The sequence below is a fragment of the Hirundo rustica genome, chromosome 2 (assembly GCF_015227805.2).
Source record: "Hirundo rustica isolate bHirRus1 chromosome 2, bHirRus1.pri.v3, whole genome shotgun sequence".
Lineage (NCBI taxonomy): Eukaryota > Metazoa > Chordata > Aves > Passeriformes > Hirundinidae > Hirundo > Hirundo rustica.
The window spans coordinates 31,719,119-31,790,188 of record NC_053451.1 but is presented as its reverse complement, the minus strand read 5'-3'; the positions used below and the strand labels follow the sequence as shown (position 1 = coordinate 31,790,188).

At 44.1% G+C, this 71,070-nt stretch overlaps 1 protein-coding gene across 5 annotated transcripts; it reads left to right on the top strand.

Moving 5' to 3' along the window:
• The first annotated feature begins 14,618 nt into the window (after positions 1 to 14,618).
• Positions 14,619 to 63,069, top strand: NARS2 (asparaginyl-tRNA synthetase 2, mitochondrial). 5 transcript variants are annotated; one of them, XM_040057194.2, is made up of 15 exons: positions 14,634 to 14,654; positions 17,906 to 18,015; positions 18,389 to 18,509; positions 19,172 to 19,312; positions 22,560 to 22,640; positions 30,184 to 30,284; positions 43,428 to 43,560; positions 49,846 to 49,944; positions 50,359 to 50,396; positions 52,156 to 52,222; positions 53,724 to 53,861; positions 54,007 to 54,093; positions 54,930 to 55,027; positions 56,640 to 56,666; positions 62,336 to 63,069. In XM_040057194.2, exons 3-15 carry the CDS (start codon positions 18,450 to 18,452, stop codon positions 62,478 to 62,480), a joined length of 1,215 nt encoding a protein of 404 aa, XP_039913128.1. In that variant the 5' UTR covers positions 14,634 to 14,654; positions 17,906 to 18,015; positions 18,389 to 18,449; the 3' UTR covers positions 62,481 to 63,069. The 5 variants fall into 5 exon arrangements, with proteins under 5 accessions (XP_039913127.1, XP_039913128.1, XP_039913123.1 ...); XM_040057189.1 differs by lacking the exon at positions 14,634 to 14,654 and adding an exon at positions 14,750 to 14,872; XM_040057191.1 differs by lacking the exons at positions 14,634 to 14,654; positions 62,336 to 63,069 and adding exons at positions 14,750 to 14,872; positions 59,855 to 62,329.
• The last annotated feature ends 8,001 nt before the right edge of the window (positions 63,070 to 71,070 follow it).

The window sequence follows — 71,070 nt, the reverse complement described above, 5'->3', positions numbered from 1 at the left end:
ATGATGGAGAGAATTTCAGGCAGGAAGAGATCTAGGGAATTACAGTACAAAGGGCTCTGGGCAGGAGATTTCAGGCATTCCCTAACTCTCCTAACCCGGGAAGTCTCAAATGAGAACCCATCTCGGGGCAAGAACAAGCCCTCTGAGAACCCTGCTCTTGCCTCCTTTCACTATAGGAGCTATGGTCGTCCTCCAGCGTGGATCCCTCCTTTTTACTGAGGAGGATCCTGCATTGTTACTGCATGATCTGATTTAGGAGGAACCCACAGATTGGTTTAATCCCTACATGTCGGTGTCTACGTTCAGTGTTTACATAAGCCACACATGTGAGCTTCTGCTGGAGTATGAGAAGAGCTCCTCAGGGCACTTGTGGAGTTGGGGAAGCAACTGAGCCATGCAGGTGTAGGTGTCTGCTTCCCCACAGGCTGAACCATTCCCTGTTATCCATGGGATGTGTTGACTTGCAGATCTATTTGCCTGCCCACACGTATCTAGTCAGTGCAGATCTTGTGTTCTGCCCATCCTCCAGGAGTGTATAGATGTCTCGTAGATTCTGTGTTGGCCTTACCAGCCTTCTCTCAGATGTCCCAGGACCCCCCCTAGCCTCTGTACTGCACTAAGTGCTGCCACCTGGGCAATGCAATGAGCCTTACACCTCCTCTGACTACATGCAAGTCATGTCATAGTGGGCATCCAGTCTAAGCCAGCCCTGGGCCTCCATCATGAGCGCAGGCAGTGGCGACATGCTCACCCCGCCACCCAGCCACACCAACTTCTGCACTGCATCTTCTCCCCTTCTCCCCATGGTGGCCTCTACCCAGCCTCAAGCAGTCTGTCCACCCTTGTCACCCATCAGACCCAAAGGAGTGACCTGTCCCAGGGACTTCTCCCTCAGTGTGCGCCACAGAATGACAGCTCTTGTGCTGGAACGTGGCCTCAGGGAGTGAGAACAGCTGCTGAGCTTGTGAGGATACTGCTTCCTTTTTCTACCAATGCCTGCAAAGCAGCAAAAGGCATCAGCTCTTGTATGATAAGGAGTACAAATAAGAAATATTAACAGTAGACAAGTTCTGCGCTACGATACTGACTCCAGGAACTCCAACAAGCCGGCTTAGCAAAGGGTAAACCTGAATCTTTAACAATTGCCAAGCTCTTTTGTCTCCACTAAACAGTCTTATCTAATTAATCCTCATCTTCCCCATGGAAGATGGGGGGGAAAATATGGACCCAGAAACAGAAACTCAAAAAGGTTAAGTATAATGTGTCAATCCACCTGGAAAATAATAATCAAATTCAGGATTAGCCCTCTGGACCCCTTGACTCCAGGCCAGTTCCTAATCCAACCTCAGCTGCAAGCCGTTTGTCTGGTGGTGCAGAAAAAACTGCACTGCTTCTGGCCTTATGTGAGTTTTGCTGCTAGCTAGAGCACTGCAGCCTCCAGGGCTGTCTAAGCAAGCACCTTTTGCCAGAACCAAATGTAGAGTGGCTTATGCAGTTTTGCTTGATTTACTTGCTCCTTTGATGTGCAAGGATTTAGTGACATGCTTAGCAATACAGTAGCACGAGACTCGTTGCATAAAATCAAATCACTGCTGGGGCAGATGCTTCCAGATTTAAAAGCTTGATTGGTACCACACACACGTAGCTGACTAACTGCAGGCTCTTTCTCCTGAGGCTTAGCCTGTGGGGGCTTTTCAGGACCCCTTTTAGTCCCAAAACTGCAGTAACAAGGCTTAGAAGTCGTCCTTTGAACCTCAAGGTGAATGTTTTAGGTCAGTAGTAGCTGATCTATAACATTCAGTCTGTACCAGTGTCTCTAAAGGGCTGCTTTCAGCTCTGATTCATCAGTAAGTGCCACCCTTCTCCCCTCCCTTCTCCACCCTGCCAGCTGTGGACATGACCAGGATGACCTAGATACTTGTCACCTCCAGGCTGGATTTTACCTTGATTCACAGTTTTTAAAACAGGACATGAAACAGATGGACAGATCCTAGCTGGTTCACATAGGAACAGCTTCATGCTCTGGGACATGTCAAGTGATGTTGAAGGTCCTCTGTCGGTGATGGGCATGCTCCCAAACACAGGTAGACTCTCCTGGTGACCCATCAGCCACCACCTAAGCCTGGGGATGGGGCATCTCCCAAATCTGTGGATGAAGCGTGTGACATCAGTAATGTCAGTGGAAATGACGTATATTTATGGTTGTTTATGAATATTCCACCTACAGCTGCAGAAGCTTAAATATCTTTCTCAGGCTGCCCATGCCATCCCTCTCCCCACCCTCCCCCTCCTCTCCCCCCCAACCCTTCTTCTCCCAGTTACAATGAACTGGGAAGCATCGTTCCCTAAAAAGCTCCATCTACTAGGAGCAATTAGAGCATGACACCAAAGTAACAATATGCCCTTCTGTCCTTCATCCAGCTGTGGGACGGAGACTGAGTGATCAGAAATGAAAGCACTGGCTGTTTTCATTTTTCCATCACGATGCACTGCAACAGCTCCTTAGGAATGTGATCCTGCGTGGTTCAAGTCAATAGGAGCAGAGGGCCCAGGACTGCTTACAGAGGACTGCAGGTTATCACTGCCTTTGAGACTATAAATTACGCTGCAGGTAAAACAAAGGCAACAACCACAATCTCTGTAAGAAACGATGTGTAAGCTTGAGATGCGTTTTTTTAGTTTTGCCATATCTGAGAGATTCAAATGGTCTCGGTATCTCCTCTGCTCTCGTTTTGACAAGAACAAAATCCTGGACCATGCACAAGAGCTGCAGGCACTAGAAGATTGCTATTGGGGATGTAGGTTTGAGAATTTTGTAATGAAGATCCTTCTTGTGAAATATTGTCATGGAATCTACTATGAAACTATGAATAAATCAAGCAGAATGTCTCCTAAAGTGTCCTGGCCTTTCCTAGGAACATAGATCATACCTTCCCCACAGAATACCTTTGTACAGATCAGATACCTGGTTCAGTTAATCATCAGACAAGGCCCATGTGCTCATGCAGAGCTCTCTGATAGACCACAGCCTGAATCAGCCTCCTTCATAGCACCCCAGGTACAGAAATCACCCATTTGGTTGACTCATGTGTCAAAAATCCATACCTTTTCTTTCTTGTTATCTGGTAAGGGTATTCCTGAGAACAGAATCATTTATAATTAAGCTGGTTTGCTTTGGTTTTTTGGGTTTTCTTTAATCACCCATTTCACCCTTTAGCTAACTATGTCAGTTATCTGACCCATATTCCACCAAGAAGTACTTACAGTGTGTTCTAAAACTTCCATCCATCCATCCACACATTTATCCATCCTGTCTAAAGTATTTATGCTCATATTTAGATGCCAATTTCTAGTCATCACAGAGATCCTACCTCCAGGAACCACCTATCTCTTGGGAGCTCAGCTCTATGTCTGACAGTGTTGTACAGAAGCAAGTTGTTGGAGTGTGCTCCAGTTGCTGTGAGGGCTCCTGTTGGATTAAATAAGATGGATTTGGAGAGTACAAGCCAAGTGTAAAACAAAAGGCATCAAGTAAATGTGAGAGAAAAAGTCTTAAAAATAGGATGGGGATGATGGGGGCGATGGAGCAGAAAAAATGCACTCAAGTAGCTCCACAAAAAAACCGAAGATTTGACTTAAACACAGCATTTGCACATAATCTGCCAGATAAATAAGTAGGTAAAGAGTTATTAAAAGTGATCACAGTGCCTTGGGGCACCCAGCCATGAACTGCCTGGTACCGAAGTGGTGCCTGCCCTGGAGTCAGAGCAGTCCTTGATGTGCGTCCTCTGCTGTCATCTAGTGACAAAAGGGAAGAAGTAACCGAAAAAGGAGAAAAATCGAGGTGAAAGAGACGCCAAAAGGAGAAAAACCGAGGTGAAAGAGACGCCAGTTCAAGTTGTGCCTTGGAAGAAAAAAACTGGGCATTTTGAACACCTGAAGCACACTATCGGCAGTGAGATCTCACCCGTACATGCAAAGCCACTGAGATATTTTAAACATCTCTCCCTTGCATTCCAGAACTTCTGAACTTCTCCTGAAACGTTGTTGTTCCTGTCCTCATTTTTGTTGATTTTGCAGGGGAAAAAAACTCCAACTAGCCAGCCCACAAAGCAATGAGTTCCTCCAGCCTTTGGGAAAAATGTCCTGCATGGGGACATGTCTCCTGTAGGGACATACTGGAGGCAGCAAAGAGCATCATTGGCAGCTGGGAGAGGTTGAAGTTAGGAGAAATTATCTGGAGTGTAATGAGGCATTAGAAAAACAAGAGTGCATACGGTGCATACACAGAAGGAGACATCAGAAGGTCAGAGTTCAAATCCCATGTGTGACCTTGACCTTTTCTGTGATTTAGGATAAGTTGTTTCTCCAGTGCAGCCCAGTAAAACAACAGGATACTGGTTTCCTGTGGGAAGACTCCAAAGGCATTAAAATTCGCTGGTACAGAGCACCACAATGATGCTGGGCACAATAGCCTGCAGACACTCCAATTTGAAAGAAAATTCATGTTTCACCAACAAAGAGCTGATTTTCTCTCTCTGCTTTTTAAATATTATGGATGTACAGTGGTTAGAAAACCCTAGGTTTTCTCTTGTCAGCAGGCCTGAAGCAACTGAACCAGAATTTTGCCTTTGTTTCCTTTTCCCTCACAGTATTTTCCAGCCGTGTTGCAAAAGTGTGGAGGAAACACAACCAACAGTGTCCTGCTCTTCTGTATCTCTATAAATCACTCCATTAGGTTCACAGACCTGCCAAAGGATATTTCAGAGATTTCCTTTCAGATCTTGAAAATTAAAAAATTAAGTACAATCAATCATTCCTCATGACAGCTTCTTTGTCCATGAGCTATTTCCATTTATTAGGAACCACTTATTTAAAGGCCACAGTGCATGTGAGAGGATAGACACTAAGAAAAAAAAAATTAGAAAACATACAAAACCACTCCTTGAACCTAACACCAACACATGATGTATTTTTCCTTGTTTTCCTGTTAGAGTCACATATTTGAGCCACAGCCATGCCTTGAACAAGACAGGAGCATTACTGATGCTCAACAAGGTCCCAGCATTTAAGGCACCACGCTAAGGGCAAAGACCTGGCTCTCACAGTGGGCAATTTTTCACTCACACAATCATCAAGCAAAGCTTGAAAAGAACCCCTGAAATGATTGAGAAATGCCTTTCTGTGCCAGATGAGGTCCCAATGTGAGCTCTGAAAGGATGAGCTCATGCTCAACCTCAGGGGGTTTAAGAGCATGAAGGTCCTTGAGACCTGGCAACTCTGGAGACCATACTGGGCATCAGAAGGGACACAGGTTCATGCATCCAAACTAATTCCTCCTGCTACCCCATAAAGCAGAAGAAAATCAGCTGCCCTTTCTGTCTTTTCAGGCAAAGTGGGATATTTCTGAGCAGGATTAAGGGCTTTTATGCTCTCCCACTGGTATTCTTTACCCTTCCTTCAGAGCATGGGGCCATGTCTTTACCCTGAGGTGGGGTTTTCTTACTGTCAAAGAGATGCTGAGAAGAGTTGGCAATGCACATCACCTCGGAAGGTGCAGCAGGGTCCCCCTGTCCCAAATGGTAAGTACCTGCGTGGAGAAGACAGTCACAACAGCAGAAACAAAGGCAATATTTCACAGCAGATATGGTAAAAGCAGCCCAACTCAGGTAAATACGCCATGGATGAATAACAAAATGCACCCCGTTTGCTTGAAGCTGAGGCTGTCATGGAAACCCTGTCAGTGAGCGGCATCATCGAGGGGATTCAGCTAGAAATGACAGAAGAAAAGTCTAAGTTTCTTGGGAAGCATCAGAGTTAAGAAATTAAAGACGCCTAGCAGGGCTGAAATCTGGGCTCAGGAACTCCTCAGCAGGTTGTGCCCATCCAGCCAGGATGTACTGCTATCTTCCAGGGCCCTTCCTGCAAACTGGAGCGGATTTTCCCCATTAGACTTGTTGAAAGGGCACAAGCCCAGCAGGACAATAAACTTCCCTGTCTGTTAGTACTTAGGCTGCCATGGGAGAGATTCTTTGTAACCATGAAAAAGTGGTTGTTGTGGATATCCACCATGAGCTTTGGCAGCAGAACCTGAAGAAAAAGAGGTAGAAGGGCTCTGTGTGCCCTCCTTCCAAAATGTGATCAAGAAGGTCATGGCCAGTGATGCACCCTCTCCAGACCAGCATTCAGTGCTGAAGGCTCAGGGAAACTCCATGCCTTCCATTTGATCTAAATTAACACTAATCATCTTTTTCCAAAGCTGGATTTATCCCTTCCTCATTGAAAGATCACAAACCAGGATGCTCATTTTGCTCTGTTGGCTCAGACATGCAAGCACCTTCCTCCTGGCACTCATTGATGAGGTTTATGTCTTAATTGGCATCCCCCAAACCATGCCAGCATGAGGACTGACAACCTGATAAATGTAAGAACCTGCCCTTCCTTTGGTGCCTTTTCCAGCGTGCTTCCCCTTCCAGACAGCCCGAGCTGTTTTATCGCTTTCTCCAAAGGAAAAGAGCTGCGGAGTCCCCAAACCTCACAGCAGCAGGGCTCTGTAGATAAGGCAGGGAAAATATTTCACTCGCAAGGAAACCGTGCTCATCTCGTACTAACGTCCCTGTCCTCTGGAATCCAAGGCAATAATTACAGCAATTTGTAGATAATTATTTGTTAATTAAAAACAGGCTTGCTGGGTACAGTTACCAATTTCCTCCGCTGGCTGCATAGGGCTGCACAAGGAGACACTGGGGGATTGTCAGTCTCATAAAACTGTCTGCTTGTTCTGTTGAGAAAAAAAAGTCCCCAGTGGGTCATCTCCCCCCTCCCCCCATATCCTGGCAGGTCTGATTCATTCTCCTAAGACGTCCCCAATACAGATTTGTGCCTAGCTTTCCCTTGGTGATTTCCAGGGAAAGTGACTGCGCATTCCCCGACTGCAGCCTCTTTTCTCAGCTAATTTAATGACCTTTTCTCACATATTCATTTCCAGACACTTTTGAGTAGTTCCTAAAGGAATCATGACTCCAAGCTGAGGTTGGAAACCTAAAAGAAGCTCACCTCCGTCCCGCATTTATGTGAGCAGTAATAAGTAAACATTGTGGAGATGGAGTTACAGCTGAGAACAAACTGAAGCTGCTGGTTTAAATAGTGCTGTTGGCCAATTATTCTGCACTTGATTGGGCAATCTGGGATTCATGGTATCTTCCCAGGCATTGTTTTCAGACCAGCTGCAAGGAGAAGCAATGACAGGATTTCAGATGTCCCCCACTAAATACTGCATCCACGAGGAGCGCATCTTGGGATGATGATCCTCGTGAGTAGGAGGATTTTCCATCTTCTATGTCCTCTCTCTCTGTTTTTGCTGTGGAGCACACCGTCTTCTGATTCCATCACATCCACCAGCCTGCTCCAGGGTCTCCCACAGCTCCAGAACCAGGAGAATTATTTAGCCCTGGAAGCAGGAAAGTCACATTGCTCCTGGTCTACTCCTGGACTGAGCAGGGCATTCATTTCAGATGCCCCTTCTTCTGTAGCACCGAGGAAATGGCTCATGGAGATCTGAGAGTTGTCTCTGTGGGTTCTACACAAAAACAGTACCAGTAGCATCAGTATAAACCCTCGTGGAAAGGCAAATCCACAGGGCAGTATCACGAGAGGTGAAAGCGAGCAGAGTCCTCCTCCTGGTTGCAGCAGAGCAGCTTGGAGCCATAGCGACAAGGACGGGACAAAGGAATAACACAGATATTTTGTCACTATGTGCCCAGAAGCAGATTGTTTCCATCTCCCTTCGCAAAACAACGACACCAATGAGAACAAACCAGTAATAATGGGGAGGGGAAAAAAATTAGGCTGTCAATATCCTCTTCATGGAAAAAAATCTCAAGGTTGTTAGTCACACAGGGCTGCTTCACCCCTCTAATTTTCTCCTGTACGTGGGCTTTCGTGTTCCTCTCACGACCTTAGCGGCTCAGTGCCTGCCTGCACCATGTGCAGAGGAATCACAATTAAGCAAAGTAGCTGGATGTCATAATATATGGGACTACATCTCTGCTTCAGCAGCACAGAAAGCTAACGAAGAGCTGAGATTAAACACTGGGTTAATTAGTACATTTAATTAGCTCACAGTTATTAAATCCTTTCAGACCCTTAGACAAATCGTTCAAAGTACAAAACATTCCTTGGAAATGCTCTGTGTACTCCCCCATTCTCTGTCTCCAGGTAGGTGCAGGGCTGGGAAGCTATAGCCTTCCTCTTGCTGCTTAATGCAGGAGTAGAGTCTCCATCCAAGCCTCAGTGGCCCAGCAGCAGTCTCTGAGGCTGCCCTTGAATCTGCAAGGCTGCCAATTTGCAAATGCACTGTTCTTCTGAGAGGTGACGGGGCAGTGCCCTGCTAACATGGACAGCAGTTAGCAGGAAAAGAATAGGGTTGGGGAAAATGCAGGGAGCAACAGTTCCTTTTAACTCTGAGAGACACACACAGATTCAGAGGTTTGCTGCGGACTTAGTCACCCAGCAGTGTGCCCCTTTCCATGTCAACTTCCTCTGTGGCTGCAGGGGACAAGAAGGACAGCCCTGCAGGAAGAAAGAGCTGGAATGGGCGGAGGAACTCCTCACACAGGCTTTGGAGCATTGCCAGTCACTGTGCTGGTTAGGCTGAGGAGCAGGAAAGGCTCCTCCAGGCTCCTGTTAGCAGTCCGCCATATTCACAGCACTGAATGATTACCCTGTGATTCCCACGCTCATCCCAACAATCCATGCTACTCCACAGCAGAGAGCTGCTAAGGTCCATGGGGTCAGCTGACCTTCAGAGAGCCCATGGCTGCCAGGAGCTGTTCTCATAAATGATTTGTTTATGGCAGAGGAATCCAGTTTCTGAGATCACCTTGGAGACTTACCCAAAGCATTTATCACTTGGATAATGCGGGGCTCCGAACAACACAGGTGCAATGAGCTCAGGCTCTGGGCAGGCTGGAAAACTGATACCTATGGAGTAAAATCCGTATGCTGTTTTCATCATAGTTCTCTAGGAAACGGATGTTTGGGTCCAACAAAGGAGGTTATGACATTTTTAGCACCAAGCTCTTTTTTCCCTAGTTATTAACAGCTGTGGTGGTGGGCAGGGAATTCAGGTTCTCCTGATGCTGGAGACCTAAATCCATAGGATGAGAAGTAATAGGGGCAAAGGGCTACATTAGATGTGGCTTGCTTAAGGGAGTTTTCTAACAGTAAAAAAAAAAAACCCTAACAGTACAGGATTAAGCTGAGGGATACTCCTTATTGCACCAGGAAAGTTATCCCTGAACAATTACTTACCCAGTACTTTTTTGTGATTCTAGTAATTATAAATTATTATAAAGCAGAAAGCAAAGGCTGGGATAAGGTACTGTTACTCAGCAAACCTACATTTTGAGAACAAGAATACAGTTTTTCGGAAGATAATGTCTCATTTTTCCCCTGTGCAGTTGCAAAAGAAAGGTATTTAAACCTTCTAAAAATAAGTATGAACGTGTTTGCTTCCAGAGTCTACAAAATAGGTCTGCATTAAAGCAATGTGGAGAAATTTGGGAATGTAGTAGCTAATCTGATACTAATAAGAAACCATAGCCTAGGACTTTATCTCAGAGAACTCGGCTGACCTTTTAGCAACTGATGATAGTTCTGAAATGATTTCTCATCAGTGAAAGCCCAATCTAACATCAGTTAAAATAAATCAAAAGCTATCACTGGCTTCTGCAGATATTGGAATAGACCGTATAAAACCCACTCGAATCCTGGGAACCCAAGGAAAGCATGGTAACTCTAAATTCTAGTGAAGACTTACAGGCTTTAAAATATTTCTCTGCAGCCCCATTAAGAATGAGTTTCTACTTAGCTAATGAATAATTCACTTTTTTCTTCTGATAGTACCACCAAGAACTATGCCAGCACGAAGCCCAACACCCCAGCCTCCTTTTTGCTCACAGCAGATCCAGAGCATGTTTCTGTTGACAGAATAGTCCAGAGAGTAAAGGCCAGAGCACCCTCATCCATATTTTGAGCTTCCCCTCAAAGTAACTCTTCTGATTTCCTGCTATCCCCATAGAGCTAGGAACAGCTCTTCCCAACACTTTTTCATCTCTCCATTTCCAGCCACTTACCCTGGACCATGGTGTAGTGTGACTTCCAAAATGACCCGGATCTGGAAAGATTAACTTTCCTTTAGGAGCTGGTCCTCAAACACCACTTTTTCCAACTCCTCCTGTTCACTTTTGAAGCACTTGATCCTCGTTTCAGAAGGATAAAACCTTGTTGCAGAACAAACCAGCTAGCTGGGATAGCCTCACAGCTGTTTCCATGGGAGAAATCTTTGCTGTTTAACTAAAAAAGAGAGAGATGAAGAATGCTGGCCAGTTCTCCTCAGGAATCATTACTAGTGACAGTAGGAATGGATATCACAGAGATTACTCCTTCAAACCATATGTCATTGCATCCTTTGTTCCAAATGCACTGCCTTTAACATGACCTCACATTACACATCTCCCAGCCACATTCACCTTCAATCTTCTCTTTCTTCCCTCAGCGAAGGACCATCTTAGAAGGCAAATTCTGCTTCTGCCAGAAATATCTACTGGGAACATTTCATGTCTCCTAAACTCATACATAAGTAGAGAAGAACCATTATTTCTCATCATCCTTTTAAACTTCCCTCCCTGCAGACACCCTGACAACTGGGGTCCTGCTTCCCAGCCCAGACCGACATTACTACTCTGATCCACAAAGAGCACCCGTGCTCTCTGGAAAGCTTTTAGAAGGGCTCTGCTCTGCATGGCATGAAACGAAACTTACATTCATGCACAGCCACGTCTTTGCCAACACCTGAAACATCTCCAAAACACCCAGTCCATGTACCAGAGAGGAGCAGTGCTGCGAGTTAGCTTCAGCACTGCATCAACCCATATGGACCTACTCAAAGAACCTGAGATCCGGGGTCATCCCTGGGGCTATGGTTTGTGGTTGTGATGTTGCCAAACTGCTGGCCAGTGAGGACAGCAGCCAGCAGTGAAAAGAAGATGGGCAGCTGCAGGAACTGAGCCCTAAAACCCTGAGATTGTGCTGAGAGATGGGTGGCTAAGGGTTTCCTGAGGGCATGAAGATTGGGGGGGGGATATTGTTTCAGGTAAAGGCCGGGTGACTCTCACCACTGCAAGAGGTGGAAGAGGGAGTGATGCTCAGGTGTCATGGTTCTCTTCCACCCTTGTGCAAGACCCACAGTGTTGGGGAGGAGGAAGCCAAAAAACCCTATAAATATGATTGCCTATATTCTGAGAATGAGAAACCTGTAGGTGAGATAGAATTGAAAGTAAGTTTTGATGTTTGAGATGTATTAGATACTGGGTCTCTGGGAAAACAGTTATGTGACCATCTGAAGGTTACCTGCAGCCAGACCCAGAGGTCAAATGGAATGTCCTGTCTCACCCCTCAATGTATGGTTCATCCCACACCTGTACCCCTCCCCTGAAGTATCAGGTATCTGTAACCCCATTGGCCCTAGTCTGTTCCAGCCCACCTTGAGACCCCTTATCAGGGGGCTGCGAAGGTGGCTCGGCCTCTTTGCTCTTTGCTCTCTTTGCTTGCACCCTTCCCCGAGGACTTTCCTCTCTTGGAATCTCCTCTCCCTACTTCTCCCTTCCCCCACTTTCCTAAGCCTTGCCACGAGCTGCAGCCTGGCAGCTCAGAGCAAGGCCCCCACATCCCTTACAATAAACCTCATCTTCTAAAACCTAACTTCAGAGATCTCTCGTCTACATTTATCTACACCGTCCTGGAGTCCTCAGCAGCAGCAGCAAGAGGCATATTTCTATACCACAGACTTTGTGATTCCTTTCTTTGTAACTTTTGACATCCCTCATTTACAGACAAAGGGGCTGCCCCACCACTTACTACAGCAGGGACAGAAGAGTTGACTCAGGTCTCAGCTCCACTTCCCCCCAACATATAGTGATACCATTTGGTCTTTATAGAGGATATTCAGCTGGGGGGGAGAAGTTCAAGTCCAGTCCAAAAACATGAGGCCAGATTTTGCTGTGTTATGTTTTACTGTGTTATGTCCTTGCCTTCAATTACCCAAAGGTGGTCCTGGAGCAGATGGGTCTGAGTAGAAAGACCTTACCCCTTTCCTGGTGTGTTTAGACGTTTTCCACTGGTGCTACCCTCTAATACTTCCTTAAATTAATTGTTTATTTGGCCTGAAGAGGGTTTTATGAGTCAAATAACCCTGGAAAAAATATTCTGGGCAGTGTGGCAGAACAGGAGAAAAAACGTATAGCTGAGAGCAGTAATAAATGCACCACCTGTGACCAAGCACAGAGAAGAGGTAACATGCACTGAGCACTCATTACATACATGTTTAATTCTCACATTAAGCCAGGAGTTCCCTGAACGACAGAGCCCTAATTTCCTACCAGTTTACATCCTGTATCTCTGCCTGACACTGCAGCACCAGCTCCTTCCTGCACTGTGATTCTCTAAGAAACAACATCACAGCAGTGTACCAACATACAGCAAGGCTCAATGCTGGCCCTTACAGGAGGAGACGGCGATTTGCATTAAAATAAAATTAATTTTGCCCACTCAGGAGTACAAAGACATGCATGCCTCTGTGTTTCCATCCAGCACTGAGGCAGTAACCTGTGTGTGTCCAGGCAGTCTGCACGGTTCCATGCAGTGGCACAGAGGACAGATACTGGAAAAGATGCCCTCGATGCCTGAGGATGCGCTTCTACCCCTTCCTCTACCTACCCTCCCTGTGCCCCAACCCTGAGGTCTCCTGTTCTACCTCTCGATGCCTTTCTCATCCACCTGGTTATGTCTGTGCCCTTGCCCTGCAGCTCTAATTCCTCAGGATGGCAGGTCAGAGCTCAGGTCAAGACTGAGCCAGGGGTGGGGACATCAGCTTCCTCGGAGCAAAAGCAGAGGTCAAGGAAGGCCCTGGCAAGCACCTTTGGACTTTGAGGACAAGAAGCTTTTCATGCACAGATAAAAAGAATCACATGGGAAAGCTGAAACCAGGCATCTACAAAGCTTTCCTCTTTCCTTCCCATGAGCCCAGCTCATTTCTTCTAAATGCAGTCTCTGGCCAGAATTCCTTTCTTACCTGGGACTTTACAGGTAGGGATTTGTCTCCCTGCAAGCACTGTCACTATCAAAGCTGCCTCCCAGCACCTCCTGGCCCTGGGGCATCCCACTGCTGCTCTCTTGTGTCACCCAGAGTGCCCCAATGATCAAAGCACAGCAATGAGGCAACCTCTGACCTCAAGCACAGCGGGCATGTTCAGCTGCTGCCTTCCTGCAGCGATGCTGCCGAAGAGGGGCAGGCAGAAATCAGGCAAGTAGAGCAGCAAAGACTGGGCTGCATAGGGAAGCAGCACCGACTTCACACATTTCATAGAATCACAGAATGTTTTTGGTTGGAAGGGACATTTAAATATCATCTAATTTCAACAATCCTGCCATGGGCAGGGAACCCTTCCATTAAACCAGGTTGATCCAAGCCCCATTCAACCTGGTTTTGAACACTTCTAAGGTTGAGGCAGCCACAGCTTCTCTGGGCAACCCCTTCCAGAGCCTCACCACCCTCACAGTAGAGGATTTCTTCCTTGTGTGCAATCTAAACCTACACTCTTTCATTTTAAAACCATTGTACCATTGCACTATAGGTTTCTCTGTCTTTCTTATAAGCCCTCTTTAAGTCTTGAGGGCTGCACTAAGGAAGAAGCCTTCTTTTCTCCAGGCTGAGCAGCCTCAACTGTCTCAGCCTATCTCCACAGCAAAGGTGCTCCAGCTCTCTGACCATCTTCGTGGCCTCCTTTGCACTCAGTCCAATAGGTCCATATGTTTCCAGTGCTGATGACCCCCAAGCTAGATGCTCCAGGGGGGTTTCACAAGAAGAGGGGGCAGAATCCCCTTCCTCGCCCTGCTGGCCCCACTGCTTTGGATGCAGCCCAGGATACAATTTGCTTTCTGGGTTGCAAGTGCACATTTCTGGGTCATGTCCAATTTTAAGCCCACCTCTATCACCAAGTCGTTCCCTGCAGGGCTGCAGACCCTGATGGCAGCTCCTCACCATCCACCCAGAAGAGCTGGAAGGACAGAGGGGCATAAGCCTCAGAAACAAACAGGAGAAAAGGTTTATTCGTCAGCAAGGCTTGCAGAGCAGACCCAAGTCCTGCGCCCGTTATCAGGAAAAGCGAGGAATGTCGAAGGGCTATGGTCCCTGAGAGAAGCCCGGGGGGACGGGAGAGTTGCTGAAGGGCCCCGAGAACCACCGCACGGCACCCCCAGGCCGCGCTGCAGCTGAGGTGGTCCCAGAGATCACTAGGATCCTCTACCCCCGCCACGGAGATCTCTTGTGTCCCAACACAGGATCCCTCTCGCGGCGACGGAGCGTCCGTCCCCCGACTCGCGGGGATCCCACCCCCACGTGTCCCGTAAGGAGCCGACACCCCGGAGGAAGAACTACATTTCCCAGGGCCGCTTGCGCCCGGACGGCGGAAGAGGTGGGATGAGTTGCCCATTCTGTTTCCATTGGCTGTCCGGGGCAGCCCGAGCGGCCATTGGCTGGGCGGGCGGTCAGGTGGGGCGGCGGGAGGCAGGCCGACTCACGTGGGCCCGTGCGGGTGCGGGCCGGGAGCGGAGCGGGAGCCAGGAGCGGGCGGCCGGCCGGCCGGGCTCGGGCCGGGGGTCCGGGGTAGCGGGCCCGCCAGGCCTCGCCATGCTGGGCGCCCGGGGCGGGTGGCGGGCCCTCCGCCGCTGCGCCTCCCTGCCGCGGGCCGTGCGGCTGCGGGTGCGCGAGGCGCTGGGGGCGCGGGAGGCGGCGGCCGCGGTCAGAGTGCAGGTGTGTGCCCGGGTGTGCCCGGCCCGCAGCCTGGGCGGACCGGGGGGCACGGAGGGGCGCGGCCCACGCCCGTGCTTTGGGGAGGGGAGCGTGGGAGCCCTGCGGAGCGTTTTGCCGAACTGCCGGATGTCCTCTGCGGTCGTGCGGAGCCTCTCCGTGTGTTCTCCCGCTGTGCCTGCTCAGTTCGCTGTTGTCGCAGCCGGCGAAGCTTTGGAGTCACCCGGCACGTGCAGAGGAGCGTTGTCACCGTGAGGGGTTGTACCGAGCGTGAGCTCCGTCCACCGCCTTGGCTTTATCGCCTGTTCTGTTGCGGACAGTGAGCCATTGCCCGTGTGCTATTCTTTATAAAGCTTCTTCATAGCTCTTGTGCCACGTACATCCGGGCTTGGAGCAGTGTCAGTAGAACCATGGATAACACTTCCACTGATGTTTGTATTTAGCTCCTCTTGTGAACCAAGACAGCCTGGAATTAATGAGCATTTTAGCTGTGGAGCACTTTTCCTTGGCATAGGATTGTGTGTTCCTGTTTTCTGGTGTTTGCATACACAGAGTCCCTCTTTCATGCAGTTTTCAGTATTTCTGGATGAACGTGTAAAGGACTGGGGTGCTTTGTAACAGTTTTAAAGAAAATTGAAAGAGGATGCATTTAGATTTATAAGAAGGAAATGTCTCACTGTGAGGAGGGGTGAGGCACTGGCACAGGTTCCCTAGAGGAGATAGAGCTGTCCCATCCCTGGCAGTGTTAAAGGCCAGGATGGGGTTTGGAGCAACCTGTTCTAGTGGAAGGCATCCCTGCCCATGGCAGTGGGGTTAGAACTGGATAACCTTTAAGGTCCCTTCCAATTCAAGCCTTTCTGTGATTCTACTGACCCAAAACCCAGTTTGTAGCACGCTGGTATTCCTGCTCACATATAGGTGAAGCCTAATAGGGTAGGAAGAAGCTCATCCAATGTTGGTTCTTTTCAGATGTAGTTTGATTAATAATGCAAGCTAGAACAAACTGTGTTAAAATTTGCAGTACTGCCATTCCTCCCCCTTCCCTGTCCTCCAGACCCTTGCTGCTTTTCTCTTGCCCTGTGCTGGTGAAATATGGGGGTTTTGTATTAAAATGGTGTAGGAATCTGGTCTGGCTTAAATCCAACCTTAAAATGACCAGATTGTTGGAATAGTCGTTACAGTCAGGATTGTCACTTTTATTGTGCGTTCATTCTGGGAAGGTGTGAAGTGGTCAAAACATTGCTGCTGCAGCCTCTGCTGCTCCAGTACAAGCTTGTGGGTGTGCTCTTACTTCCTCTTGCATGATGCAAGACTCCTCCTCCTATTTAATAGATCCCAGAACAGCTTGATGAGGTGGCAAAAAAGGCTCTTGAGAATGTTTCTTTGCTCATTTTTTGGTATGTTTTGTTAAGGAGCGCTTGGGGAAGGAAGCTGACAAAAACATCTGCTGTTATATGTTAAACATGCATCCAGTATAATGTGCATGGTGTGTTCTGGGGGTTTGCTGGAATACAGAGGATAAGCACAACAGCTTCAGGCATGTTCATGCATGAAATACCTTTTACTTTAGCCATACAAATACGAGGATGCCCAGATGATATTTTTTCTTGCATTAGTTCTTCCTTTGAGTGGAACACTGCAAGGGTGGTTTGCCCTGTCTAACTCACTAATTTCATGTCTTTAAAATCTTCCATGGTTCTTAGGTGGAACATGGAAAGCATGTTATACAAGCCTGTGTAATGCTTTGCCCGTGTTGGTAGTTGTTCTTAAAACTATAACGTGCTTTACATCTGGTGCTATTTAATTCTTGGTTTGTTCTGTCTGGGTGACAGAAATAGATAGATTTGCACTGGTTTGTCTGGTATAAAATCCTTAAAGCACTTGCACAATTTGAAGTCATTGGGGCTATTTGGTCCCTTCCAGTTAAGAAGAACATGAAACTGGTTAGGAAAGAGGCAGTCTGGTTGTTTAATCAGCACTGGTTTTGGTTGTTCTCTACAATATTGTTAGAAGATGAGCTGGAAGGCCCTCAGCAGATAATTTTGCTTTGAAGGCCAGCTTTGTCTCAACTCTGGTGAGCTGAGGAGCAACTATGGGAGTTATATTTTGGATGCTATTACTATTGCTTGCTGCCTTGGTACTGACTTAACATTTCCCTTAAAAAACTAATTAAAATATGCATGTCATTAAAAAGCTCAAATTGAAACATTAGCCTGTCCTGTACATGGTCAGTTCTACTGTTTTGCTGTTAGAAGGAATTTGGGTATTAATAGTTTAATTCTTTTCAAGAAACTGGACAAAGTATTTCGAAATTTTTTTCTTACTACCTTCATTTTTCCCATGGGCTCAATGAAGCAGTCTTGATTTTGAGATGAAAGGAGAAACATCCAAGACAATTTTTATTTTTGTTTTGCACTAATACGTTGTTTTTCATGTGAATCTATTGGCTGCAACATTGTTTTAGGGGTCCAGCAGTTTAGGGCACATAAACCACTAGTGAACAGATTTGAAGATTTGAAAGATTGGAACCTTTCTACAGGGATACAACAACAAAACTGATACTGAAAACCATCAGAATGGTCTAGAGTGTATTGTAATGAAGAATGGTGCATTACTGGTCTCTCCTGTTTTAGCAGGAAGAGTTTGGAAGGGACATCACTGATAGGAATATGTTACTTTGCTAAAACACTTTACATCTTCAGAGTACTTCGTTGCTTTCTGTGTTCTCATCTCCCCAAAGATGAAGGTACATCTTATTAATCCTTGCTGTTCTCAGGAGGAGACTCTGCCTCAGAGGGATGTCTCTGCCTAAGGATTTGTTTCTCTCTGCTTTGAAGTCAAAAGAAAAAAATGACACTAACTTTTTTTCTCTTTTTGTTTTTTTATTATTTTTTTGCCTCTAAAGAAACAGTTACTTTGATTTCAGTAAGAGCTGAAATAGGCCTGAAGTGGTGTGGCCAGCTCAGCTGGAGTAAGAGTATGAGCACACAGTGTTCCTGCCAAAAAATAACAAATCTCTTTTTCTTTTACCTCTAGGGCTGGGTCCGCTCTGTCCGATCCCAGAAGGAAGTTTTGTTCCTGCACATAAATGATGGGAGTTCTCTGGAAAGCCTCCAGGTGGTTGCTGATCCCAGCCTGGAAAAGAAGTAGGTCCATTTGAAATAACTGGAGAAATGTGTGTGCTGAGCAGTGCTTGGAGGGGTCTGCTTAGGCCTCCTTCCCTGTGCCAGGGACTTGCCAACTGTGTTTATCCCAACCAAGAGCCCCTTCTAATAAGAACCTGACACTTTTCTCCCCACTTGTCCAGAGTTCCTGCCTTGTCCTAAATTCTTCTGTAGCTTTGTGAATCTATTCCCATTCCCACCTCTGCTTTCAATAATTTTTCATTTCATCAGTTAAGCTCTATGGCTACAGCATCTCTTGTGATCTTAAGTAATCAGCTAAATTAACAGGAATCTCTCTTCTGAATGCAGTTGTATCAGCACCTAGTTAAGCTGTTGTTTTTCCTTGGTTTCTTAGAGACCTGACTTTTGGAAGCGCAGTGGAAGTGCAAGGGAAGCTTGTCAAAAGTCCTCACAGGATGCAAAACATGGAGCTGCAAGCTGAAACCATTCGTGTGGTGGGACCTTGTGATATTTGGGTATGTCACTGTAGCAGGAGGAAATCAATTTTTAAAGGTCCAAGTGTCCAGCAAAGCATGCTTGAAACTGTATTTTCTTTAAGTCTGAGTGGTCCTGCAGACTTTGATTTGTCAGTAGTGTTTGTAGGGCGCATCAAAGGAGAAATGTGGTATTACTATGAAAGCTCGTTTCTAGGGTAGAGGAATTTCTTCATGGAAAACGTGCACAGGCTGACAGTTAAGAGTTTGCCTTTGTCCCACCCTGGAGCACTTAGCTGTGCAGGTGGCTTACCTGATAAGCCTGGCTTGGATATGAATTGGAGAAACAGTGGAACTGGCAAGACGCTCCGGGTGTGCAGGTGGAGGAACCATATCTACCAGAGGCATGTTCAGAGCCAGCCTGCTTTTGCAAGGGGAGGAGCTGGGTTTCAGTGGGGCTCAACATCCAAAAGGTGGAGCATTTTAGAGTGCTAATATCTCTTGTGGTCATGGCTCTTGTTCTGCTGTAAGCATTGTAAAATACACAAAATAACCAGAAAAGACAGGGAAAACCATCTAGTTCTTCTGTGCTCTGTAATGGTGATTGAGTTTTAGTGGGGAGGGATGGGATTCCATGAATAGTGATTAAAAACTGCATGGACTTCCAAGTTCTCATCCTCTTACTTTGATTTCCTTGTTTTCAGTCATTTCCCCTCAAAATGAAGGAGAGGCACCCACTGGAGTATGTCCGACAGTTCCCTCACCTGCGATGCAGGAACAACACCCTGGGCGCCCTCCTGCGCATCCGCAGTGAAGCCACCGCAGGCATCCACTCCTTCTTCCAGGTAGTCCCTTCTCTACTGAGCCTCATGAACACTCCACCCAGGCTGTCTTTCTGGGGGCAAGTTAGGAGGGAAGGAGCCTGACATCTTGCCTGCAGGGTATGGATTTTGCACACAGTGGTTTTCTTTCCGGGCCCAGGCCTGGCTGGGCCTTGGCCAGACTGTTGCTTATGATCAGGTTAGTGCATCTGTGGGCTGTCAGTGTCTTTCCACCCATTTCCTGTTATTTATCCCTCTCTCAGAGTTGCAGTGCAGTTGCCTGCGAGTGTGTGGTCTGTGGAACAGACCATAATATGGACTTGTTTAACCCATCCTCTGCAGTGACCTTACGGTCCTTGGACAGTAACCTCCTCCCACGTGGAAAAATCTGTGATACAGGAACACAGACAAACTGACTCAGAGCTTCATGTTATTCTCAGTTCTTGCCTCTTACTGCAATACAAGGTTGTGTGGATGCTGTTGGCTGACATTAGGAGACTCCTGCTCTGATGCTTTTGAAACTAATGAGTGGGAGCCACCTGTGTTTTCTGAATGTGCCACTCCTACGCTGCGGGCACGGCCCGGGTTTTGTGCAAACAGAGGGGGCAGTGAAGTGGCTCTGTTGCCAGATGTCACATAGAGAGCATGTGTGACTAGAAAAAGAAAGGTAGCAAGTCCTCTAGCACACCTGAGCTTTCTTTAAAGCATATTTTAGTTTAGATAATAAGCATGTTTTAGTTTAGATAAGCTGGCTTTAGATAGAATAGAATCATATTCAGAGCATTCTGATGACAAATTTCGTACCTAATAATTAGTGTGGCCCAAGGAACAGGTTAGAAACGTTGAGATGAATTTCTTGTTCCAGGTTTGCTGGTCTTTGTTTCCTGCAGTGGTAAAGAAGGCTTGCTTGCTCTAGGAACTGTCTGTGTGGAATTGCATGGCATTTGGATGACATTTTTGGGTTTCGCTGGGGTGCCGCGGGGGTGTTTTGTGGGTGTTTTTTTCAGAGAAATCCCGTGTAAGGTTAAGCTGCTGGTTTCAGAGTAGTGCCTGCGCCCAAGACAGGAGGCCGGCGGCTCTGTTGGGAGTCAGTCTGTGCCGGTGTGGAGCCACTAGATGGCATTGCCCACAACGGATTGTGCTTCCACACCTGCGCACCAAAGGCGGCCGAGGTGCGAAACAGCCTCATTCAGGCTGTGCATCTCCAAATCCACTGCTCAACCTCCGACATACCTTCCTCTTTACAGTGCTCAAGAGCAGAGCTCCATTAAAAAAATAGAATCTCTCATCAATTTAGCAGCAGCAGCTACACTAAAGTTATTTTTAAAGGAATAAGGAAGATTTGGTCCCAGACCTGATATTTATAAATGCTTGTGTGAGAACTCTCCTAGCACCAGGAAAGTCTGTGATTTTATTCCATTTCTAATGGAAGGAAGTCTTAAAATTGCCACTTACATCATCCCAAGAATATTGCAATTTCAACTTGACAATGTCAGAACATACCATAGCTGCAAAGTATAACTTGAGCATTTTCACTTGGCAAAGCTGTAAGGAGCTTAATGGTGGAAGAAAATAAAGGGAGCTGTTTGAATACATAAAATTGTCAAGACTCTCTGTAACTTTAAAAACCTCTCTTTTTTAGCCTGTTCATTTCCAGGAATGAATGGCTAGTGCCAAGTGCCTTTCGTTTGGATGTTGAAAGCTAAAATGTCCTCTTTTAAATCTTCTCCTGAGAATTGTGGGATAGGAACATTGTTCCTAGGCACAGTAAGATAGTTGCATTGTGAATGGCAACTTCCATTCTGCACATTAAGTTCCAGGTTTGTGAGAGCCACTAATGCAACTTGAATTATTTTAGAAGCTTTTATAAGGGCAATTATCCAAGAGGTTTTTAGGGGATTCTCTTATTTCAGATCTGTGCAGTTTGCATTACTTTTCAAAGCATGTGAGTGATCTTCTGTGTGAAATGTGTTTCTTTACAGCAACTGCTACCACTGTATGAGGAATTTAGGCATTTTTCAAACAGCTCCTGTAGAGCTGGGAGGCCATGTAACCAACAGGACTCTGATATGCAGGAGCTGTGTCAGGGGCCTGCATTTGTACTGGTAGATTGAAACTTCCTTCTCCAGGCAAAGCAAGCAGTTCTGGATCCAGACCTTCCTTCTGTGCAGTAACTGGATCCCAGTGAGGAGCCAAGGTCTTTGCACCTGTAACCAAGGCAGCCTAGAGCTGACTGCAGGGACTTTGCTCCCTCTTGGTTGTGTTGCTGTACTCCCACAAAATGCATTGCATGTCCGTATGAGGTTTTTGTTCCAAAGTAATTTTAGTTTGATGCTCAGAGTGGGCAGTAAGTACTACTTCCCTACTACTACTCTTCCTAGCCCCTTAATGAGCTGGTGATAAGGACCAGGATCTGTCGTGTAACTGACTGAATTGTATTATTCTGGTAAAAGCTGTGAAGCTAAGATGTATCCATCCACTGAATATTGGGTTGCAGCTGTTTTAAAATCCTATTGGCTGCACTGCAGGAAATCCAGAGAATAGGGGCTCTTTCTTCATTCAGCCTTACTGGTTTCAGAGGCTTCTGCTGGATTTATGAACTATTACATGAATGTGTAATTAATTCTACAGGTACCTGGAACATAACCAAGCCAGGGTATACCTGGTCTCTTAAAATCAGTTTGACTTCAGTATCTTAGAAGATGCAATGTAGGACTGACACTTTTATTGGTGGTTGGATGTTTTTAAGGTCTCTTTCATCCAGTGTGTGATTTCTGTCATCCGACACATTTGACCACTTCTCTTACTGCAGCATACAAAGTGTCCTTTTCCTAACCACTGCCTTCCAAAAAGCTGAAAGAAACAAAGTGGTGAGGTCATAGGGGTGAATCTGATCAAAACTGCCTGAAAATATAAAAGTGCTGGAGGAAGTGAGAAGAAAGGGGAATGGTGTGTGTAGAAGCTATTGGCTTCTTCCTCCCCAACAGGTGTGGAAAAGGGCCATTGCAAAAAAAAACCCCTCATAGTAATGACATAAATCTCTTTTGGTTATGAAACCTGGAGGAAAGCGCACAGGTAGTAAATTGATTTGTAAATCAAGGTAGCATTTAGTTTGTCATCTATCCCCTGTAAGGCAGAAGCTGCCCAAAAGACTGCATCTGCTGTCCTGGCTGGGGAATAATGGCCTAGTTATGTGTGCTGGTTGATGTCATCCTTCAGGGTGACTTTTGGTATCTTTAGTTTGTTAACTTTGATGTTCTCTCTGTTCCAGGATAATGGGTATGTACATATTCATACCCCCATAATTACATCCAATGACTGTGAAGGTGCTGGGGAACTCTTTCAAATTGAAGTAAGTTGCATAAAGTTTGTGTCCTTTTTTTTTTTTTTTTTTTTTTTTGCAAAGCAATTCATGAGTTATTAAAGGGTAGAGGAAATGTTTATCTTTATAAAATCCTTTAATGTACTTCTGTGATTTTCCTTTTAATGTAGCAATCCTTTGTTTCAACTAATAATATAGACAGTTAAACAGATACATTATCTTTTATTTTATTGCTATTTTGGGCATTAATTAGCACTTCTTGTACTGATGGGTTGTTCCGTCCTTGATGCTGTGGAAAAATTTACCAAGAATTTACCAAGGAGGGAGGTGGAACATCTTAGTGAACAGAATTATGTGATCATAAGAGCCCAAGAGATGGGATGTGTCATTCAGGACAGACTACTACACTCAAATATTTCTTAACTTTGAAACAAAGAATTATCATTAAGCATGAGATAGTCCTTAAAAAAAAAAAGTCAGCGATACCTGAAACTCCTTTTCACCAGTGAGTACATACAGATTCTTCCCTACAAGTTACTCCTGTTGGGTGTCAGAATTCTCACCCAATATTGTCAGGCCTCCCCATAACCACCAAATTACTGCCACAATTTATTGTTATAAAAGTATTTCACATCATGGGTCATAACCTTCTGTGAAACTGAAACACAGCTATAACCACTAAGATCTCCCCTGCAGATTTCTCATGATTCCTGACCCCACAGTGATTAATCTTACAGAATTCCATCTGTGTTTTATACTCCTGTATCTGAAATTCACTCTTCTGTCTCAAACAGCACCATCCATTGCCACTTATGCATATTGGCTCCAGCTTTGCTGGTGATTCATCTGTAAGCAAAAGAAAAATAGTTGAGGTAGCAGCAATTGCTACTTGCTGTGGGGTTGTGTCTTCCACTCTGCACAACCTCGTGACAAAAAAAGCTTCTGTCTGCTTGTTCTCCAGGATCTCAAGGTCTAACCTGTGCTACCAGTGGTTCCCTTCCAGACCAGTACATGTGGCTCAGCTTTTTGCTTGTTGGGACAATAGTGCTGATTAGCTAAACTAAATTGTTCCTGTTTAATTGAGATGCCTTAATGCTACCCAAGGTTCACTCCAGGCTGTTGCATGCAAATTAAGACGTGAAAACAAGTGACACTTAATGATGGAAACATTATGCAGTTTGCAGCTGTACAGTGTATTGCGTCTTCGGTACAAATTGTATCCACTTGAAAGCTGTAGAGGATGCAGGACGACAGCGTAGGTGGCTGGTAGTGACACAAGCCTTGATGCCAGTGTTGAATGAGGTGCTAAACTGTGAGCCTGAAACTTGTATGAACTGGATCTTATCTCAAGGCATGGTTCAAGGCAGATACTTTACTCCTCCCCGGTGGGATTGCCGAGGTGCCAGTAATACCTGTCTTGGAGAAATGTGACTACAGCTGTGCTTGAAGGGTGCTATGAGTGCCAAGTCAGACCCTATTAGGGCTTCACAAACCCTTTTGCTGCTGGGAAGAGGGAAGTTCTCCCTGATTTCCTCTTTCTTCTTGGAGCACAGCTTCATTGTCTGGCCTCGTTTAGGACTTGGATTTGTTTCTGCAAAGCCCTGATCACAATTGGTCCTGGCTAGCAGAGATCTAATACCGCCTGCTATCCTGCTAGGATCGCTTCAGTCCACTGGAGCAGTGACACTGTTTTTTGACAGTGAAAACGTGGGGAAGATTAAGTCTGCCTTGGGCCGTGCATGTGATGCTGTCAGACATAAAATAAGAGTGATAGAAGCGTGTCAGACATAATAATAAGGGTGTGGTATTTGCAGCAAAGCCCAGAATCTTCATGTGCTTTTAACCAAACCATTTATCAAGACATTCTTGTCTGCTGTATTCAGTCACTTTCTAAACTAGCCTTTAATTTGCTGTTTGGACAGGACAACAGAGAGTATAAATTCATGCTCCTCTTATATTTGAGGAGGAGCCAAGGTTTCTGGTGATAGGAATTGATGAAAACAACCTTCAAGTTAGATTCTTGAGGTTCAAAAAACATTTAAATCCTGTTCCTTAAGTTTTAAGACCTATCTTCTAGCTGCAACCAGAATTGGTGTCCTATTGCTCCTGAATTTGTAGTAGTTAGAGTACATCTACTGTTAACAGGTCGGGTTTTTTCTGCCTTTTGGGTTTTGGTGGAGTTTTTTAGCTCCTTTGGGCTGTGTATAGAACTAATAGTCTCACTAGACTGCTGCAGGTGGAGTAGGTTGAAAACTTTAGTTGAATAGCCTTTATGACTCAAGAAGAAGCTACTTTTGCACCCACTGTGAACTATTGCCTTTAAATAGCTGTTTTCTCTTACTGGCACAATTTTAATTCCTTGACTAATGTCTGATGGCTGCTCAGGCCTGTGCATTTTTTTGAAGTGATGGAAAGTGAAGAGAGTAGGAATAGAAGGGGAAGAGATGGGGAAAAATGTATCTGAAGTTAGAATGAAAAGGCTTTTTGAAATATGGTCTTTGATCCCTAAAACTCTTAATCCTGTAGGATTTGTGTTTGTTTATATGTTCAGCTTCCTCATTATCTTTGTTTGGTTTTGGATGTACTGATTAGTCTGTACGTTTTTGGTTGGGATGCTCTCATATTAGGACTTGGGGTGGGGGATAATCCATATTCCCTCCCTGCTGGGCAGAGCATCTGAATGTTTTTAAAATGAAATACTGTAATGGTGAAAAGAGTGCTGTAAGCAGAGGACATGTTAAAGCATAAATAGGTCATGAGGTGGTAACTCCAGAGGAATCTTCTCCACATGGAAAGTGTAGACTTGAGGAGAAACTGCCAGAAGTGTGAGGATGACTAGGAATCCCCTAACCCACATGGAGAACTTTAGCACCACCAGCTTGTGGCTTTCTGCACTGGTTGACAGTGTCTTCCTGTGATGGGAGCATGTAGGGGAGAAAGCATGTAGTTTGTTCTTCTTTCTTTAAAGTAAATATGTTGAAAATACTAGAAGAGCTTTGACTGTTGGAAGCAGTGTTTTGGTATCATCCAAAGCAGGATGAGGTCGTTCTTGAAACAGGGGGAATGCAGATCAGCAGGGGCAGATAGCCCTCTTTCTATTTTAATCTGAAAATAATTTCCCTATACCAGCAGTTGTAGCACCTCTCCTTTAACACAGATTCTTTCCTTTTTTCTTTTTCTTATATTTCTCTTTTATTTCTTCTGAAGTCTAAAATTCTTAGCAGCTTTGTGTGTTGCAAGAAACTTTACCCAGTGCTCTTCTGTGGCTGCATCCTAGGAAATCTGCCTTACTTTTGTCCTTGTGACCCAGCTGCGTGTCTGTTCCCTGCTATTTTCAGTAGCCTCCCACTCTGTCTGCAGTGTTGAAGACTCCCTGCTTTCTGAGTCTCTTGCTTTCTTTTCCAATTTGCTCCCTGGAAAATTTTCTTTGTATGGCCACTCTCAGCTGCTGTGGAGAAGGTGGAGGCTTCTCTGTGCTCTGTAAGAACCTGTCTGGCCCAGGACACTCCAGCTGGTTCAATGTGGGTCTCCACAGCCACTTTCCCTGTTGCCCAGCTGCAGCCTTTTAAGAGAACCCAGCACGCAATGAGTTCCAAAGCATAACAGCTGTATCATGCATTCACAGCCCGTTATAGAAGATCTCACATGCAGTTTTTATTGCCTGTGGCTGTATTCCTTCCTGGGACCACTCTTTACGTGTAGAGCTGTGTGCTGCACTCTGCCTCCAGCAGAGGTAAAATGCGCTCAGTGTGAGGCTTGGCTCTTCCCACACACACACACCTCATGGCACCTGGATGGTGTTCAGCTGAACCCAGGCTCTGGTTCAGGCCATTTCATTACTTGAAAGGATATTTAACTGTAAACCTGAAGAACCATCCAGGTATAGTTCTTCTCTAAAATGCAACTGGAGATCGTACGGTGTTCGGCTTTTGGGGGTTTTTTACTCCTCGCTCACAGGAGTGAATGTCAAAGTTTTAGGTTCCTGAAGCTGCAAGTTTATTGGCTGTGCCAGCTGTGGCACCAACAATATACACCTGCTGCTGAAGATGCAGAAACTTAATCCTACCATCCCTTTGGTACTATTGAAAAATATCCTTGTCAGCACTGATGAAAGCTGGGATCTGCCAGGGAGAATCACAGTTAAACGCAACCGTTGTAGTGGCAGTGAGGTGTTTTCCCCTTTAGAGCTGCGTGACGGTCTGGGAGGCAGCCACTTCCTGGGAGAGTGGTGCTTCAGAGATGTGCTCTGCAGGGTTCAGGGTAAGCTGGACCTGAGCTGAGCTTTTCCATGTCCTAGCTCTCCCAGTTTCTGCTTGTTTCTATCTGATTCATATCCGCCTGTCCAGTCTGTATTTATGAGACGTTACGCGTTCCAGTACATATTTGAGATGTGTTTCTCAGCAGAACCAGCTGCTGCTGCTCAGAGCAAGTCCAGCTGATCAGAATTAGGACTGAAATTGCAGAGGACTTTGTGGAAGTTTGGAATTTTGCAGGGGTTGCCTAAAAAGGAAAATCCAATCATGTTTATAATGGAGTGTCACAGAGGGCAAATCTGGATTAAAGATGTGTTTCTGGGAAGCTGCAGCAGCATGGTGGTGTGGGCCTGGGCTAGAGCTACAGCAGTGATTTCTATGAGCTTTTCAAGTCTTCTCTGATCCCTTCTTGCTTTTGGCTTGCATAGAGTGTAAGACAGAATCAAACAGTTTGTACTCTCCTGAAGCTAATTGCCTCGAGGAGAAGTTAATGCAAGACTGACATCAAAGGGAATATTTTTAAATTAAATCATTAGACATTTGAGGGGATGAAGAACAAAACAGGTACTAAATCCAGTTGTTCTTGTATTTAGAAGGAGAATAAAAAGTCTTTGAAGTTGACGTCAAATACTAGTATGTTTATAGCACGTTTACTCTGAGATGTTTCATAGTTTCCCTCTCCCTTTTCCCCCATTGTAATTTAGGTAGTTTTCAGCTCTGGGATGGAAAGGGCTTGAAAGGAAACCCATAGTTCCTTTCCTAATCTTATACTGAGTCTGTGTTTTGGGAATTGGGAGAAGCATCCACCTAGTTTAAGTAAAAGCAGCACAATGCTGTTGCTTCGTTTTGCTGGTCATGGGCATGAAAACCAATCTCTGTCAGCAGTGAAGGGATGGTGTCCACTACCAGTTGTTTGTCTTGTGCCAGTGGCTGTGGTTTCATATCCTAAGGAAGCCATCTTGAGCTAAAAGGGCAAGCATGAATCTGGGGCACAGGCTCCTGGCCTGTGCTCGAACGTGTGAAGTGGAGGAATCACCTCCAGTGGATTAGCCCATACTTGTACCTGTGAAATGTGCAGCTGCTAATTATTGCTTGCTGAAAGGGGAGGCATTTCATTTTTCCAGCATAGAAAATGTCTCTAAATTTTTGCACGGGCTGTGTTGCAGCTCACAACACCCATTGTATCGAGTTTTGTGCCTTAGGATGAGGGAGAGCAAGTGGACAGCTGTGGAGAGGGGAGGAGATCAGATATGATGGGACAGTAAAATTTTATTTAAACGTTGCAGTGTTTACTCTTCACCTTCTGTCAGAAGCCATTCAGGAGCTGCTCACAATGCAGACATACATCTTGAGATCTCAGTGGCCTCTGCAGGTTTTCAGAAGCCCAGCTGAGTTGTAGATTGTCTCACTTTCTCCAGTCACTTATTGTGTTTCTGTTTTCTTTGTGTCTCTCTGAGATCACATCTGATTTGGAGAATGAAAAATGACACAAAGTCATTACAAACAAACCAGGCCACAGCTCCTGGAGACAGCTGTATCCTGTTTGTGGATTTGGGGGGAAGCATTGAGATTTTGTGGCTGATTTCTTGTTCTTCTCTTGCTTCCAGTTTGCCTCTTTCTCATTGTTTAGAAGTTGCATCCTACAGGATTAGGTGGGATTTTTCACTGGTGAAACAAGGAATGTCACTGAAATAGGCTTGCAGGGAAAGAGAAACCAGAAACCATGGCTCTTCTCTTGAGTGTTCTGGCCATGGTTCTGGGGCTGCAGTATGTGAATGTCTGATGTTTATTAATATCCTCATTGTTTCTGAGCAAATGCTCTGGGTTTATTTGATGAAAACTGTAGGGGCCTGCTTCTGCATCCTTGGAGTTTGGTGTTTGGATTTTTTAGAATTGCAAAACCTCTGAAACAAAGGAAGCAGTCCTGCGATTACAGCCACAAATTGTCATATTTTCATTGATCTCTGTGGAACGAGGCAAGCTTGCTCTTTTCTTCAGTGATGCTGTGAAGAGATAAAACTGCCTTGTGATCTGAGGTTTTTAGAAGTCACTGTTTTATCTTTGTGATGAGCAGCAGAGCTTTTTGAGAACAAAAGCAACAACTTCAAGCTCATTGAGAAAAATGGCAGGTTGTAGACTATCAAAGGCTGGTGAGCAAGACTCCCTGTGACAGAGCAAGTTGGGAAGTGGGATGGCTGGAGGCAGTGGCATACTTAGCTGAACTAGCAACACTTAGCATGCTGACTCCTAGGAGCTACACCTTGAAAAGTGGGTATTTCAGTCTTATTTCAGAAGAAAGTCTTTGTTTGGAAGTGAATGTAGATCAGCCAGACCTCAGATTAGCTTTGAAGTTCTGTTTTGTTTTTCTCCTGAACCTTTGGCTCCTCCAAAGTTTAGGGATGACATTGAAATATACAAGATGCTGAAACACAATGTCATTTATCTTTATGTTTCTTTAAAAGTTACCCTGTTGTGACCTCTAGAGATCATCTAATCCATCTCACTGTGCTCAAACAGGGTCAGCTGGAGCAAGTTGCCCAGTACTCTGCTGCTGAGTTTTTTATATCTCCCCAGATGGAGACTTTACAGCCTCTCTGGACAACCTGTTCTAGTGCTTGACACCCACAGTAAACATGAAAGGTTATTCTTGTTTTCAGCTGAATTTTTGTGTGTGTTTTAAAAATCTGTGCCTGTTGTCTCTTGGGAGCTGTTTTGGGGTTTTGTGGGGTTTTTTGTTTTGGTTTGGTTTGGTTTTTTTGAGGTTTTTCATAATGGAACACTGAACTCGATAAATTTTCTACTACTTGTAGATTTTTTTGTTAAAAATATCTTATGACCTGAGAAAAGCATGCAAAAGCTGAAATGGAACTTAGTTTATTTTTCACTGCCTATATAATATGTAAGCTGTGATGTCTCCAAGTTAATATTGTTTCAGTTTTGATATTTTTGAAGACTGAATAACAAATCTTAAGAGGATATTGCATTGCCTTTTTTTTTTATTACTGTTTGTCTTTTTCCAGTGGAAACAAATTCATTTCTCCATGAAAAGAAAATAACACTGTTTTTAAAGTTTTTTCTGAAAGTCAGTGGGACTGATACAGAAAGTACTCCTCAATTTTCTCATCAGGCTTGAAATTGAATTTTGGAGGCAATGCTGTATGAAGATTCAAACTACAAATTATAGAGATTCTTCTCTTCCTCCTCTCTGTTCATCTTGGTAGGAAAGTAAAAACTGATGCTTTGCAAAGAGGGGAAAATAAGCCTGGTGCTGTGCTTTTTATTTAAACACCAATGGTCTGACTTGTTGCTCATTGTTACAGACATCAAGAGAGGCAAAGGAATCTGCAGAAAAGACCCATTTCTTCAATGTGCCTGCCTTCCTGACAGTCTCTGGCCAGCTCCACTTGGAAGTAATGGCGGGGTGAGCAAAATGAGAGGTTTTTGTCTTTGTCTGTGGGATATTCCCAGCTGGTAATTTTGGTATCCATTAGGTGTCTGCCATGGTTATCTGCCAGAAGTGGACTGAGTGGCAGTGGCTGGATGATGGGCGTGGTGAGAAGCCAGCCTAGACAGAGGGCTGGAGCACCTCCTAGATGGACACAGGCTGAGAGAGCTGGGGTTGCTCCAGGGAGATCTTACAGCCCCTTCTAGTACTTAAGGGGCTACAAAAGAACTGGAGAGGGCTTTGGACAAGGGCATGGATTGGCAAAGCAAGGGGGCATGGCTTCAGATTGAAAGAGGAAAGGTTTAAATTAGATATTAAAAAGAAATTCTTTACTTGAAGGTGGTGAGGCACTGGCACAGGTTTACCAGAGAAGCTGTGGTTGCCTCATTCCTGGAGGTGTTCAAGGCTGGGTATGATGGGGCTCTGAGCAACCTGGGGTAGAAGATGTCCCTGCTCATAGCTGGGGAGTTAGAACAACATTGTCTTTGGGGTCAATTCCAAAACCATTCCATGTTTCTATGCTCTGGAGAGTCTCATAGCATCTAGAGAGTTAATGCTGTGTGATGTATCAGTGCAGTGCTTTTGCATCTAGAAGAGCTTCATATATTTTTGAAGACTGAAGGGATTCAATACCACTTGAGCTGCAGGCCTCAAAAACTCAGTGTACTTAAATGAAAAAAAAAAAGAAGAGTAGATTCCCAGAACAGCTACGCTCCATTATGAATAAACACATCTAAATTTAGATGCCCCTGGATTTATTCAAAATGCCTGTAAGAACAGCACCCTACTGTAAAATAGGAGCATGAAGCTGTAATGTACTGCATTCTGAAGAGTACTGATTTTTTTATTTATCTATCCTTAGAGAGCAAGGTGCATCTGAGTGATATCAATGGAAAAAGTATTTACCAGGCAGGTAATCTGCTGAGTTTAGCTTTCTGCTCTGTCTTAGAGCAGACTATTTAAGGGGTACAGCCTGATGTAATAGAGTGAGATTGTATTTCAAGTTGATCATTAGAATCCACATTCTTTCTTTGGGCTTTTTTGAATTGTGGAATTGCATCTTTCAGTAAAGGTCACAAAGTCTGACAGTCAGTTAAGTCTAACACATACAAACTCATGTCATCCCATGGGACCAAAGTCCCAAAGTCTCCCCCCCTCCAGTTAAACAAATCTCTTCCTCATTGACTTTCCCCAGCCAGCATCTGAGATGACACCAGTCTTTGGCTGCCAAGTGACCTGTGCTTTGGCCGCAGCAGACAGGGCACCCCATGAGAAACATCCTGTCTATCAAGAATGTCTAGCTTGGGTATTTCAGCATATCACAGACACTGAGCCGGGTCTGAGAAGTGACTGTGTTTCTCGGGGGAACAAACCAGGCAGAAAAGAGATTTCTGAAAAAATTTATGTTTTGATTTGTATGCAAAAATTGCCCTTTGGACAATTTCACTGCAGCTATTTATCAGCAGCCAATTAAACTGTACAACAGTGATTACATAAAAAAACCCCCTCCAGCACTGGTTCTCAACATTGCATATGAGGCATGGGCAGCAAATACCATTAGAAATACAAGTCAGAACTCCCAGATGAAAAGGCCAGTCTCTAAAGTTCACATTTTTCAAAGCTAGGATTTTATCCCCCGTGTTTTCAGAAGGTTTCCACTCTGCAGTAACTGATCACTTTAAAAGTGTTTTTAGAGTCACTTTAAGTTCATGATGAGCACCCTTGGCGCGTGGCAAACAACTGCAGTGCTCCCTGCCTGAGGTCTGGTCTTTGACAGGCTCTATCACAGTCCAGCTGGCCAGCAGTGATTTGGCTAACGTGCCATGTCTAAGGAGAATCCACATTGCAACTGCTCAGAAAAATGTGCCTTCAAATAAGGATTATTGTGCCGATTTCATGCCAGCAACTCAATGTACTAATTCAGTTAATTTATTGGGAAAATTCAGTGTAGATGAAGACCAAACCCATTATGAAAGAGAATTCTATCTTTGACGGACTTGACACTTTCACCCTTAGTCTTAAAGTTGTAAAAACTAAGTCTTCTACCTCCAAAATGGAAATATTCTGGTCTTCCCAATAACCGAATCAGGTAAAACAGTGAAGGTTTCTCTGCTTTGGATTTGATTCCATGAAATTTACCCTTTGTTTTAGCCAGACTAAGTTCTTCATGTTTATAAAATTGTCTAGTCTTCAAAAATTCCCTTTAGCTTAATATAATGTTGAATGTTGCAGTCTTAAGGGTCTTTAGAACACATTGTTCCTGAGAATTTGTGGGAGGAGACTGAGATAGAAGTGCTGGGGAGAACCTTCCCCATCCAGTCTTGACCCATATTCTCTCGTGACTTGCAGGACTTGGGAGAGAGACAGATCCTGCAGAAGTCCATTAGAAAGCAGAGGCGGAGCAGGATAGGTATGAGAGGCAGGTAGGAACTTTTGGGGGGGGTTGTATGTAGAGGGGGAAGGTCAAGTAAGCAGCCATGTAATTTTGGGGTTAGCTTTTAGCTATTCAGAGCTCATGAGCAACCTCCTACCTGTAGTTGGAAAAGGCTGGAAAGGGAGGTATGGACAGGACTTAGCAGATGAGTCTGGAATCACATCTTTTGTGTCCTTGCAGAGAGTTCATTGCAGACCACAGGCTATCACCTGAATGCCCATGCTTGTATGTTGTCCAGGGCTCTGTTTGGTGGCAGGGTTGCTTGGGATGCTATTCCTGATCACAGCAGAGAGCAGTGAGCCATTTATAGCTGGCAAGTTTTTCCTTTGGGGAGAAGTGGGAAGAGAGATGTTCCTGTGTTTATTGACAGTCTGCTGTGCTCTGTGTGCTTGTTATTGAAGGGAAGGTCAGAGGAGTTCATCTTGTCTCTGTGTGACACAAACGGCCTACTTGGCACAACTTGTCATTTCATTGTGCCTCATCTTAGCAGTGACGGCATCTAGGTTGTCTGCTCAGCGTGTCTGAATCATTGTCAGCTGCTGTAAATCTATGGGCTTTTTAAGGTCTCCAGAAAAGTCTTTGTTCAGTAATACAGCTCTCCCCTTCAGTGTCCTCAGGCTCCAATGAGTCAGTAACCATTGTGTGTGGTAGAAGTGTAGGGCTGTCTGTGTCCTGATATCTGGTTTGAAATGTCATTGGTTTGCTGTGAGGTCCATGTGGTATTTCCTTTTCCCCCAATCCTCTGGTGAGGACAAAGGCCACTTTGGGGGCCTGAGCTGGGCTGGAGGGTCTGTGGTAGCTGAAGGTGATTCAGAGGCATACTGGAGACAGCCAAAGCCGATTGTTGTCAAGAAGTACACCTCGCTGGCTGTAGTTTTTTTTTTCTTCTCGTTTCCCACAGGCTGTACCTGTTCCTCTCTTTTCAGCCCCTCTTGTTAATAGTTTAACATCAGTTTTTTTTCCCTTGTGCTACGTTTCATCCCAGGCACTGTCTGTTCTGCCTTTTGCGTCATGAGCTTAAATAAAATTGCTTTTTCTAAAACTTCTGGGAGCTATCCCCTCCCTAAATGGCAGCATAAATTATCTCCTCATTCCTTGCCCTCCTTAGCCCTGTTTCTTTTCTCCTCTCTTGTTCATCTCACATTCTCTTGAAGTTCCCTGCAAATGGGTAAAAGGCTGAGGGGCAGCCTAATAGCAGCCTGGTAGGACCTACAAGGAGGTTCTCCAAAGACAGGCCCATTCCTTGCAGTGGTGAATGACAGGAAGACAAGAGACAATGGGGGTAAGTTGAGAAAAGTGAAGTCCTCAGTGGACATTGGGAGGAAAATAATGGAGAAATCTCTCAAGCACTGAAAAAGATTGATGAGAGAAACGGTGTGCTCTTCATCAGAGGCGCAGCTAGGTGGAGCCTCGAGCTGGTCTGGCCTTCTTGCTGACCCTGCTTTGAGCAGAAGACTGGACCAACGACCTCCTGAGGTCCCTTCCAGCCCAAGTAATTTTCTTCCTCAAAGTTTTTTCTTGCCTTTGTTCTCATTGTCCTCTCCACCTATTTCAGGCACAATACCATCTTGGTGGATTGTCTCTTTAGCTCAGTTTCAGTTCACCATCCCAAGGACTCATGTTTTCCTGCTAACTTAAAATCTCAGCCTTTCATTCTTTCTTCTGCCCGCCAACACCTACTTATCAAACTTGGTGTAGATGCAGCTTAATTAATCCCTCTCTCCTCAAGCACATCCCCCTGATTGCTAAACCATCGTGCATTCTGCAGCTCTTCTGCCTAATCCAGATATTCTCTGCAATCCTGCAACTGATTTTGTAGGTTACAGAGGAGGCCTAAAATGCATTTCAGTCATCCAAACTATTTTGGTTGTGTCTGCCTGAGTTTGTAGAGAGCTGAACTCAGTGAATTCCCTGTTGCTTGCAGAAGGTACTAAAATCACACTGATTTCACTTTTAGAATGCCAGTACTTCAGTGTGTTTCAAAGCAGGGAGGATGGAGAATGAGAGAGAGAGAGCTGTCATTTTGATGTTCAAGAAAACACTGCAGAGCTCAAAAGAGATGTGTCTGAGGCTGCCTCCCATAAAAGAGGCTTCATTCTCAGCAGTCTGGCAACACACGCTCTTAAAATTTGATTCCAAAATGACTTGCTAATGATGAAACGGGTTGTATTGTGTTTAAACAAATATTTGCTCTACGCTGTACAATTTTACATGCTTCTGAATGCAGCTGCAGGAATGATGTCCAGTTGTATAACATTCCTGTTGCTAAGAAGTAACAAAAATAAGTGTAATTATTTATCTTGGATGTCTGAAAAAAAATTTCTTACATTTCTTGCGCAACATTTGTTTGAGTCTGAGTCATAATGCAGACTCTTATAATTAGTGCACTAACTTCCATTAATTAGGCTGACACTAAATTGGATCTATAAAAAGCAATCGTGGCATGTCTGGTTTTAATCAATTACTGCATACTTCAGTCTGGTTCTTGACTGCTGCAGTGATTGTTAATGACTTTGTATTAACTGGGAGGCCAAATACATGAACTCTGTAGGTGCAACAGTGAGTCTAGAGTTGCTTGGCTAGTTGGGGCTTTTACAGTGCACATGGATGTCCTGTTGGTTCATTTTTCCTCTCTAACTTTTTTGGGAATGTAAGCAAGTAACCTGCAAGCATGGTGAGGATAGCTGCAGTTCAGCCACGTTCTGGGATCCTCACATGGGGGGCTGAATACAATCCCACCAGTCTTGGATTGTGTGCTCTTTGTGTTGCATCCTCGCTGTAACAATCAAGTGCAGGGAGCAAGAGAAGAACCAGTTTTATGCTCATCTGGTGAAAGGTGTCCTCAGCTGAAATGCTTGGTCCTCATTTTACGAGTAAGCTAAGTTGAACCAGTATGTTTCTGTCTTGAATCCAGCGCACAGTCCCTTTTCCTTCTCTGAATACCTCGTCATCCCTGTTCCAGTCAGTGGTAGGTGCTCTAGGATCTGTCAGGAGAGCCCAGCATCCCTGTGTGTGTAGGGCATTGCAGCTCCACTTCATCTGTGTGTCTGGACAGCGCTGTGAGAGCTGCAGGGGGTTTAGAAGCTATGGTTTTGTGGGTGACAGTGGGTCTGTCACAGCCCTCTGCCCACGTTACTGTGCCATAGGAGCCACATTCACGGTGACTTCTGCAAACTTATTTTACTTCCTGACTGGGGCAAGCGAGAAGCCTGTGGGCAGCTCAGCTGAACAAAAGTGGCAAAACCATCACGGTACAGCACCGTGGTAAACTTGATAGCTTATGAGAGCATGGACCTGCCTTGTCCAGGCTGCAGCTCCTGCTTCTCAAGGAGTCTCAGTGCCTCGGGAAGCGGCTCCAGGATGAGATGTGAAGTCAGGCAGCTTCATCCCTATTTGCTCCCACAGCTTTCCTTAAAATAGATGCATAAACCTATTAGCACACGCCCTGAAATGCTTCAATTTGCAGTCATTGTACTAAAGTAGAATAGAATATAGATACATATTGTAGTCAGCTGAAATGTGTTGCATTTTATACGGATTTTAGTAATTTTTTTTGGATACAGTTGCTTACTTTATTTAGTTACTTTGTTTAGGCTTTGGATGTTTTCAGTAGTTGCACCCAAACTTTGGAATGTGGCCTGAACCATGACTCCCTTTGTTCAGTAACGCACCCGCTGATGCTTTTTCATGTTGTGATTGATACTTGCAGAGTTCATAAAACCAATGTTCATCTGAGAAATGAAAAAATTAAAATTAAATACCCTCTTCATGGCTGTTATAATGCAGTTTCTAAAGCACATGAGGTTTTTTTCCATTTTGAAAGGAAAAAGATTTAACCCAGTTGTACTCCCCCAGCATGTTGGTAGTGCATTTTAATGCCTTAGAGTAGGAGTCAATTGGATGATTAAGTTTGAAAAACATCTTAGCTACCTGTCTTATTTAAATCTTTGAAATATTTTGTATCTCTCCTTTGTAGAATATCTCTGTTAGCTAGAGCATGGAAAATGATTATTTGAATAAATCCTCAACTACTCTGGTGGCTTTCATCAACCCAGCTTGAGTTTTTGTTGCTAATCGGTCATTTTATTGACTTTAATTAGAAACAATAATATCAAAACTTGGACAAAGCAAGACTCCACTGACAGTAAAGTACAAGACTATTCTATAAAGGGGTGGAGGACCCCGGTTGATGAGGTGTTTGAGCCTGAAGCAGACAACTTGTATGATTCTGAGTAACTCTTATGTCCTATGTCTCAGTTTTCCTCTATCCTCCTGCCATCTGTAGACTAACAATGCAGCGTCTAGCTCTGCTGTGAGGTTTAATAAACAAACTTCTGAGTGCTTCACCAGGTGATTAAGGTATGTGGGTCACTTTGTTTATTACTCAAGTGTGCCTGGATCAAATTCAAGCAGAGGGGGATGACCTGGGAAGGATCCTTGTCCCATCTTCTGTTTTGTGCTGCTGAAGCCAGAGCAGAGGCTGTGGCAAGGGGAGAGCAGGTCCTGGAGCGTGGCAGGAGGGTGCTGTGCACTTGCAGCCTCGTTGGAGGTTGCAGCGAGAGATGCTGCTGCATTGCTTCAGTCTGACTGGCTGCAGGGGGAAGTTGGCACTTCCCAGTCCCTGTCTGAGAACTTAGACAGCGTTTTAATTTATGTATTTATTTTTGGCTGCTTACGAAAGGAAGTACAGTCCCATCTTGTCATAGCATGAGCCAAAACCTCAGCACTCAGCACACCAGCTCTGCTGCCCAGGCCTGAGCCTCACATACTGCTACAAAAGTCGTTGTCAAGGTGCAGCTTTTCTCATCTGCATTTCTCTCTATAGAGGGCAAGCAGAAATGGCCTATGAGGAGTCTTTCAAAACGCATTTTTCTGAGTAAAATGCAGTCCCTTCTGCTGTCTTTTCAACAGAAACGTGCATTTTCATTGGGCAGAGTCCAAAGCACCAGACAATAGTAATGGGAGTATTATTTTTACACTGAGGTTAAAACACAGATATTTCTGTCCAACTCCAACAGTAATTTTTTAACATAGTCTACCCAGGATGTAAAATATTCTGCCTCTTCTCCACACTACTAGGCATCTGTACCTTGCTGTCATCATTAGGAGCTCTGGGCTTCCAGCTCCTCCAACAGTTAGGCCTGGGAAACATTGGGCTGATATTTTGAACGGTTGTCTGTGTGTGTGGTTTTGTGCACAGGGCCAGAACATCTTTCAAGAGACAAATTTCAGCATCACTGAACAATCCTATTCGTGTTCAGGTCAAGCACCGCAGCCAACTGGTGCGTCCTGGCAGCTGAGCAAAGTCACCTGCTTATTTCAGAGGAGCAAGCAGGTCCTCCATGCTCAAAATGAATAGGGTCATGCCAGAAGAGAGTGGAATTAAATCCCTTCCTGAGAGAAAGGACAATGGGTAGATAAAGCTAAAATCCTGGGCTTTTGGGTCTCTCCTCTGCTGACATCGTGTGCTGCTTCGTATTTGGGTTAGAAGTTATTGTTTCTAGAATTTCTTGCCATCTAGATTTTAGTGTGTGTATGGCAGGGAAAGGTTGGTGGATTATGGTGCAGGGGAGCACGCTGTGTTGAAGGGTTACATGTTGTGTTCATCTAGCATGGCCAAAGATGAGATTTGGCACAAGTCACTGTTCAGCTAAACTCGTCCCTGCTGATCTTGCCAGAGTAATCAATATATTTGTGTTGACAGAGGCGTGTGTTGTATTTTTGGGTGACAGCAGGGGCAGCATGAAAATGAGTTGATCCCCCTCTGCCATGCTGGTAATGTATTTTTATGGCTTACATAGAAATCACGGGGGTGATGAAGTTTTGAAAAACATCTTTGCTCCCTGTGTGTACTGGTGTGGTTTGGTGCTTAGCCCTGAGTCACAGGAACCAGCTTCTGCCTCCAGCTGTATCACTACTGTGTGGTGTGCCCTTGGCATTGGTTGTAAGCTGACTGTGCAGGGATTGCATCTTCTTGATTAATAGCCGTGTTCAAAGTTATATGCCCTTGGTTCAACGGCACAAATAAGTCTTTATTACCTCGGTAGCAGCGTGGTGTCCAGGCTCAGAAAAGGAGCACAATCCATTCCTGGCTTGGGAGCCATCAGCACAATTAATTCTATTTGGATTGCACTATAAAAGTTGCCAGCAAGGCAGAGACACTGAGGCCTAGAAACATTGCGTGAGTTTAATTAAAAGAATGATTTGAAGCAGCTTTGGGTACGGATACTTATTACTTCTCTATTGGTTCCTCTCACTTCCTCCGTAATGAAATGTCAATGAACTCAAACGCAATGAGCTGTAATTCTGCGTGGCAGAAAGCTCCCAAAGGTGGCTGCTTCTGGAGACTGTTTTAGTAGTGTGTGAAATGAAGGTGAAAGGGGGGGAAGTTTCTCCCTTCCTGGCTGTTCGTAGGGTGGAGACACACAAGTGTGGCCTGTGCAACAGCGAGCCTCCACCATCTGTGCAGAGGATGGCTGTGCCCCGGCAGCGCTTCCAGATACTGCTTTGGTGTCCGAAGGGACTCCTGGGAGCCAGTAGCTAAAAGTGGCTGGGCCCTTCCCTGGGCTGGGGTGAGCAAGCTCAGCCTTTAGCAGGATGGGCTCTTGATGCGTCTCAGTGTGTCGGAAGGAGTGCTGTGGGTATTCTCTTGGCCTCCACATTGAGCTCTCAAATTTTCCCAGAGAACTGGGCAGAGCAGAATACAGTCACAGAAAGGGAGCAATTAATTAAGCGGCTCTGTGCCTTCTTGCGGTGTCGACCCCGGTAGCGCCTGTGAACCGCAGAAATGCGCTCGGGCTTGCTGGCCAGAGCTCTGATCTGGGCAAAGCCGACTGCAAAAGGATTCGTTTCAAAGCCTCTCTTGTATTCTCTGCTAGCACGTACAAGGACAGTGTTACAGACATTACTGCGCTGCCTGTAATGGCCAAGGAAAAAGGCTCAACAGATTAGTGGGCTTTTTTTTTCCCCTCCTGTGTGTATGCTTTTGTTGGAGATGAGGAATTAGCGCTACTGATTTTTTTTTTTTTTTAAAGACCCTTGAGTGCCCACAACCCAAACTGACCTAGGCACTTTTGGAGACTTAGACAGAATTTTCAAGTTATTTTTAAATGCTGGAAGTCTTGCAGAGGTCTGGGAATGTTAAATGACTGATTATTTGCATCATCGAGCACAGGAGTCACAGCCCTGCACTGAGGCTCCATTGTGCTAGGTGCTGAATGCACACAGAACAAAATGACTGGTTTGCTCTCAGTACCATGAAATCAGAGCAAAGTGAACTCCCATCCCTCTTTTCTGGTATATATGTGCATGCTCAGTGTGATATAGCAGTGTATCAAATCACAGATACGTTTTTTATAGCAGATGAAGTACAAATAAAGGCTTGATTTGTATAGTGGGCATTTGCTTGATATCTTGAATGGCAGGGCACAGTAAACAGTATATCAGTGCCTGGATGGAAAATAATTGTTCACACACAGAGCTGATAACAGTGACTATATTTTAGTTGTATTTCTGTTATGTCCAGGCCTCTGGACATTGCTGTTACCAGATGACTTGCATTTACTGTGCTCCTTTGATCGCTTTGCCAGCGTGACATCTGGCTAGTATCCCTTTGCCAGGGTCCCAGGATCATGGGGACGTTCTCACAGTTACTTCTATCTGTCTTCTTCCTTTACAGATAGCCTGAGAAATGAATGATTCCTCCCCTCCCTGCAGATGGAGGTTTATTTGATGGGGAGGGGGGCTAGGGGGTGAGTGTTGTTTTTCCCTTTTTTCAAGGGTCAGACAAGTTCAGCCCCACACCAGTGATGTTAGGTTCTACAGGCTATCACAAAGCCCTTACACTTACTGTCACCTTGGGATAGTCCACAGAGTTGCAGTGCTAATGGTTTGTTTTGTAAACATAGGTGGTTCTCTGTGTACGAGTGCCTAGAGCTGAGGAGAGACAGAAATTGGTTCCTGTGGGAGTTGTTCTGCACTTGCCCTCCCCAAAAGCTATCTTGGGCACAGAGAGGCTTTATTCTTGCAGTACAAAATTGATCTCTGACTATGAAGTGTTTGACCATGGGTGACATCTTGGAGCAATAAGAGGGTGGAGTTTTTTTATTTTTGATTGCTTTTACGTGTCTTGCAGTCAGCAAGCCCCTGGAAGATGAGTAGCTAGTCAGCATGCTTGGGCTGCTGTAGGAATCAGTAGGAAATAAGGGCAGTTCAAAGTGATCTTAGTAGCCTGCATTCCTAGAGGCTGTCTTGCCACAGTAACCTTCAGTAACTGAAGTGTCAGTGCCTGTGCATGGACAGCTGCTGAGAAATGTCTCTCCATGAAGCCAGGCTGTTGCTCTGTGGGAAAGGATCTCATGCTAGCCAGCTAGTGTCACACTTCAGTTTTCCATCTTGCTTTGAGGCCTTCATGTCAGTGAGACGTCAGAGACCTGCACATCAGACTGAGCAGACCTGAATGAATACTTCAGCAACTGTGAGCTTTTCACCATATTTTCATCTTGGCTCAGTCACAAATCGAACTTGTGACTAAATTAATTTATTTAGGAAAAAATCTTTCTTTAACTGAAGGGCCTCAAATGGAAATATTTTAGCAAAAGCCTGAAACGTGGGGCAGGTGGAGCAAGAACCTGCCCCTAACTCCTGTTTCCCACTGCAGGCCAACCTCCACAACCTGACAAACAAAAGCTTTTGACCAGTTCTGCCTTAAAGATAAAATGATTTTGACTGCGAGACTCACTGTTTCGTGTTTGTTGTTTGTATTGCTATAGCAGTTGAGTCTCTCAAACTTTGGATTCGAGACCTTCTTGTATCAGGTGCTGTTAGGAGCATGGGAAAAAGAACAAACTAAAGAGGCTATGTGAGGGTGAACATGAATTTCTGTATAACCCAAGACAACAGGTGGCTACAGATGGGGGATCACAAGGAGCTGATGATGTAATAGTGAATGACCTGCACAGTGAGTAATAGTCTTGGGACATCACTTATCTAGACCTGGCTGAGGTTTTGTAGATGCTACAGCAAAGAACAGTTTGAAGGAGGACAATTGAGTGACAGAAGTTTACAGTAACATCTCAGCAAGTGAGAAAGGCAGCAGAGGGAAAAGTGGCATGCTGAAAATGATGCTTGAAAGAGGATGTTTGCTGCAAAATCTAGTTAGTTGGTTGTAGGTGCTGTGGTCATATATGAGAGAGTGCAGGTACAAGATCCAAGTGGAGACAGAAAGTGTGTTTTTTGGAGGAGGAAAAACAGAGCCATGGGGAAAAGAAACCTACAGGCAGGCTATGTATTCTGAGTCTTGACCTGAAACTTTCTTCTGGTGTGCTTACTACTAGCAACTCAAGGAAAAAGAAAGCGCTCTTTCTCTGGATCGTAACCTTTAACCAACATGTGACATGAGGGAACAGATGAATGAAGCAGAATGTGTGTGTTCCTTTATTTGTAGCACAGATGTCTCCATAAGGGGCAAGGAAAAATGCTGCTTTTTGTAGTGTTGTTTATTTAAACTTCAGTTTAACAAAATTAGCTTGTTCAGAAACTTCAGCGAACATCCTTTTTAAGTTGAAAGCTTGCAGAGCAAGATACAAGTCAAATGCCAGCCCCAGCAATTAGCACGCATCCTTTCATGAGTGTCAAACTGTGCTTAATCTCTACTGATCAGATTCTTTTTCTCCTACACGCTGTCTGCAGCTAAAAATAACATCAAGTTAAAGATGTACCAAAGATAGAAGCTGCCCAGTTCATGGTTTTTCTGAAGCAGCTCGCTCTCTTCCCCATTCGTGGTTTTCTTCCCATGCAGCGTGAGAGGGAACACAGATATCGTGGCATGTATTTGGGAAGCTCTCACTGGATTGAGGGTGTCTAGGAGCTCAAGTGCTCCCAGTGTAAAAGGGATTGCTTAGAGTGCAGCTTCCCACATAAAATCAAAACTTTTAAAGGTGTGTTGGTGTCTGATAGGAAGGTTTCTCACGAAGGAAGTAGAAACACAGCATGACATGACTGCAGAACAAGAGAGGATGTATTTAAATAGATTCCCCAGAAGGTGGCTGGAGAAATGGCTTCATAACAGGAAATGCATTGGTTGCTTCAGCATTAAACGCTCTCCCAGATGTGTCCCCCGCAGTAGGGACCCCTTTCAGCTGAACCATTTTTGGCTGTGTGGAAGAGCCCAGTTCTTTGGCTCTCTGAACAATGAACTTCAGTCTTACCAGTAGAGGGGGACTGCATACCATACACCTCCCATCCTGCTGGGGCTTCACTGGCCACCCCTCAGGTCTCACAGCACCTGTGAAGGTCAGGCATTGCAGCCAAGGAAATGTAAAGGCACGTGGATGAGGACGGCATGATTGTCACAGTATCTGCGTGCTTCTCTAGTTACCCAGTTCTGCAGAATGTTGGGTTTTATTCCCACACAGTTACAGAAAGTGTCCTGAGCATGACTTGTGTTCAGAGAAGGCCGAGCAGTGTGTGTGTGCAATGCCTCTGAGTCACAAGATGTGAGTAACCCCTCTCTGTGCTGGGATGAAGGAATGTAACAGCGGCTTATTCGGCAGTACCATTAAACTGGTCAAAGGTGAAATGGAAGCATGATTGTTTCTAGATGCTGGGAGAAAAGGGAGGGCTTTAGGTGTAACAGACCCAGTTGTGTGCTGGACCTGACCTGTCTGTTCCCTGCTGCCTTGCAGGGCTTTTACTCACGTGTTCACCTTTGGCCCGACGTTCCGAGCGGAAAACTCGCAGAGTCGCCGGCACCTGGCGGAGTTCTACATGGTGGAGGCTGAGCTGTCCTTCACTGAAAGCCTTCAGGACATCATGCAGGTGGGCACTCCAAATGTCTATGCAGGACTGGGACCTGAGTTTCTTCCTCCTCCCTGACCTGTGCTCCTTGCCCTCAGCTGAGGTCACAGCTCCTCTCACCCTGTGTGAGCCAAGTAGAGGTTGCACAGGTATTTCCCAAGGAGGAGGGTTTGCTCAGCAGAGATGAGGCCGTAGAGGGGATTTGGAAGGGAAGATGGAGGTGTGCACAGCACTCATCTGAATGGGAAGCTCCACAGTTGCTGTATTTCCAGGGAATGTAAATGGGCTTGCCTAGTGCTAATGAGTGGCACTCTGCCTTTCAAAATCTTCAGCACCTTTCCACGGAGTGAGCGCCGTTTAAGCTGTGTGTCCCTTGGTGTGCTCTGTAAAGACCTCCTTGAAATCTAAAGAAGAAACAACAGTTTCTGGCACACACTGTTCCCTGTGGCTTTAGCAGAAGACTGGAGGAAATCCTTAGTCAGCTGGCTTTTGATTTGTCAGGATTGACCTCTCAGTTGCAGTTTAAGCACATGATGGATGCCTATATACCTTACTAGTCTCAGCATAAGCCAGCTTATACCCAGTAGGACCTGTGAGTAAACATCTATACACACTCTCATTTATCAGATAAGCTCTGTGGAAAGTGATTGGAAAAATAACTTTATAAAGAAAAATACCTGAGGCACTGGCTGCAGATTTATAAAATAACATCCAGGTGGTGTTTTTTTCAGCATGGGTCATAAACAGTGCTGAATCAGCATGGCCTGAGAGCAGAGCTGGTGTGCTCTGTATGCTGCTTCTGAATCTAGGATGTCTGGATGGCATTGAGCTGTGGGGACTGACTCACTGGGAGTCTGTGCTCCATCTTGAACAGCATCCTGCTCTTTCTTTTCTCCTTTTCTCCACAGCTTTGTGTATTCTTAGAGCACAGCCTGTGTATATGTACACACCTTAATTCCTAAGCCCCCTGTTTCTCTAGGTCATCAGGAGTCAATTGAAATCTTCACTACTTTTATCTAGTATAATAAGCAGGGTCTTCTGTTAAGTGGTGTTTGAGCCCTTCAACACAGAATCAACGTGTCCTGTGCAGAAAACCCTGATTTCCAGGCTTTCAAAGTATAGACAGCCAGACAATTCAAAGAATTAGATTTGAAAACTGTTCTGGGATTTGTAGGGAAAGGAGGAACTTTCCCTCTCAGTTTTGCCTTTGTTGCTAAGTGTCTTGTGAAGTCTCAGCTTGTGCTCTCTTTTAAATCTTCCCTCTGTCCCAAAGTCTTGGACAAGCACCTTTCCCTATAACAGAAAGTCTCTTAGCAGCCCTTATTTTGCATTCCTCACAGTGAGTTTGTATTGCAACAGGCTTAATTTTGTGCTGTTCTTACTTGGGGAAGTGGAGTTCCCATTTTGTTTATTTTTAAATCATTGGGCAATCTCTCTTTCAACAAAACAAACAAAAAAACCCCAATCAACAGAAAGCCTTGCTAGTTGCTCTAAAGCCCAAGTGTCTTTCCTGGTATAACTGACCTAAATTCAGTGTTCTCTTATGTATCTGCCCATTGGATATTTTGTCTGTTGTCATCTGCAAGTTCTTTATTCAGTGCAAAATACCCAGTTGAAAGCCATTAGGGCTCTTGGCCAGAGTTATTATCTGAACTTTGGCCTCGCATAAGGAGCTGGATTGTTAAAAATTTATTTTTAAAATTGCTATTCAACATTTGGACTGAGTATCTCTCACTTGAGCAAGTTACTGTGCTGGGAGTGCTCGGCTTCTTCAGGGACATCTTGAAGTATTTGCTTATACACCATTAAAGAGCCTTGCTACAAAGATGTGCATGTTTACCATTCACTGCTGAGGCTTAAGATCTTTCATCCAAAGCTCCAAAAGAAATATAGTTTTCATTATGAAATAAAAGGGAAAAAGGAGATTTAATAACCAAGCTACATGTATTTGGGAACAAAGGGCCTGAAGTCTTAGAGCAGAGGCATTTTTTTCCCCACTGTAATTGCACAGAGTAGTGCTCAGTTATTCCTAAATTAGCAGCACAGTTCTTGTGAAGTCTGTGTCTTAATCATGCAATCTAAATTTCTCTTCTGTGCCAAAATGTGTTTTAGTGCTATAAAGAAGCCTCGACTCTCACAGTACTGGTTTCACAATACTTTCTGTGGAAAGTCCCATGTGCTCAGTGCAGTACTTAGGCTGCATGGCTGGATGTATTTCTGCTTTAATGTACAGGGTACATGTAAGGGTATCTAAGGAGGGACCTCTTTTTGTAAATCAAGAAGTTGGGCCACATTGCCTCAAGCCACTTCTCCTCCAGAATGGATGAGAAAGTAGAAGAGGTCCAGTTGTGGAACTGTCTGGACTCCCTAGAGCCATCAGCCCCTGCCCAGTACCCAAATTGGTGGTCCAAGGTCTCCAGTTTCATTTGTCCTCTGAGATGCCTGTTATCACTCTCTCCCTTCAATTCTGTGCCATGCAGTTGTATTTGTACACTATTATCTTCAATTTTTCATTCCCCTGTATCAGCAGTGCAGTATATTTAAAGGATCCCACTTCACTCATGGCACTAATGGAGTTTTGAAGAGGCCACATGATACAATCATTATTGAATTTCATTAAAAGCATATACAAAGCCATGCTAAAAAATACATTATTTAGTCTGTAAAGTTTGAAAATGCAAGAAGGAAGTTTTCCTGAGGGCACTGTCAGGAGATTATGCATAGTGTTAGTCTTCCTTAACAAGATTACATCCTAGCCCTACTGTCTCTTTAAGGGCTGGGGAGTATGTCTCTTTAAGATGGAGTATACAATTTAACACTCAGTATTTGAGCTGTGTCCCGAGGGCAGGAGTATTGTCTTCCACTGGTTATGTACTTCGTCAAAATTAATTTGCTGTCATTACAGCCTAGTGACATGGAGCATTATTACTTCCATTTTATAGAGGGGAGTTCAGGCATGAAATGAAATCTGTAGCACCAGTTTTGGGTGTCAGCTATAGAGAGCTTGGATCTAAAACATGTATGTGATTTGATTTCCAGACTAGTTTGCACTCAGCGTTCTGTCTTCAGTACCAGGGCTGAGGCACGTGGGCAGGCCTGACTGCAGTCTTGAGGGAGCAAACACTGATAATCACATGGGAAGGGGTTTTTCTAAAAGTTTTGCACAACACTCTTTAGAGACATTGGAGTATCTGCAGGACTGTGGGTTCCTTGTCTGAAGTGGCATCCAGCTGCCATAGCTCAGGCTTGTTCTCTTCCCTAAGTTTTATCAGCATTCAGCTTCAATGGCCAGTGGAGCAGTGGTCTGGCACACAAGTCTCTTTCCTTGCACAGCAACGGCGTCTCACCAGATCGGGGGCTGAGCTGTTGCTTGTGGTGCTGAGAGAGATTTTATGACTAAGATCAGATGTGAATCCTCCCCTCTGTGTGCACAAAGAGTAGAGTGGGTGTGAGCAAGCATGGAGGCCACAAACAGTGGTCCACTGGTGAGTGTTTCATATGTAAGTAGCCTGTGATCTACACTACATCCATATGCATGGCCCAGGTAAATACATACATAAAAATCCTACTGGTAGGTCACGCAATTTTTCATACGTAATCTTTCTTACATAATAAAGATGATTATTTGAACTTTTCCTGGAGTGTGCAGCACCTTCAGTTGCTGCTGCTGACTTTTACTGCAGTTTTATTGACTTTTACTGCTCTATTTCAACTCTGGTCATAATTTTATTTGGGAAGAGGGTAAGTTGCAGTATCGAAAGATCCAGGGCAAAATTAAACAATACCCTTGGGATCTGTTCCTAATCAAAATTAAACTGTTAGCCATTAAACAACAGAGCAACATTGAGGAATGCCAGTGTTGATGCTGCTGAAGTTTCAAACGTGAAAATCAAAAGAGAAAGGCTAAAAGGGTTGAGGGAAGGGAGAAAGCTTTAACCTCTCTCCTCCTTGCCTGGCCCCCTACCAGCACAGTTTCCACATCACCATTGTGAAGCAATCATGTTATTGGGCTTTTGGGACATGTGGAGTCCCACCTCTGAGATGAGTTTCTTGCTGTCATTCCAGGGCCTTTTTCCCTGTGTAAGTCTCCTGTCAGTCATGTTTCTTTCAGAATGTGTTCGAACTAATCACTTCATCTATAGCTCAAACTCATGTGTTCCCTTAAACCACCAAGTCAGTGATTGCACCTCTCCATTCATTTTTCCTATAGCCTACTTTGCAGTCCTTTATTATGCTGTCTGCTTAAAGACATAAATTCTCAGTTCAAGAGATTTTTTTTTTCCCTCCTTTTCTTTTTTTCCATCTACTGTTTGTGCCTAGTACTTGTTTGGCATAAATAAGAGCAGTGAGGAGGGCAGTGCATGACCCACGTGTCTGTCTTTTTTGCCAGGATAAAACCTCAGTCTCAAACCTGGAAATATTTCTCAGATTGTTTTTCCCATACCACCCACATCTTGTTTCCACAAGAGGAAGCTGCTTATGTTGAATGCTGTGGGAACCTAATTGTTACTTTATCGCACAGTGAGGAAAAAAAGTGCTAATTAAACAACATGCTTTTCCAAAACCAGATGATACTTTCATTTTCTAGAAAGAGGAAGCTTAATGTAAAATCCCTTCGTCTCTGCCTGGTGAAACCAGATGAATTGCTAAGAAGTTTTCTAATTTCATTTGCATAAGCCTTTTTCTAGCTACTTTGAAGAAAGTTCAAAGCTGACTGGTTATTTGCCACTCAGCAGCAGGAATGCTGGCTTTTCATTTCCTCTGTGTTTGAGTACCAGGAGGCGTAAAACTGTTCATCTGCATATGATAATGCTGTTCCCTTATTTGCATCTTCACTTTTTTAAAAAGGAGAGCCCAGGTTGCTGCAGGAGTCTTGAGTGTGGGATTGGCTCCAGAGGAGTCTAAATGGACTGTTTCACCAGCTTCCCTAGACTGGTGGGATGCAGAGGTTGTTCACCAGCACACAGCAGTGTTTCAGCAGCTTGGGACAGGTGTGAAGGATGTTCATCTAAACATAAGTTTGAACAACGTGCCTGAAATCTCATCTTGGCAATGTCAGTAGCCCAGCTGCTTTGTTTCTGTGCCTTGTGTTCCTTGAGATCTGCTGACTGAACAACAGGTTCATCTTTCCACAGTCACAGGCTTTGTAGTGTCTAGGGGCTACTGCTTACCTAGATATCATTAGTAAAAACTTCTCTCAACTCTGCAACTAATTTTGAGTTGTTGCACTCAAAAAACCCAAACAAACAAAAACCAAACCACAACCAATCAGGAATGTGCCAGAACTTTGAGATGTGCTTTGTTAGGAAAAACCTTGTTCCATCCCAGGCTGAGATGACATGCAGCCCTGGCTGCATTGCTCTGTTTTTACAAAGAAACTGAGCATAGGAGGGTGATTTTGAGGAAGAGGTGGGATGATCATCAGTTGATACCACAGATGTCAACTACCTGCTTTGTGCTTGTGTAAGACTACAGGGAGCCATGGGAACTCTTAGTCTGCACAACAAGTGTCTTGGATGGTCTGCTTTGCTTAACCAAAAGAGAAAATGACTCTTAAAACAGCTTGATGAAACTGCAGCGGCATCCCATGGTGGGGGTTTAATGACATTTTAATTTCTCAATGAGTGAAGCCCGTTTTACTGGATAAGTATATCCAAATTGGATGATAATGTCATTTAGTTAATCCACATTAGTTTAGGGAAATGGAACCACATCTTTTAGTTTCTCAAACATCCCTGCATTGATGTGTCGTCTGCTTTAGCTCTCTACTCATCTTGTACACGTTCACTTTGCCCTTACTGCACAGAGTCTCTCTAGCTGAGATCTATTTGATGCATTTGCTTTACACACTACATGTCTATTCTCTTTCCTTTCATTTTGCCTTTTCTAATAACAAAAAATAAACCTGGAATTGTTCATTACAGGACAGGTGCCTCACTAAGAATTAATCTGACACCAGACCCACAAATGGTTATAACATGTGTCTGTGGCTAGCCAGGGTTGCTGCTTGAATATTTTAGCGGATTTTTTTCACTGTAGATACCTGACTGAAGATACTGAGGCCCATCAGCCAACACTGAAGCCCTAAACCCATTGCAAAAATAAAGGTTCCAGTCCTCTTCAGCTACTAATCAAGCCTGCTGATGAGGAGCATTAGTGAGGTGGTCCCCTCTTATGCAGTCTGAGCCATGCAGAAGGACAGAAACTCCTTCTGTACCCTTTGGCTGATGTGTACCATGTTTCATTTATAGTCTGGGACACCAAAGCAATGTTCATTTTTCATACATTCCTTTTTTTCTCCATTAGGTTATGGAAGATCTTTTCAAGACAGTGACAAGCACTGTGCTCTCCAAATGTCCTCGGGATGTTGAGCTTTTTCATAAATACGTAGCTCCTTCACAGAAGGTAATGCATGTGACAGGAAAGAACTGGAATCCTGTCTATGTTTTGAGGGTCCTTGGCTATAGGAAGGCTTTTTTTTTTTTTTTTTTTTTTTTTTTTACTGTGTTGTCCTGTGTTAAGAAACTGAAAATATCAGCTTGAGCTTAAGTGATTGTTCAGGCCAGTAGAGAGAGGACACAGCTACACTTTCTGTAGTTGTCAGCTGTAGTTGTCGCTTCATCTGGTAGGCTGTGAATAATTAGCTTCAATAACTGGGTGCCCTTTTAGCACTGAATAGCCAGGAGTGGATTTTGACCCACATCTAGATCAAAATGCAGTCCTACAAATTACAATATATAGGGAGGTCACTTTCCTGAGTTTGCCCCTGAACCCTAAAGGATAGTTTTACATGTTTATGTTTCTCTTGTTTTGACCAAGGGCAGGTTGGAACAAATACTGAAGAAGAAATTTATGATGTAAGTACTATTTCAAAATGATCTTGCAGAAGGCTTTGGGGGAAAAAGTTCCTATTTTGCATATGTTCTTTTTCTTTCACAACTCAGTGTCTTCTGGGTTAGCATAATGTCTCCAAAAGAGCATGAGTTGCAGTTCCCTTTTACTGTTTGTGGGGTATACCCTTTCACCTCTGCATGAGACTGGCACCTGAATCTGCTGACCTTTGGCTTTTGCTGGACAAGATCCTCAGAAGTTTTCTCTTTCCAGCATGTACCTCCACAGTGGCTGCTCATACTCTTGCTCGGTTTTGGCTTTGATATTCTGCTTTCATTCACACTTTTACTCCAGTGGCTCTCTTTTTATGGAAGCATTTTATGATATTTAACAATCCTGGTTGGTTTTCTATTACCAATCGATTGTGTAGCTCCTAATTTCAGTTCTCTTTGTGCTAAAGAACTGAAGGGTTTGGGTTTCCCTCACTGGCCCCCAAGAGTGCCACCTCCTCCATACTCGTGCTTGTCTCTTCAAATGGTGAAGCTCTCCATTTATCCTTGTAGGGCTGCTCATCCCTGCACTGGATATCTTGTTCTGCAGCTACAGCCACACCTGGGCAACAGGATCATGATGGATCCCCCTGTGCCTGTGCCTGCATGAGCACTGTGGGAGTCCTCAGTGAAGTTACCATCTCCCCATGTCAGTCCTCTCTTTGGAGCTAACTGATACTCCCAGAGGGACAAAGTTGCACTCAGCTTCCCCCATGCTCCAAGGAAAAGGAGAGTGAGACAGCCCATCTCTTTTTTCGTCTCTGCCTCTCTCTCATCAGCTGCTGGCAGATCTGGGGCATTCCTGGCTTACGCACATTGGTTACATGTGTTGAACCTGTGCCAGTGATATACCTCATCTGGTCTGTGGCCTCACATAACCCAAACATGTGGAGCAATATATTTCTTCTTGAGGTATTTTATCCAGAAGCCTTCCCTGTTTTAGTGAAACCTTGTAATGAGGTGCAAAGACCTTGCGCTCCTTAGGGAATTTGGTTTTTAATTCGATTAGCCAGTGATGCAAAGATGAATTTATTGTGATCATGTTACTATTTCTTCTCTCTGTCCACAACATTTGACATGGTATATGGAAAACTTGGCTGCCACATTATCTTCCACTGAGTCTTGATTTCCAGTTACCAAACCTGGAGCATTGTTCACTGTACTTTTTCTGTTTGCTTTGCCATGATGCTGTTCTTTTGTGCTGGTGGAAATTGGTGGAGAATCTGCTCCTCACATCTGCCAGAGAAGCAGAGGAACATTGCTGCACCTAAATCTCATGGGTTTTGCAAAATAAAGTGGAAACATTTGAGCTACAAGCCCATTGCACCCTAGGCTATTATTTTTGCCTAACACACCCAAGACTGGAGCTATGTTGTTGTAGCTATGCTGATGAGGACATATTGTTTTCTTTAAAAAAATCCTCACATTTCTATGACGCAATTCCCTGCAGAGCTCACTTCTGACTAAAATGCAATATTGCAGTAATGCAGAAGTGTTAAGAGCTTAGCACTTCCCGTCCTGCATGTAGCTGAAGCACAGGAAAACATAGGATTCTTGCCATATAAAATGCTTCTTGGTTTCTGTCCAAAGAAGCATTGCTGGGAAGTCTGACATTACACACAAGTTGGCATGGTGGTGGGGAAATGCCTCCTTAATTTTCCAGCATGGCACTTAGCCAAAAAACTTTGTTATTCCTTTCATAGTTATCTTAAAGACATTCTTCTTCCTCTTGCAGAATTTCCTACAGTGAAGCAGTGGAAATTTTGAAGCAAGCTGCTCAAACTTTCACTTTCAAGCCAGAGGTAGGTCATTGCCAGCCCGTTTGTCCCTATGCAGAGCGTGAACTTGTAGTCTCCTTTCTCTCTCTCTCTCTCTGATACCACAAGAATTGTTGCTTTTCACAGATTATCTGCCTCCTGGGCTGTTTTGTTTGCTGGGTTGTAAATCCGGTGTAGCTCTTGCCCTGTGGGGTTGAAATGGGAGCAATACAAGGAGTGGAGTCTGTAGCAGGAGAATATGTACCACTTGCAGGGAAGGAAGTGATGAGATTGCAGTTGAAGGACCGAGGCTTTAGCAAAGGCACTTCTCTTTCCTGTATGTGAGTAGTGCTGAGAGTGTTGCAGATTCAGTAGTAATCATCTAAGAAGAGTTGCTGTAATAGTTCTCAAAAAAAAAAAAGGAAGGATGAGAGGATAGCACCAAAAGTTTGACAAGGATTAATAAACCAATACCATGTGAAAATACCACGTAATCTAGATGTAGGTAAAGAGAATCCCTTGTCTTTCCAAAGCATAGATGTTGACTGGGAAAAAGAGTAATATGCTAGTCGTTCTAAAGCTATGAGATTATGGTTTTCTAAAAATCATCTTTTGCCTAATTTCAAACACACACCCACTCCGTTATGGGACAGCCTTTGTGGTGGTGCTCATCTTATGTCTATATTGCTTAACCATTATCTCATTGTGATACTTTGAGGAAAATAACCCTCTGGCTGAAGCCATCCTCATAGCCAGTTGGGTAACTCTCATATCTGTGTACAAGTGGGTGTAGAACCTCAAATCTTGTTTCTGTACTGCCTGGATCTGAGACAGCGAACTTGGGATATTTTAGTATGAAAAGAGTCTGGGGAAGTTCTGTTCCCCTCTTCCCCTTTCATTCCCCCAATAATCTTTGCATGTCCTGTAAACAGACTGGGTGTCTCAAGTCAAAAGCCACTGGATTTATAACATCTCTCGAAAAAGGGAATTGAAGGGCATTGCAAACACCCAGGGTTTCTGATAACAAAGAATTGGTTAATAGGGTGCTAGGTTTTCTGAAGTGAGAATTAATGTAGCATGTAACAGGACGCAGCAGGGAAGAGAGTAATCAGCCTAGGAAAGCTGCTTTCTATACACCAAAGGTAGTACTGAAATGAGGCTGCTTTGCTGGGTCAAGTAAGCTGTCTTTGGAGAAGTGCCTGTTTTCCTTTAGGTACGCAGAGTGTGTTTTGGGGTTTGTGGGGTTGGGATTTTTATTTTGCTGGTTTTGGTTTTTTTCTGATTTGATACCAGATTCTTGGGTTTGATGCAGGGACGATCTGGCCCTGTTCTGTTAAGTTAAATCATACTATTTTACATGCTTTGCTCTGCCTGAAAACTTGTGAAACTGTCTACTTCCCAGTGACCTGTATGAGAAGTTGCTTTGCGTGCTTTCAAGTTATTCAAAGCAGTGCATCTCTCTATGTACAGGGATTTTGCTGGGTCTCTTGCCATGGGCAAGAGGCACCAAAGCAGATTCCCAGGTCCCTTTTTGCTATCCTTACAGTGGGGCTGTGACCTCCAAACAGAACATGAGAAGTACCTGGTGAAGCACTGTGGGGAGGTTCCCGTGTTCGTGGTTAACTACCCATACGACCTCAAGCCTTTCTACATGCGGGACAATGAAGATGGACCTCAACACACAGTGAGTCCGTGGGTCACACCTCCACCACTTTTTTGTCTAGGAACATGTCTTGGCCTACTAGACATCATCTGCTGGGCCTGCCCTCCAGAAGTTCAAGATGAGATGTGATCATCAGGTGATCCTGTCCATTTTTTTCCTGTTGTAGAAAAAATACCCAAAGCAGGAACAACAGGAAGAAGAAGATCAGGGAGCTGGGACACTGTTAACTTTTTGCTTAATTGCCTTAAGAAAGGTTTGCCACAGTTTATTTCTTCCCCTGGTAAACTTCTGTACTATTAAGTGAAAGCCCTAGAATTGGATGGCTCCAAGTAGTCTGTGATTCTCTTGTCATCCAAATGTAGCATCCATGTAGTGCTCAAATAGCAGATGGGCACAGGAAATAAGCTCTTTATCAAGCCTCGTGCTTTGAAATTGTGATTTCTCAACTGAATTGAGAAAACCTGAAGCATTACTTCTGCTAAAAAGAGCAACAACACTACCATGCCACCACTGTGTCTTCAGTGGCTTTAATTCTAGCAACATTTCAGCTGTGGGGTAAGAAAAATAACCCTAGAAGACAGACAACCCAAACCCAGCAGCCTAAGTGGTAATGCTTGGATCCTAACACTTGGATCCAGCACATGAGTGCCATTGCTACCATATCCACTAGAGCTGGCTGAAGGAATGTGGATAGATAGGGCTGAACACAAGCTACAGCATCAGAGGAAGGAATCAGGGCTTCAGAAAACATGCCCATATATCTTTGCTGTCTTCTGAGCTGCTGTTGGTTTCTCTATAACCCCACACAGGTTGTCACCAGAGTAACTTGGTGAGATTAAGTTCAAGCCACTTGCAGTAGATGTCCTCAGTCTGGGACATCACTGGCGTAATTTAGGTTTTCTGTAAATTACTGATGTTTATCCTTGCAAAATTTCCTCACAGCCTTCTCCGTCAACAAAAGACTTTTCAAGTATGTGCAAATCCTTACCTGAATGTCCTGGACTCCAGAAAAATTACAGTAGGGTTTTACAAAAAACCATCACTGTGTGGCTATGTGGCATGACTTCAATTAGATTGCTTTCTTTGAAGGTTGCAGCTGTTGATCTCCTTGTACCAGGAGTAGGGGAGTTGTGTGGAGGCAGCTTGAGAGAGGAGCGACTGCCCTTCCTCGAATCACGCTTACAGAGGTATGGAAAATCCACAGGTGCCAGGAGACTAGCCTGAGCAGGAGAGTGTTTCAGCAGCTCTCTGTGGCTGGCAAGACAGAGGAGTGGAAGGGCAGCTAAGAGTATTTAAAAGAAGCCTATTTTTGTATTTGTGATATCTATTTATCTGAGTAGGTGACTGCAAACTGGTGAAGAAGTTCTTGTGATTCTGTCGTAGGCGTGCAAAGGACCTCTCTGTTTTAGCTCATAAGAGAAGAAAAGTTTTCTTTATGCTAAGAGGCCAGGGCAGTAGAATGCCTCAGTTCTGCTGCAACTGTCTGGAGCAGGGTCTGCTGTAGAACACTTCACCCTTTTCTTCAGTTTTTGTGGCTGAAAGTAGATTGTGAAGGTGGAAGTTGTCACATATACAGAACTTACATATGTATTTGTTGACATGCTATCTAACTGAGAAATTGCAGTTTTGGTCAGAAGCTTTGCCAGTTGTGATGCAGCTGGCCTCAGTGACAGGCTTGATTTCAGAGAATATGGCTCTTTGCTAATAATTTCATGGGAAGCTTCACTGGAACTGCTCAAGACCTGTACTGCTTCATGGGGGTTCCTCTTTCCCTGCTGCCTTAGTCTGCATCTTGTTACTTTTGGTAATTTTAGGGTAACCTCAATGTCAGAGTACCAAACCTGCTTCTTAATTAATAATTGATGTTATACATTGGGTAATTCTTCATAGACAATTGTTCTCTTGATCCTATCTGATTGTTCAAAAATTTTGTAGAATCAAAGAAGGGTTTGGGTTGGAAGGTAACTTAAAGACCGTCTAGTTCCAACCCTGCTGCCGTGGGCAGGAACACCTTCCATGAGATCAGATTGTGCAAAGTCTCATCCAGCACTTGAACACTTCCATTTGGGCCAGTCATACACTTGTGCAAAGCAATGTTGGAGGAAGGTTAATCCCAGAGTAACACCATTTGCACATGGGGAATTAATTTGTTGCTTAAATCAGCCACATGCTCACACAGATATATCTAGTCAGTGGAGAAGAGCAAAATCTACTTCAGCATAATGAATCCGAAAGGCACTGGGCAATTAAAATCACCAGAACATTAATTATCAGTTGTCCATGTAGGATGATGAAATTCCATGTGTTTCCTGCTACTCTCCCTATAGGCTCTCTGAAGCAGGCATGCTTCAACTCATGTAGAGTACAATGTTGCCTGCTGCACTTTTTCAGTCAAGACTTTTTGCCATCTGCGTCCACAGTTCTCAGGAGGAAGAGAAGGGTCCATGTGGAGTTTGAAGCCAGACTTTCTTGTTTGTCAGGAAAGTCATAGAAAGCATTTCAAGCTCCAAATGGGGTGTGTCTTCAGTAAATCGCACCTCCTTTCACGTTTTTCTCAATTTTGAGTCCTTAGGATCTGATTTTATTAAGCCCCAATACTTTAGACCTTTAAATTCTATTTCCTGCAGAACCAGCATAACCTTAGAGAGAAAAAAGAGGATTCTTGTCTTTTCATGCATGCTTCATACAATAGTTCACCAGGCTTTCCCTTTTTTTGTAGCATGCTCTTCCAGGTAAGTGCTGTTTGTACAAAATAACTGTGTTTCTTTACTTACAAGGGGTTTCCTTTTTGTTTTACAGATTAGGACTCACAGATACCTATCAATGGTAAGATGCCACCTTGCTCTGTAAGCTCTTTGTTTTTTTTTTTCTTTTGAGACAATTTAAGCAACTGGGGGTTTTTGGTTTGGGTGTTTTTTTGGTTCTGAGGGAACAATTCTTGGCCCTGTTGCTCTGCCATCACTGCCTGTCTAAATGAAATAGCCAGTTCATTTAAACAAAGGTTAATCTGATGCTACTTAATTTATACCTTCAATTTGTCCACTCACGGCACAGGTCATTCCTCTCAGGATTGCATGAGGTGGATTGATTTACAACCCATAATGATTTTTGGTATTAAATCATTAGACTGTGATGGAAGATGGGTAGATCCTGACCACCATGCACAAAATAAACAGGTTACAGAACCACAGCAATCTGTGACCTTTAAGAGGTCTATGAATAACTCCCTTTGCAATTGACAGGGCAATTGGGTCGAAAAATCTTCCCTAACAAAGCAGTTAAAGCAATTAAAACTGTCCTCCTAAGGAGACAGAACTACCTTTGAATTAACAGTTTAACCCATTAAAATGACAGAAGGTTCTTAGTGTTTCTTGGTATTTACTTCATCATAGCTACTGAGAGAGTGCCAGTGCAGAGAATTTTAAATTTAGAAGAGTGTTTTCAAATATTCTACAGTATTTGGATTGATCATTAGGAAGGCTGCCTTGAAAAAAAACAAAGTATGGATTCTTCACTCTCCTCTTCCCACAATATGAAATCACTGAGGAGCAGCCCAGTGTATGGCAGATCTTCACATCATCCATGTGCAAACAGGGTGAATTTAATTTCTTCCTTTGTTGTTGTATTTGTGGCCCAGAATACACCATATCCCTTTATCTGGGGGAAGGATTATCCTGAACAAGGTGATAAGTTGTGTGGTTAGATGCCGAGATACAGCCTGAGGAAGTCTGCTGTTCAATGACAGAGCCTTCCAGCACTTCTAAGATAGTGCAGCCCTGCCTCATTCTTCGTACAGAAAAAGATTAGGACATTGCCTGTCACCCATTTGGATTTTCATGTGATATGTAACGATCACATTCTGGAAACTTTTCCTGCTGTAATCTGGTTTTGGAGACTCTTTCCTCCTTTATTCACTCCATCACAGACAATGTAACTTCCTGGAGAAGGTTAAAGCTGTTGTTACCCCCTGCCATAACAGGGTCTGATGTCCTAGGAAGGTGCAGGATAGTAGTAATTCTGGATGCTTCTGGACTGCAGTCCAAAATCTGCCAGAATACAGGTAGGTGGCTTGCCAGCATCCATCTTTTCAGTGGTGGTGGCAGGAGAGACTAAAATTAATCTCCTCCAATTTAGTGATTGAATTGAGTCTCCAAAGCTGGCTCACAAACTCCTGGAAGAACAGTTGAGTCATTCTTTTTTAAAAATAATATTTGCTGACTTTTGAATGTGATCTCCTTTCAAGTTACTTAAACCATTGCCATATCTCTGATTCTACCTGTTTTCTTCCCCCCACTAAGCAAGAGGATATTGTGGGGTCTAGGACAGTTTCAGGATTGCCTTAGGATTCATGGGTGAATCGTAGGGCAGAGGCACCTGGTGATCTGAAATACTGCTCTGCTTCTTGCTATTCCTGCCTTTTAGGAAGTTTTTCAAAAGATAGGTAAAGTGACATGGTGAAATGCTACGAGTCTTCTTCAGTACACTGCATCTTTCCTGTTACACAAGTTTCTTTCCATATAGAAAATTAGTTGGAGTAGTATTTGGCTTGATTTTGTAATTATTTTATCTTATTTTCACACTTTTTCCTTTGAATTGTAGATAGAAAATAGCTCGGAGCTGTAGATGATGATCTTGCCTAAACTGAGAGGTCTGTGGAAATGAGGTGGGAAAGTTGAGTGATGAGAGTACTTTGAGAGTTCATTGATTTCTCTGTGACCAGGCAGTATTAAGTATATAGCATTGTAAACAGGGGACTTGATTTTGTTTCCAGCCTCCAAGTGCCATCTTAGAAGTAACAAAGCAGGTATTTTGTAATGACCAATGTGTTCCCACAACCATCAGCTGCAGTCTTCCTACCTGTAAAGCACTGCTTTCCTTACTCTGATTATCTTCATGTGCTTCAGTGGAAACAGTTGTCTCATACTGAACCCTTTACAGTCCAGGTTATTTTCTGATCCTCTGGTGTAACACTGGTGAAAGTACACAGTAGCGGAGCAGGTGTTGTCTGCTGTCTCCAAGTAGATGTTACTGTGTTGTTTTGGCCCTGCTCCTCCTCTGGATGAAGAAGACTGAGCTGCGTTGGGCTCTTTAAATTCCAATAATCTTTGAAGCTCGAATGTCAGTGTTCTGTCCCTCATGTGGCAGGGTAAAAAGGAGGAGTTGTGCTTAGGGAAAAGTAGCACTGGTGAGCCATTTGCAGCTCATGGCCAGTGACCGCACCCACCTCATCTTCAACCTTCAGAGGCCGGTGAAAGCCAGTAGCCCATCACTGTCCTTGGCAGCCACCTGGTCTCATTACTCCTCTTTAGGAAAGAAACTGGAGTGCTGTGCTGGGCCAGACAGAGGCAGGCAGAAAGTCAGGGGGGGTTTTCTTACACACACATGCACACACACCCCCAATAGAATACTCAGTTTCATGGACTATAGTATCTTTGTACTTTCAGCCTTACTTTTTTCAAAGTGGCCACAGAATCTCCAGCATAGCAAGGGGATTGCATAAAAAGTTGAGATTATATTTGTTTTGAAAAGAGACTGAAAAAACCCACATTCTGTTTATGAAAGATCACTAGGAGAGCACTTTGCCTTGCTGTGCAACATGCATAGCTCACGATGATAAAAGAATACAAATCTTTAAAAGGATGAATGGAAATGTTCCTCTGACATGGCACATAGCAAGCTCCTGGAATTCATTGCTGTGGGGGTGTTGTTACAGCACACACTTTAGTAAGATTCAAATCTCTGAAGACCTACCAGTGCTCAGGTCCAGAGCAGGAACACCTGGGCTAGCTGGGGTTGCAGAAACTTATTTCCCGTGTGGAATAATGCTGCACATTCCACCAGTCGCCAATAGAGTGCTGAGCTTCCCTCTTAAGTACGAGCTACTAGCAAAAACAGCTAGACTAGTTCACAGCTCTTTTTGAGGTGAGAAACATCCAATGTCTGTAGACTACTGAATGAAGGAAAACCTCAGGGAGCATTTTCCAGCCTAAAGGGATTTTTCTCTTCATCTGCAGGCACTTACTTTTTCTTTCATCTGTGAAGAATGGAAAATTTCTCAATTCTTCTGCTTCTTCTGTGCACAGTCATCAGAAAGGATTCACAGTCTTGATCCTCGGCACATTTAATTCAATGGACTTTTTCCATTAACTTTGATGGGTTTTGTTTCGCTCCTTTTGCCAAAATGCCTTCTCAAAGTGCTTTGAGATCTACCGATCAAAGTCCTGGATAAGCAAGGGTAGAATTTATTATTATTATTGTTCATCTGGAAGCAGTGGAGTTATTTCATTTTCTTACAATGACTTTATAAACTCTGTTGCCAGCAAAAAGGGAGAGAAGATGCTGGGCTTAGTCTCAACTGCCTTTGCACAGGCTGATGCACTTCTAGACATCATCAGCTGTTACTTGTATTCCTGGTTACAGACCAGCTGGCTTGGCAGTTCTACTCAGAACTCCTGACCTGGGTCAGGCTGATCTGCCACGGCCAGCACCCATACCCTTCACGTTTATGAGGTCTTTCCTGCTGCACGAGTCACCACCCTCAGCATCAGGTCTGCCCATCAGCTTCCCTGCAAACCCTTGTAAAGCTGTGCAGTGGAGTTCCCCAGGAGCAGTTCCAGGGTATTTGCAGAGACTCAAGTTTCTTCTCAAGGCAGTCCACGTAAAGTGGATAGAAATGAAGACTGCCATGCTTTGCACACCCTACATGTTCATATCCTGAGCACAATCCTCATCACAAGATGTGGGGTGCATGCACCAAGCCTTAGGGAGCCAAGCTAACCCCCAGCAGCACAGAGAGAAAAGCACATGGGTCCCAGTCATCAGAAAATGTGTCCCACTCTTGGGCCTGCTGTTCGCCTTGCAAACTGCACTTTGTGTGTCGGTGCTACTGGGAAGAAGTGAGCTCTGCTTCTCTTTTTGCTATTTGGGCAATGGAGGGGTGGGAAAAAACATTGGAGAAGAAAAAACCTGAATGTTGGATTGAGTGTAATAAATGGTTTCCCAAATTTTAACTGCTGCTAATGAGCTGTAAGGAAAAATAATATTTCATGGTATGAAAGGCGTACTGTCAAACTGAGTGACAGGGCAATCTTGCAGCTGTAGAATTTGTGGGAGAGTACTTCTGTTTTGCAAGTAAGGGTGATCCTGGGCATTACTTTGTCTTCACTCTGCTGAAATACAATCTTCAAGCCAAGAAAAATCTGATGTCCAAGCAACTACACCCAAATAGACATAACATATATTTTACATATTTATACATACATTAGTATATATACACACAAATATAATATTTCCTTGCAGTTCATTAACAGTATGCAAAATTTGGGAAGTCTCTTATTGCAATCAATCCAATCTTAATTTCTTTCACAGTGTTCTGCCTCCCTCTACTACACTGCATAAGTAGTAAACCATATGCATTTATATTTAAGTGCACTTGATTTTTTTTTTTTTAACTGTGATGAAATATTCATACACCAAGATTAGAAGCAAGTAATACATCTGGAGTCACTCAATCCCCTACTAGTGCATTCATTTAAAGAAGAATAACTTGGTGGCCCCACAAATCAATAGAAGCACTGAGATGTTTTTCACTTCTATTAAAATAAAACCGTTGGTGACAATTTATAGCTGCAAGTACAGTGTCACATCAGCCACAGTCCAGCTGGGAAATGGGTAACCATAGAAGAACCATCATAATCTTGTTGACACCCATATACTCAGAGTATCTGCTTCCTAACATTTTTTGAGTTTTCTGTTCACAACAGGTGCTGTTCTGCAAAATAAAATATCTTGTTCCAGGTCTCACCTTTGGATAAGATACGTTCAAGGAGGGGAGCGGGGGGGTGGTTTCTGGCTTACTATGGAAAGAAATGAATCAGTCTGTAAGAGTGATTGGGGGGAAAAAGTAGCAAAAAGCCATCATAATTACCTTAAAAGAAAAAAAAAAAAAATAAAGGAATGTTGAGCAGACAGACAGCAAGACCTATTTAAGCTTCTGAAGAAATTACTGGAAATAAAATTACTTAAAGCAAAGAGAAACTAAAAGAATTTGCAGGACAGATTTCCATGTGGCAAGGGCTAGACAAGCCCAAGCAGAGAGCTTCTCCTCCAGCAGCGGAAGTGCTTTGTGATTTTGTAGGAACCTGGGTTTGTGCCTCTACTAAGAATATTTTAGGTACTAAAACTAGAAAGGTGTTTTCAATGTGAGCAGAGCTATGGTGCTTAAGCTGTTCTTCGTACCCAAATACATTCTTACTCCTAAAAAACTGTGCTGTAGTGTATTGGCAAAGCATAGCTACGCTGATTTAAATGGGTTTAAAGCTGGGGTTTCTGCTAATGCAATTCTGCTTCCTCATGCCCCTGACCAACGCAGAAATCACAGTGGTTAGGGTCAAAGGGAAGTAATTAAGATGGAAAGCAAAACCTTAGATGAAAATCTCACTTTAATGACATCAGCATAACCGTGCTGCAAATGTAACTTTCTGTTTAAATTACAGGTATCTAGACCTCCGAAAATTTGGATCAGTTCCTCACGGAGGCTTCGGAATGGGGTTTGAACGCTACCTGCAGTACATCTTGGGAGTTGACAATATCAAAGATGTTATTCCTTTCCCCAGATTTCCTCACTCCTGTCTCCTGTAGCTCAGCAGTTGGCTCACGTGGAGAAAACCGCTGGTGTAACTTTGTGTATATAACAAACCAGGATATGACCAAGAGTGTTTTAGTGGGAAATGAAGATAATTTTTACATCAATGAAAGTCTTGGTCAATTTAATACTGGGTTATTGAAATTAATATATGTTCTGGTGAGATTATGGAAGGACACTGGCAGTTAATTTGATAGCAGCTCATGTCTTCAGTGCACTTCAGGAGTATTAAAAAATCCCACTTAACTAAAGGGTTACGATTCTCATGAGACTAGTACAAGCCATGGAAGTACTGAACAAGCACTGAAGGTAGCAGGGGGTTTTATGTGAAATGTTAATAAGGAAGTGTGACCTAAAATACTGTCATGGCTGTGATACACTTGCTACTGCTGCAGTAGCCAGGAAATGGCTACTGTAAAGCATGATTCTCCCCACTCTGGGTTAAAAGGAAATACTGTTTACCTTGGAAAAATCAGCCAAACCTAGCAAGGAACAATGTCATATTGGAATTGCTGGAGTGAGTTTGCTGAACGATGTTTGATTTTGTGAATCATCAATAAAGGTGTACACTGGGTTGTTTTATAACTCTGTACGGTTTCTTCTTCTGTTATAAAACTGTAGCTCTCAGCACGAGAGAGTTTCCTTCAGTGTCTTTGCTAAAGGTTTCGTTTTCTGTATAACCAAATTAGTTGCACAACTTCTGCGGAAGCTATCTGTTTTCTGTCTCCAAGAGAGCACATATTCATAGCAGACAGTTCCTTCATCCATCCATCTCTCCAGAGCCAACTTGCAGTTCATGGTGGGGTTTTGTTGTTGCTTTGCTTTTCTGTTGTTGTTATTGAGAAAATCTCTCATGTGCTCACCGGACCAAGCAGTTTGGTCTATATTGCGAAACAACCAACAGATGCTCCCAAGCATTGCTATGTATTAAGTAATTGCTTATCACTATAGGATCTGAACTCCTTGGCACTCTCTAATGGGTTTATGGTCTCAGCTTCTCTGCCAGGTAAAGAAATACTCATTTCTGTTTTGAAGACAGTATTATGGGAAGAACAAGTGACTTGCCTAAGGCAACTGGAAACCTGTGATTTATTTGGGACTTGAACTGAGGGTTTCCAGCATCCTTCTTCCCTTCCGAATTACCACAGTCCAGCAAATGATCATTTGCATAGTGCTTGCTGCTCTGGAGCCTGCTAAGGCTGGAGTATAAACAATGTATATAAAGAGAAAAAAAATAGCGGCCTTACTGCTGATGACCCCCATGTATATTGGCACACACTACAAGAAGTGGCTGCAGGACAGCCCTGAAAACTTTTCCAAGTAGATGGAAGAGACTGAAAAATATTAATCAACTAGCATTGCACTGGTAATACTGCAGTCACAGTTCTCTGATAAGGCTGTGTACTACTGCACCTGCAGCATCTAAAAATAAATGTTTACGTCATGTGGCACCTGCCATGTCTCTGTGTGCTCCATGGCTGGGGTTTTTACCTGTTAGGATCATGCAAGCACCATCACCATGAAGGTCATTACTTTGAGGGGTTTCTTGTGTGCACTGAGACATCTGCATATCAAAACTTTTTCATGTCTCCTTCATCCACTTGATTAGGCAGGTGTTAATTGTCCGTTTGCTGGTTTGCATTTCCCAGTACAGCCCTGAGTTGTCAAGTCTGGTTCCACAAAACAGTTTGAGCACCTGCCTTCCCTGAGAAGTTCCCACATCATACACTCAAGCACCTTCCTGCATTTGGACCATCTCTCCTTTAGTATGTTAAGTGTTATTGCTAGCCTTTGTGTTTTGGAATTACTTCTCTGCAGAAAGATGTGGAAAGAGTACAGCTGCCAAACAGCCCCATCCATAGCATGTTCCCTAAGTGACTTGAAATGAGCGCGTGTCCTTATTGACATCTTTAATCATTGATTTTGTCACAGTTGCTGTAGATGAGAGTGCCTGAACTGGAAGCCCATCTCCTGACCATGCTGCTACCAATCTCCAACAGCAGCTCTGGGCTGCCTGTGTTGGTTTTGGCATCAGTGGGAGGTTGTTGATCCTGCTCTGAGATGCCAGATCTGATGGGCAAGGCAGGGCTGAACAGCAGCAGGTGAAAAACAAGATGTAAAAAAGAAGACAATGGAAGGTGCCAAGAAGTTCTAGGTTAATGTGGCATGAGTCACAAGTTACAGGGAAGGACACAACTGCCTCAAACAGGTTTGCAGGGTGGCTGTCAGGGTGACATGGCAAGAACAAAGAACTGGTCTAATCTACCTTTCATTCTTTGCCCTTTTCAGAGGTCGTTGCAGGACTGAAGGTAAAGGTTGAACCTTTGATTTGCAGGTAGGTAGATGTAAGTCAGAAAGAAGCAACAAGGATGCACTGTGAGTGGTTTTTTGTCTGTTTCCAATCAGGTGTCCATGAGGAGCAGTCTCCCCAGTCTTCTGTATGTCCTGGTTCATTTCGAGGTGCTTGGTCAACAGGGTGTCCAGTGAGCTAAGGGGACATTGCCCTTGGGTCTGAAAGTTCAAGAAAGCTACCCCTGGTAATTTGGCAGATGAAACAGGAGCTGAACAGGGTTGTCCCAAGAGAGGTAACCAGATGGCTCAGAAGGGGAAGGAAAGGTTGTCTAGTCTTGGTAACAGCCTCCAACATGTGTTGTTTTCGCTAGTGGTGAGAGAAGCGGCTGAGGCCCTGTGCATTATGATACTGCTCAGAGTTAATACTGAAATTGGCATTCTTGTGAGAAAATGTATGGGTAGCCAGCAAGGGTGGGAGCCACTGTTTCCCTCCAGGCTGGCATTGTTCACCTCGTGCTATGTATATATAACATGGACTGGTATTGCCAAGGAATGTGACATGTTTTTTCTGGGATTTCCATGTGGAATGTCATGTATTTCCTTTGAATCTGCCTTCCTAGAATGAAACGGAAGTTAATCTGGAGGACAGGGAGTTCATTTCTCTTGGACATGTAAGCAGGCAAATGCACCAAGACTTTTTTAATTTAAGCAGCTTTCCTTGCTACGTGTTCTCTTAGAGTCTGCACCCTGACAGTGACTGAAGCCAGATAAAAACTGTGACACTTCAAATAAAAAGCTGTTGCTCCTTACAGACAGGAATTACCTCTTAGGCTGACTGTGCAGTGCAGTAGCTGACACTGGGGTGTCCTTAGTGCCGTAAGCAGTCAGCTCTCAAGCCCAGGTGAGATCTGCTAGCATCTTCTCTGCTAGCATCATTTTGGTAAGTATTTCTTGAAGTTTCAGTTCCTCAGCAGCCTGTGCTTGCCTCTTTTCAAGTCTGTCCTCACTTCGAGCTTCAGAGGAGAGAATGAGTGTCATTGATTACTGTGTTGGTAGCTTTGCAACATTAGAACAGAGTGATGGGAGATAAAAGAGCTACACCATAAACTTTGCATAACTAAATGCCAGCCTCTCTGAAGAGTGTTTAGAGGAAAATGTCTGGTTTTTTCACTTCAAGAATATCAGATAAACCCTTCACTTAATTTTTTTAATGTATAAGATCAAAGTATCCCAAAGTACTCTATTTTTAATGGAAAAAATAATACCCTCAGAACTAACACCCTGTTTCAGTCTTCTCATTTTTAAATCCACAGGAGAGCAAATGCATACTTGGTAGCTAGGAGTGGAGATTGCTGTTCTCTCCCTTAAGATTTATGTTGTGATACTGTGGCAGTGTTCAGACCCTGGACTGTTGTACCTTCTGTATAAGCAGAGACAAAAAGGTACATGGGCCAAATGTTTAAAAGTCAGCAGACCAGCACAGGGATTTTAGCTGAATTACCTGCATTCAGGCCCCCAGACCTGAGGGAAACACAGCAAGGTGCCCAGCTCAGCAGTTCTCTCTCTGGTTTATTTGGTAGTAGGTGTAATTTAGAAAGCATCACTTGTTTGAGGGAATGCCAAATCTTTGATGGGAAACGTAAAGTACAGTTTTGCTTCTGGACTAATATTGATTGTCTTGGGAATAGCTTATAGATGTGTTTTTCCTCAGGGGGTGAAGGGAACTAATTTGCCAAGAAACACTTTTGTCATTGTTTCCATTAAGTGTGTGTATAGAGATAAACGTGGCTTTGCTGTTGCTGAAACCAGGAGTAGCCATTATGACTGTTGTTTTAGCCTTTACCTTACACTTAGGGACAAATGAGAGATGGGTCCAAAGGAGAAATAAGACTTTGTATAAAGAATGACAGAGTTCTAGTTTCCTCAGATCCAACCAAAGCTGCCGAAGCCACAAAAACGGTGGTCTCAGGGGTGAATTTATTGTTTTGTCTTACTGTTTGTTGCAGAGCCATGACCTTCAGAAGGGTTGTAAAGTTTTATTTTATGATCCTGCTGATAAAGAGACATATGTAATTTACTATACGAGTTCTTACAGACTTGGCTAACAACAAGTTTGACCCAGAGTTCAAAGAAATTATGGCTCCCGTTGTTTTATGGCTGCTGTACCGCAGCGGCTGCTGCACAAGGTGTACAGAAAAGATGCTGTAAAGGGAGAGCTTTCACACAAAGGGCAAGAGAGGGACAAGTCATGTACCGGCTACGTCAGAAATTGTAGGCTCTATTGTGAGTGAAAGACGGATGAAATTACTTTAGAATCCATGTTGCTCTTATTGCTGACACTATTTTATTGCAGGAAGTTGAGGCACAGAGCAATTAATCTGCTTGCCCAAGGTTATGGAAGATGTGTGGCAGAAGCGTGGAACGGACCCAAATCAACCAAATCCCTGCTTGGCGCCTGCTCATGAGACTTCCCTCTGTTTGCCTTTGGGTGCACTGCCACACCAGAAGCAAGGCAGGATGTTTGCAACTGATCTGGTTTCAAACGCATTTTTGGCATTTCTAAGATCCTGGACTGTGCTTCAGTGATTTTTATCTATCCCTGTATGTCCCGGGGCTTTTCAGAGATAGCAATCCTGCTGTTTATTTTTATTACTCTTACAATTGATTTTTTTTTCTGAATAATTTGAGGCAGCCAACAGAGTAGATTTTTAATTTTCTTCGCAAGGCTTGATCTTACTCTTTGCTCTTCATTGATATCTGTGTATCTTATTGTCTTCAGCAGGTTAATGTACTGATATTTCCACTGAAAGAATGGAGTTCAGAGTTTTTAGAAGTCACTGATCATACAGGTTGCCGTCAAAAAAGTATGCAAACTACTCAGGAAAAAAAATCCATGTGGTCTGGTAGGAGGCCTTAGTAATCATGTAAACATTTAAGTTTCAGTATGGGACTATTCCCTGCCATCTGCTCTGGCTTCAAAAAGAGGCTAGATTTCCAGTCACAGTGGAAAATAATCATATTTCACTGACACAATGTTTTTAGTAATACTTGTATGGTGTCCTTACCTTCAAAGTGATTTTTGAGCAATAATTCCAGTATCTTTGATGGCCCTTTGAAGATCCTGAGTTCCTTGTGCTCAGTACTGTGGTTAAGCTGTGTGAGGCAGGCATAGGATCCATATTCTTCTGAGACACGGGTCTCCCGTTTTTTGCATGTCCTCCAGCTTTGCTGCTGCTCCCTTGATGAACGTGAAACCACTATACAGCTCTGGGAGATTCAGCTGTGAGTACTTACCTACTGCAGAGATTCTGTCATTGCTGTAACTGAGGAGGTCTTTTGGCAGGTTGGGCTCACATGATGGCATCTCTGTGAAGCACTTGAAATGACCTCTGCAGTTGCTTAATGTAAATAAATCACCACGTGCTTTCAGGCTGGCTCAGCAGCGTGTACATGGTGTCATAGCTGCTGAGATGGAGCTCTGCACAGCAGCTGGAGTTCTGGGAAAGGCATGCTTGAGGTGCCTCTCTGTAAACATGCATGGGTGGTGCTTTTCCAGATCACCCTACAGGGATGAACTTAGCCACCTGCAAAACTCAAATGACCATACAAATCAAATCCGAGGGCCTGGTTTATACAATGGCTTCAAACAGTCTTTCAAAATCCATTCTTGCTAATGGCATTAATAAATTATTAGCGTTCATGGTGATTTAGGAAGTATAAGGTTCAAGTATTTAACAAATTTCATGAGCCTATTTGTTAATGAGCTTGATGGATGACTTGCCAGGCAGGATTATGTTGCCATGTCCTTGGAGTACATGCTAAAACACAGTGTTTTCAGCACTGTGTTACTACAGTCCCTAATTGAGATCCAATACCATCTGTAACAGTGCTGCCACGGATAAAAGGAAGAAAGTTTGTGCTAAACCCTCTGAGATAGAACATTATGAAGTGTTCATTTCCCAGATCATTAGAAACTTAAAATAGCCATCTGGCCAAAACCAGAGATGCATATGCCTGCAACTACAGCGTAACAGCATTCAGCTGGGAGGACGGCTGCTGTGTAGCATTTGGGACTGGCAACTGCAGAGCAGCTTTTGCTCTGATCTCAGAGAAGTCTCTTCACACTTTAGACTTCTAGGAGATGTCTGTTTAAAAGGCAATCGACGTCTCAGCCAGGAATATAATACACTCTAGACGGGCTAAAATGCTTTGAAACCACTGGGGCATCTCCCCTCCACACTTCTCCAGTGATTATTTTCACTGCTAGAAAAGTGCCGAATTTCAGTCTTTGTTTGCCTGGTCTCAGCATCTTTCAGGAGTATATCAGTGTGTCTTAACTGTCAGCATTTGAGGGGCATTACAAAAGACAACAGGCTCTTGAATTTGCAAGATTAGACCTAAAGCATGACGGCTGTCACATGTTTCTTCCATGACTTAACACTGGTAGCAGCTGAGGGGTCTGAAAATAAGGTCTTTATCCTGCTGGCTTTGTAACATTTACCAGATGCCCCTCACCTATAGATTACCTGCAGTAGAGCTATAGGTCTGCTATGAACACAGCATTTTGTATATTCCTTGTTCTCAGGTGGTGGTGTACAGTGGAAAATAGGACCTGGGGGAGTCCACCCTCATCAGCCACTCACTCCCGCTCATGGTCTCAGCTTCCCTACTTGTATAGTTAGAATAGTAAGATTTATAATTCTAAAAGCTCACGTGCATAGTAGGTCTGTGTTCCAGTAGTTTTAGCTCTAAGCTGTGCACGGTCAACAATTGTAAGCAAATGTAGAGATATATATTCTAAGTAATTTACACATTGTAGAAGAGGCCTGGACATAATACAACAGCAATGACTTCCTTCTTCTAATAGAATTTTTAGTTCATTATATTGGCTGCACAGGGCAAGCTCATATCCTGGAGGGGTGTCACTGGAAGAAGGAGTAGAGGGAAAGCATCTGTTTTTATTCTGGCTTCTGTTTTGGCCAGCAGATATAATGGCACATGACCGTTGAGCCAACAGTAATCCAGTTACAAAAGTCTTCAGAGTTACTGCACCAACCAAATTAAACTTGATTACATCCAATTATGCTGAAAAGCCAGACAACAGCTCTTAGCTTGGGGTGAAGTAACTTCTTGCAATCGCATGTGGGGAGGCCTTGCAGGGTGTCAGGAGGATAATTGCTCGTTTGCTCTACCACAGAGCACCATCTGCTCTTGAAGTAATGCCTAAGGATGTGAGAGTACACCAGGGTCGGGTAAGCAGGCAGGGGAGCACGGCGAAGATTTCTCCCTGCCTGTTTTGTTATCATTTGTTTTACGGTTGTTTGCCCTGGGTCTGGCTGCGGTCAAAGCCCCATTGTGCCGAATAGTGTCCGTAGAGGCAGTCCTTCCCATGCCGAGCTGCTGGTCTCATTGGGGAAAAACAAGGATGAAGTGGCCTTTATGCTTATGTCAGAATAGTGTCTGTGTCTGGAGCGTTGCCTGGTGCGCTTTCCACCAAGCAGTTATATAATGGTTTTCTGTTTAGAGGAGGTGAAGAAAAAATGGGAAACCTCCTAATTTCCTTCCCTTCCGTGGTAAAAATAGCATAAGTAGGGCGGAGAAAAAGGTAAAGATAGCTGCCAAAAATGTGTCTGGATCCAGGCAAGAGAGTTTGCATGAGGAGTTCATCCATGCTAGAAGGAATCACCAGGTGCAAAAAAAAATCCTCTACCTGGGTCCAGAACTGACAAATGCTTTAGGAGTGTTCTGTCCCAGCTCCAGACAGTTATTTCTAAATCTCCAGTTTGGTGAAAGATGTACGACTGGGCTTCAGTCTGGACGGAATAGGAATAGGAATAGGAATAGGAATAGGAATAGGAATAGGAATAGGAATAGGAATAGGAATAGGAATAGGAATAGGAATAGTCTTCTTTAATAATCTTCAAGTGTGAAGACTGGAAGTGTCCTCCAGCTGCATCCACAGACACTAAGCAGCTCAGCATCCCGGGCCTCTCCCTGTGCTGCCCAGGGGGTCTGTGTCCATTCTGGATGGGATGTGCTGGTTCTGGCCAGGATCTCCAAAACAGAGAGGACAAAGTAGGACCATCAACTCCACACAAGCCTATGTGCCTTGAACACTGCTGACCTGCAAATTATCTCTTCTCTGTTTCAAGCTTGTATTAAGGCATCAGAGCTCTGATGCCCCTGTCTTTGCCACAACACTCTACTGAAGATGCTTCAAACTGGCTCATTATCTGATCAAAAGCACCTTGTGCTACTATTCCCTCTGCTCATGGAAAGCAGCCAGTGCTGCTG

Coding starts and splice junctions, on each gene's coding strand:
- NARS2 (XM_040057189.1), top strand. CDS start 14,750: ATGCTGGGCGCCCGGGGCGGGTGGCGGGCCCTCCGCCGCTGCGCCTCC. Junction 19,313..22,559: donor GCATCCACTCCTTCTTCCAG/GTAGTCCCTTCT, acceptor TCTCTGTTCCAG/GATAATGGGTATGTACATAT. Junction 54,094..54,929: donor GCTTAATTGCCTTAAGAAAG/GTTTGCCACAGT, acceptor CTTTCTTTGAAG/GTTGCAGCTGTTGATCTCCT.